Source organism: Chlorocebus sabaeus, chromosome 9 (genome assembly GCF_047675955.1).
Source record: "Chlorocebus sabaeus isolate Y175 chromosome 9, mChlSab1.0.hap1, whole genome shotgun sequence".
Classification (NCBI taxonomy): Eukaryota; Metazoa; Chordata; class Mammalia; order Primates; family Cercopithecidae; genus Chlorocebus; species Chlorocebus sabaeus.
The window spans coordinates 35,933,115-36,005,203 of record NC_132912.1 but is presented as its reverse complement, the minus strand read 5'-3'; the positions used below and the strand labels follow the sequence as shown (position 1 = coordinate 36,005,203).

At 39.4% G+C, this 72,089-nt stretch overlaps 1 protein-coding gene across 1 annotated transcript; it reads right to left on the bottom strand.

Annotated features, from left to right (window-relative positions):
• Positions 1–13,420: 13,420 nt before the first annotated feature.
• KIF5B (kinesin family member 5B) lies at positions 13,421–61,356 on the bottom strand. The gene is made up of 26 exons (XM_008002723.3): positions 60,785–61,356; positions 53,236–53,323; positions 44,731–44,804; positions 43,672–43,776; positions 43,116–43,164; positions 42,492–42,547; positions 41,897–41,984; positions 41,635–41,759; positions 40,244–40,348; positions 39,803–39,948; positions 38,984–39,132; positions 38,133–38,326; positions 36,409–36,477; positions 34,768–34,974; positions 32,440–32,583; positions 27,914–28,102; positions 27,205–27,322; positions 26,291–26,352; positions 26,087–26,196; positions 24,582–24,683; positions 23,301–23,361; positions 23,114–23,185; positions 22,841–22,945; positions 21,937–22,153; positions 20,334–20,484; positions 13,421–15,946 (listed from the first exon to the last, which is right to left on the bottom strand). Exons 1-25 carry the CDS (start codon positions 60,908–60,910, stop codon positions 20,354–20,356), a joined length of 2,892 nt encoding a protein of 963 aa, XP_008000914.1. The 5' UTR covers positions 60,911–61,356; the 3' UTR covers positions 13,421–15,946; positions 20,334–20,353.
• Between the last annotated feature and the right edge of the window lie 10,733 nt (positions 61,357–72,089).

Below are 72,089 nucleotides of genomic sequence, written 5' to 3'. Positions count from 1 at the left end.
CAAAAAAACTTAACTCTGAGAATGTTCGAGAGAAAAGTTCGGAAAGGGGCATAGCTGGTTATCAGTCATTATCTTCCCTTCTTCCTAACTGTATCCATTTACTCCTCTTTGCCTCCTAGCAGAGTGGGAAGTTCAAGCATCCACCCATTCTGCAAATGGCCTTGTGGCCTTCGTGCTCCAGGAAAGGATGATTCCAACCTCTTCAGGGGAGGTCTCACTGGCCTAGAGCAGTGGTTCTTAAAATGTGGCTGAGGGCCAAGCACAGTGGCTCACGCCTGTAATCCCAACACTTGGAAAGGCGGAGAGGGGAGGATCTGTTGAACCCAGGATCTTGAGACCAGCCTGGGCAACATAGTGAGACCCTCTCTCTACAAAATATACAAAAATTAGCTGGGCGTGGTGGCACATGGCTGTAGTCCCAGCTACTTGGGAGGCTGAGGTGGGAGGACTGCTTGAGCGCAGGAGGTCAAGGCTGCAGTGAGCCGTGATTATGCCACTGCACTCCAGCCTGAATGACACAGTGAGACTCTGTCTCAAGGGGGAAAAAAAAAAAAAAACCTTGGCTGAACATTCCTGGGGTCTCTGAGATTCATTTTAGGGGTCTGTGAGTTTCTGTTTTCCAACTACATATCCTAATGAGGCTGGGTTTTTAAAATGTATATCTACTTCCTCTGACAGATTGGAGCAGATTAAATGCCAAAGCAGATATGAGAATCCAGCTGTCTTACATTAAGCCCAATATTAAAGTGATCTGTAAAAGGTATAGCAAGGCTACTCTTCTTAAATATTTTAATTTTGGAGTATATTACTATTTTTCATGAAAATGTTACTTATGTGAATATGTAACAGATTTCTTTCTTTCTTTTCTTTTTTTTTTTTTTTTTGAGATGGAGTCTCACACTGTCACCTGGGCTTAAGTGCAGTGGCACGATCTCACTGCAACCTCCGCCTCCCGGGTTCAAGCAATTCTCCTGCCTTAACCTCCCAAGTAGCTGGGATTACAGGTGCCTACCATCACGCCCAGCTAATTTTTTGTATTTTTAGTAGAGACGGGGTTTCACCATGTTGGCCAGGCTTGTCTGAAGCTCCTGACCTCATGATTTGCCTGTGTTGGCCTCCCAAAGTGCTAGAATTACAGGTGTGAGCCACCGCACCTGGCCCAGATTTATTTTTAAATTAATAAATAATTATTTCAAAATTTTAGTAATAGATATAACTCAGAAAAGCAAATATTTTGGGGAATCCTCAATAATTTTTTTTTTAGGGTCTTGCTGTCACCCAGGCTGGAGCGCTGTAGGTAATCACAGCTTACTACAGCCCAGCCTTGACCTCCTGGCATCAAGCAATCCACCTGTCTTGGCCTCCCAAAGTTTTGGAATTACAGGCATGAGCCACCACACCTGGCCCTAATTTTTGAGTCCAAATGGGTCCTGAGATAAAAATGTTTGAGGACTACTAGCCTAGAATAATCCCATTCCCTTGTCGGGTATTGGTCTGGGAACTTTCTTGTGGTCCAGTTCTGTCTACTGAGACAGGAGAGGGAATCTGATGGGAAGCTTCTGGAAAAAGTTTTTCCACTCCTAAGACAGAGCTACAGAAAGAGAGACACTCTCTCTCCATCCTCTGGTTACCGATGCATCTGAATGTGATGCGGCCATCTTTCCGCTGGCCTGAGAAAAAACACAGCACAAGCGCTGGCAGTGTTGTTTTCAGATTTCATTATCAGAGTGATTCAGTGAACATCTTTCCACACAATTGAGCTCTGCACATCTGTGTAGTTTTGGTAGAATAAATTCTTAGAATTGGAAGTGTTGGATGATGGGATACACACATTAAAAATTTTAATAAATATTGGCCAGGTGTGGTGGCTCACGCCTGTAATCCCAGCATTTTGGGAGGCCGAGGTGGGCAGGTCACCTGAGCCTGGGCACAGAGGCAACCTTCAAACATGGAGAAACCCCATCTCTACTAAAAATACAAAAATCAGCCGGTCGTGGTGGTGCATGCCTGTAATCCCAGCTATTTGGGAGGCCAAGGCAGGAGAATCACTTGAACCCAGGAGGTGGAGGTTGCAGTGAGCCAAGATCACGCCATTGCACTACAGCCTGAGCAACAAGAGCAAAACTCCGTCTCAAAAAAAAAAATTTAATAGATATTGATACTGATAAGTTGTCCTCCCAAAAGTTCGTACCACTATAAACTTCCACCAAGTTACTTAAGCACTTATATAAAGCTTACTATGTGCTTACTAGACAACTGTTTTAAGCTGTTTACAAACATTTACTAATAGTGTGAGTGCCTATTTCTCTATACTTTAGCCAACTTGGTTTTTATCCCTGCTCATCTGATAAGCAGAAAATACCTTACTATTTCGAGGTGCCTTTTTTTTTTTTTTTTTTACAATAAGATTGAACATTTAAAACATATTTTCTTTAAATGGTCTATTCATGTCCTTGGTCCATTTTCCTGTGGGGTTTTCATCTTTTTATTTTTTATTTCTAAGAGCCCTGTGTGTATTAAGGATACTAGCCCTTTAATGTCATACGTGTGACAAGTAAAGTTTAATAGTCGCTTTTTCACAATTCCAGTATCTAAAAAGTTCTGAAAAGTTTTTTTTTTTTTTTTTTTTTTTTGTAAATTTGATACAAACTCACTTGATAGCATGACCTCAATTGACATTAGGCCGTTTGTATTCTTTGTATATTTCACTTCATATAAAGAGCTAGAAGAAAAAACTTTTACTGAAGAAAACCTTGTGTTTGATATACATAAATAACTGGTGGTGTTATATACTGTGTATTACCTTTTCTAAATTCTGAAAATTTACAATTTCGTAAAACATTTGTCCCAAGGTTTTAGGTAAGAGATTGTGGATTTTATTTACCCACACATGTGTCTTTGTTGGTTCACTTTTGGATATGCTGAGTTGTAGATGCCTGTGGAGGCTTCACCTGGATATGGCCTGCATGCAGTTGGATATATGAGTTAGATATTTATGGGGGAAATTGGGGTTGGAGAAGCAGATTTTAGATTTATATTTATCAGCATATAGATGAGAGTTAAAATCACGTGGATGTATATCAGAAAGCACGTGTTGCCAAAAGAATGGTGAGAACATCAGCATTTAAGGGGTGAATGAGAGTCTATGATGAGGTAGGCAGTGAGGAAGGCTAATTGTGGAGCAGAAAGGTTGAATCAGACAGAGCAGAGGGGTGATCGATCATTCTGGACTGTGAACAATGACTACAGCTGAAGACAACACAGTAGAGGTTTGCTGGCTGTGAATTCTCCATGGAGCTATTGTCAGGTATTAGAGTGAACTTACCCTTGTGGGGTGTTGGGAAGAAGTCAGGGAAGGGAGATGGAAGGGGATTTGAAGGTTGCCTCTGTGCCCAGGCTCAGGGATCTGGACCTCAACATTCCTTAATAATTAGGCACCAGCCCTCTTAAGAATGGTCTCCAGAATTCTCTCCTGTAAAAGTTCTGTTGAAGGGTCTTGGACAGTTTCCCAGCCCCATAGATAGATCTCTGTAGGTCCAATCCTCTAGCAAGTGGTCCAGACCTTGAAATGAACCAGATACTATAATGAGTGTGAGAAGCAGTTGGTCCTTTGTGCAGATACTGAGCCAGAGGAGACAGGAAAGTGGTTTTGACTTCTTCCTGTTTATCCCTCCTGATGGGCCATGTGAGGACCCTTGATGGGAGCATTCAGGAAGTGTTAGTACTTGCCAATAGCCAGCCACTTTCAAAGGAGACAACTCTGGGACCTCAGGTCTGCCTTAGCCTGCCGGCTGCAAAACATTTACATTTGCTCTCCTGTCTAATAGAAGAAAAATCCATTTTTCAATTTCAGCTGAATGTTCTCAGCCTTAAAATGTGGGCCTTTGTTCATTCTAATTCGCCTACATCTGCATAAAACAGAAGTTCATTTTCAGAGCAATGTGGAGGGGGACCATGCACAATTCCAGTTATTGTATAGCAAAGCTATGCGCCTAACTTTTTATTCAGAGAGCAAATAATATATCCAAGATGTTATTGTGGGTGTTCTTCTGTCACTCATACTGGTGATGTCTTGTCTATCTCTCAGGAAACAATGGGCATTTATTTGGGATTACTTAGATTTAGTAACATTCCTTTATTTTTCATTTCAAATGGCTCTTAACTGTGAAGTGGGGGGAAAATGAGTTAATTTCTTGACTATTTTAAATAGTTGTAATAGGTTCTAATTTTACGTCCAGTGGAAACAATTGAAAGTTTTTATGTTTATATTATTCCGGCAAGTTAATATGAACTAAAGAACATTAAACAAATATTTCAGTGCAGATCATGAAACAAATACAGCACAAGATAGTAGCACTTCCAGTCCTGAACTGATCTCTGTGTACATTTCCTTTTAAAAAATTGCTTCTTTTTCAACACTACTGAACTGTACCCTTAAAAGTGGGCAAGGCCGGGCGCAGTGGCTCACACCTGTAGTCCCAGCACTTTAGGAGGCCGAGGCCGGCAGATTGCCTGAGCTCAGGAGATTGAAACCACCCTGGCCAACATGGTGAAACTCCGTCTCTACTAAAATAAAAAATTAGCCAGGTATGGTGGCCTGCGCCTGTAATCCCAGCCACTCAGGAGGCTGAGGCGGGAGAATTGCTTGAACCCAGGAGGCGGAGGTTGCAGTGAGCTCAGAGATTGCGCTGCTGCACTCCAGCTTGGGCAACAGAGTGAGACTGTCTGGAAAAAAAAAAAAAAAGTGGTCACAGTGGTAAATTTTATGTTAAGTGTATTTTACATTTTTTAAAAAAAGCTTCTCTTCCAAATCTTCAAAATTTGGAAGCATTTATTTGGTGAAGTAAGTAGTACAGTTGGCCAGGGGTGTTGACTTCATGCCAGCACTTCAGGAGGCCAAGGCAGAAGGATTGCTTGAGCCCAGCAGTCCAAGACCAACATGGACAACATAGCGAGACCCTGTCTCTACAAAAAATACAAAAATTAGCCAGGAATGGTGGCATACACCTGTAGTTCCAGCTGCTTGGGAGGCTGAGGTGGGAGGCTTGCTTGAGCCTGGGGAGGTCGAGGCCATAGTGAGATGTGATGGCACCACTGCACTCCTGCCTGGGTGAGATCCCGTCTCAGAAAAAAAAAGAAAAAGAAGTACAGTTGTCTCTCTATCTGAGGGAGATTGGTTCCAGGACTCCCCTACAGATACCCAAATCCGCACATGCTCAAGTCCCTGATATAAAACAGCATAACATTTGCATATAACCTACACACATCCATCTGTGTACTCTAGATCATCTCTAGATTACTTATAACAACTACTGCAATGTAATGCTAGGTCAATATTTACTATATTATTTTTAAAATTGTATTATTTTTATTGTTCCCCTCCCCCAGAATATTTTTTCTTTTTTCTCTTTCAAGACCTTTTTTTTTTTTTTTTTTTGAGACACGGTCTTGTTCTGTCACCCAGGCTGGAGTGCAGTGGCACGAACGTAGCTCACTGCAGCCTCGACCTCCCAGGCTCAAGTAATTCTCCCGCCTTAGCCTCCCAAAGTGCTGGGATTACAGGTGTGAGCCACTGCACCCAGCCTTTCCCTCCTGGAATATTTTCATCTGTGGTTGGTTGAATCCACAGATGTGGAACTCAAGGATATGGTGGGCTGACTGTACTTCCCATAGCTGCTTACCATATTCAAATGGGAGCTTGATGGCAAAATACAATCTGAGGCCCAAAAAGTCAAACAAGCTCTAGAAAACATCCTTAAAAAACCAGCAGTTCCTTTCCCACTTCACATTCTTTGCACTCGCTGGAAGCAACCACTTTCTCTGTTCTCATCTCCAGTTATTCATGTTTAACCATTATCAGTTGTCCCATCACTATGGGAGATGAGGACTAACTCTTTCACTACCATCAACACACACACACACCCCTCAACTCCTCCTCTTCCCAATAAGGGCGTATCGTGAATTTCGTTAATAATCCTTGTTTACATTTTTATGACGATGACATGCCAATCACAGCTGAATCATGTAATTAGACTATTACTTTCCCTTTCTTGCTTATATGATTCTTTTATGAATAGTAATTTTTTCTTAGTGTTCTTTGTACCAGTCATTTATTCCACCCTAAACTCTCCAGTTTTATAAATCTCCTCTCAAAATGTTCAAATACATCAATTACTCTCCATTTTGTCTTGGAAGTGTCTCTGACTGGCTCCTGTCTGGACTGGTTGCTGTGTATGCCGTCACCTTGGGGGTCCCGTTCTTTTGTATGCCCTGCATCTTCCTTAGTTTAGTCCCTTATTATGGTTGAGGAACAGCTTCCCGATAAAAGGTACTTAAGAAGTGACATGTTTGCTGGCCAGCACGGTGGCTCATGCCTGTAATCCCAGCACTTTGGGAGGCCGAGGCGGGTGGATCACTTGAGGACAGGAGTTTGAGACCAGCTTGGCCAACATGGTGAAACCCCCATCTCTACCAAAAATAAAAAAATTAGCCAGGCATAGTGGTGCATGCCTGTAGTCCTAGCTACTTGGGAAGCTAAGGCACGAGAATCGCTTGCACCTGGGAGGCGGAAGTTGCAGTGAGCTGAGATCACACCACTGCACCACTGCAACCTGTCTTAAAAAATAAGAAGTAACATTTTTGGGAACTAGTGTGCCCGGAAACCTTTTTATTCCACCTACCCTTACACTAATTGAGGATGGAGATAACGTTCCCTTGGAATTTTAAAGATATCGAGCTACTTTCTTCTTTTTTTTTTTTTTTTTGCTATTTCAAGAAATTTTATTATTATTTATTTATTTATTATACTTTAAGTTCTAGGGTACATGTGCATAACGTGCAGGTTTGTTACATATGTATACTTGTGCCATGTTGGTGTGCTGCACCCATCAACTCGTCAGCACCCATCAACTCGTCAGTTACATCAGGTATAACTCCCAATGCCATCCCTCCCCTCCCCCTACTTTCTTCTAATATCTGATGTTATTTGAGGCATTCAGATTCTCAGTCATTTGTATGAAACTTTTAAAACTTTTTCTAGTTCAGGTATTCTTTGTAGTGAAATTCACAATGGCTTGCCCTAGTGTGGGTCTGTTTTTATACACTGTGCTGGGCATTGGAAAGCCGTGGCTTTCAGTTTCACTAATGATTTCCTCTGCTGTTTCTTCTGTTCTCTGTATGGCATGCTTATTTTCAGACCTGAGGCCTTTTGTTCTGGTCTTTTCTTTCCTACTTTCTAGCTGTTCTTTTTGTACTACTTTGTGGGAGATTTCCTCAACTTCATCTTCTAACCCTTCTACTGAGTTTTTAATTTCTATTTTCAGGACTTGTTTTCTGAATATTCTTTTTTTCTTAGATGGAGAAAAACCTTACAATTTGAAAACCTGAGGATATTAGTGGTATTTCCTTAAAAATGTTTTCTTCTCCCTTCACAGTCCCACTTTGCTCCATTTTGGGTTGTGGGTTTTGATTCTACCTTTCACCCTAGAGGCATCCCTCAAATGGCTGGTGATCCTTGCCTGTCTGCGCATATTGAAGAGGAGGACAATAAGCTGACTGGAAGCAACTGGCTCACAGGAGTAGGATTTGTTGACTGTGGCATTCCTGAAATTGCTGCTTCCCTAGAGACCCCCAATACCAGCTGCCAAATTTTGCACAGAATCTTCTCATCTCCTCGCTGGAAGCGTAAGCCTAGCTACCAGCATTCAGACAGCCAAGTAGGGGAAAGGGCTAAGCATTAAATATTCTGAATATAGGCTGGGCGCGGTGGCTCACACCTGTAATCCCAGGACTTTGGGAGGCCGAGACGGGTGGATCACCTGTGGTCAGGAGTTCGAGACTAGCCTGGCCAACTTGGCGAAATCCCGTTGCTACTAAAAATATAAAGAGTAGCTGGGCTGGGCGAGGTGGCTCACGCCTGTAATCCCAGCACTTTGGGAGGCCGAGGCGGGCAAATCACGAGGTCAGGAGATCAAGACCATCCTGGCCAACATGGTGAAACCCCGTCTCTACTAAAAATACAAAAAATTAGCCGGGTGTGGAGGCACGCATCTGTAGTCCCAGCTACTCAGGAGGCTGAGGCAGGAGAATTGCTTGAATCCGGGAGGCGGAGGCTGCAGTGAGTCAAGATTGTCCCACTGCACTCCAGCATGGCAACAGAGCAAGACTCCGTCTTGCTGGGCGTGGTGGTGGCTGCCTGCAGTCCCAGCTACTTGGGAGGCTGAGGCAGGAAATCACTTGAACCTGGGAGGTGGAAGTTGCAGTGAGCTGAGATCATGCTGCTGTACTCCAGCCTGGGCGACAAGAGCAGAACTCCATCTCAAAATAAAATAAAATAAAAAAATAAACAAATAAATCATTCTGAGTATAAACTTATATATCACCCTTTGTATCAGCCAAGGTCCAAGGGAATTGCCTTACAAATGGATACAGAAAACTTTATAGGATACCCTAGGGTTAAGGAAAAGTACCCAAGGAAGGAACAAACTTGGGTAGGGATGTCCCTCCCCAAGTTTGGGATTCAGATCTTGTGGAGGTGTGGCTGCAGCCCACTGTATGGCAGGGACATTTGCTGGACTGCCCTGGGTGACAGCTGAGTCAGTTACCAGGAAACTTTCCTTTGAGGTGCATTCAGGCTGCCACTGGCAGCAGGGAATCATGGCCAGGTTGGGCAAGAAGGAAACACACCATTGGGGTACACATGGGCTGAGGCTGGCACACTCCTCCAGAGTACAAGGGGACAGAAAACTGCAGCCACAAGCAGCGAGTGCCTCTCCAGGCTATGTGTGAGCTGAGGCGGAAGGACAGGCTCAGAGGGAGCCACCTGCCAGCTAGTGAGGTAGTCACAGGGCCAAGGCCAGAGCTGCAAGCTGGCTAAGTGACTGCATACTCGGGTCACAGCTGGGGCTGAGCCATGCCTAACAACAGGATGGTAATAAGCAGCCAGGGGATGCATGCCAGACCTGAGAAAAGTAGCCCCTTTCTCTCATACTGACAAAGCTCAACTGTACAAAGCTTATGCTGACCATGCTATGGAGAAATGCTTAGAGGGTCCTGCTGAATTATCAGAGCAGGCTATTGTGTTAGTTTGCTAGGGCTGTTGTTAAATATCCCAGACCGGGTGGCTTAAAAAACAGAAATGTATTGTCTTATGGTTCTGGAGGCTACAAGTCCAAAATTAAGGTGTTGGCAAGATGGATTCCTTCTGAGGTCTGTGAGGGAAGAAGCTGTTCAAGACCTCTTTCCTTAGCCTGTAGATGCCATATCTGCCCATCATCTCCCTTCTATGCATTCCCTTTCAGTTATATTGGAAAATGATGACTGCATTTTAACCTGATTACTTCTGCAGTAATGAGGTTCAGTCCCCAGGAAGAAGGACCTTGCAGCAACCCAGTACAATTCCCCAGTCCTGCCCTCAAAAGAATGATGGCCATTTGTTCAGGTTACTGGACACTAGATAAAAGGGAACGCCCAAATATTTTGAAGGCTGTTGGATACAGGGTCTAAGCTGACATTGTACCTAGAAACCTAAAACATCATCATGGGGGGCACACATGGAGGTATGGAGTGCCAACTAAGTTCTACTTCGGTAACATATAGTGCTCACATTAAAGCGGCACGTGCTCTGTGGATCCCTCTGCTGGTCATTTCCGTGTCTGATGTGTAACTAGAATTGACACACTTAGTAACTGGCATGATCCCTACATTACATCTTTGGCCTGTTGGATACAGGTTATCCTGTATAGTGACAAAAGCCAAACAGAAGTCTCAAGCTGCTGTGCCTGCCCTTTCCATAGACATAGACAGGGGTAGGTATGAGCAAAGGATGTGAGGATCTTGTGTGACATGTTAATGCCTACCAGACAGTATCTACTAGGGAAGAGGAATTTAACCAATGGTTGACATCAGCCAGTCTGTCATCCATCGCTGCAGTGCTAGTATAGTGAGTACAGGAATGGTGTGGCCAGTGGGAGATGAAAGCTATGCACGTCCAGTAGCAAGGGCTCCCACTTACAAAGCCTGATCGAATTACTGCTTCTGACTAACGTCCTACCAGCAATATTGAGTTCAATTGTTCCATGAAGAAACCAACTATCAACTTGGTGGTAAGTTGAGTACATTGAGTCTCCTGTCCCAGGAGGGTCTGCAATTTGTTCTAACAAAAATATGAGTTTGCCTTTCTTGACCACAGGGCCTCAAGCAGCCACTGAGAGTTTTGTATGATCCATCAGCATGGGGATGACAGCACCACTGCACTCCATCCTGCGTGACAGGGCAAGACCCCATCTTTTAAAAAAGCTGACCAGGCATGGGGGCTCACACCTGTAATGCCAGCACTTTGAGAGACTGAAGTGGGTGGATCACTTGAGCTCAGGAGTTTGAGACCAGGCTGGGCAACATGGTGAAACTCTGTCTCTACAAAAATTAGCCAGGCATGATGGCACACGCCTGTAGTCCCAGCTACTTGGGAACCTGAGGCAGAACAGCTTGAGCCTGGGGGACAGAGGTAGCTATGAGACAAGATCACACTACTGCCCTCCAGCCTGGGCAACGGAGCCAGACCCTCAAGAAAAATTTTAAAAGCATTGGGCCAGGCACGGTGGCTCACACCTGTAATCCCAGCACTTTAGGAGGCCGAGGCAGGCGGATCACCTGAGGTCGGGAGTTCAAGACCAGCCTGACCAATATGGAGAAACCCTGTCTCTAACTAAATAATACAAAATCAGCTGGGCGTGGTGGTGCATGCCTATAATACCAGCTACTCGGGAGACTGAGGGGAGAATTGCTTGAAGCCAGGAGGCAGAGGTTGTGGTGAGCCAAGATTGCGCCATTGCACTCCAGCCAGGGCAACAAGAGGGAAACTCAGTCTATATATTAAAAAATAAAAAAATTAAAAAATAAAAAATAAAAAAAAAGCATTGGAGGCCAGGTGCAGTGGCTCACACCTATAATCAGGTGAGTGGATCACCTGAGCTCAGGAGTTCAAGACTAGCTTGGGAAACATGGCAAAACCCCATCTCTACCAAAAAACAAAACAAAACAAAACAAAACAAAAAAACAGCCAGGCGTAGTGGTGCATGCTTGTGATCCCAACTACTCAGGAAGCTAAGGTAAGAAAATCACTTGGGCTGGGAAGAGAGAGGTTGCAGTGCACTGAGATCGCACCACTGCACCACTGTACTCCAGCCTGGGTGACAAGACCCCGTCTCAAAAAAAAAAGAAAAAAAAGAGAGACCCCATCTCAATTCAAAAATAATTTTAAAAATCTAATTCTCCAGCCATCAGTTATGATACTGTATTAATTATCCACCCCTATCCTAGTTTGCCTGCATGAGTGTATAAATTTTCTCACTAGTTTCTATCACTCCTATATTCCCTTTTGCATCCCATTCCTTAAATGTGCTGGGATTTTTTTTTTTAATTTGGAAAAAAAACTGTTTTCAGATTTCTCCAGGAAAAGAAAAAAAATTAATATGAAGGCTCATAGAGCACAGCTAAAAAAATAAAATAAAAAGCCAAAAAGGAAAAAATACAAAACTAGTCACTACTGGAAGATCGTAGTGATGCAGCTCATTTTGAAGCTTACAAATAAAGGGAATGAAGCATTTACTTTATCTTTCCTATACAAACTATACACACACACCCCCATTCCCACTAGATAACCAAGTAAGACACCAAGTTTCTCTACTGCAGCAAACAAATGAAAAAAAATACTGTAATTCTGTATTCCCTATTTAATTGATGGATCTAGGCACCGATCAATAGTGACTTAACAGTTCAAGAACAGACAAGTACACATTATGTGTCACCTGATGGAAGAATACCACCACCTATAAATACTGTCCCCATCCAACAAAACAACTATCTGAATCTGATTATGTCTGTGGATCCAAAACAAATTTATAGGAAATATAAAGGACACAGAAATTTGTTAAATGATATGAAAGGGATGCAACTGCAGTATCTAGAAAACTACAAGGCAAAAAAGTTATTTTCTTCATACATTGCAATGAAAAAAGAGTGGGACTCTTCATTAATATATGAACGCCCATTGGATCTTGACTCAAACTGTTTACAAAAACTAAATATCTGAATATCAGGCAATTAAAAATTTTTTGATGTGATAATGGTATCTGTTGGGTATGTTTTAAGGAGTCCTTATCTTTTAAAAATACATACTGAAATACTTATTAAAGCAGCAAATGCGGGGCGCGCTGGCTCATGCCTGTAATCCTAGCACTTTGGGGGGCTGAGGCGGGCAGATCACGAGGTCAGGAGATCGAGATCATCCTGGCTAACACTGTGAAACCCCATCTCTACTAAAATAAATAAACAAATAAATAAAATAAAATAATAAAAAAAAATTAGCCGGGCATGGTGCAGGCGCCTGTAGTCCTATCTACTTGGGAGGCTGAGGCAGGAAAATGGCTTGAACCAGGGAGACAGCCTGCAGTGAGCTGAGATCACACTACTGCACTCCAGCCTGGGCAACAGAGCGAGACTACGTCTCAAAAAAAAAAAAAAGCGTATGTTTTCTAGGATTGCTTCAAACTAGTGTGGGGGGGTTGTTGGGGGAAGATGAGTAGATTATGGATGAAACAAGATTAGCTATAGTTGATCACTGTTGACACTGAGTAACTGGTACTTGGAGTTTATTACTGTCTGACTTCGTATCTGCTTAAAATTTTCCACAATAGTGTAAAAACATATAAAGCCCAATGTACCCCAAAAACAAGAAATAAAAATTGCCACTTGAATTTAGGAACAATCTTTTTAAAGTTATTCTCCAGCTAGACCTGAAAGATCATTGAGGAAGTATCTAAAAAACAAACATTAACAGGTGTTATTATCCTGGTTAATAAAACCACCAGACTCAGATGAACAATGGGGACTATACAAAGTAAAATATAGGTGAGACTGGCCGGGTGCAGTGGCTCATGCCTGTAATCCCAGCACTTTTGGAGGCGGAGGCAGGAGGATCACATGAGGTCAAGGAGTTGGAGACCAGCCTGGCCAACATGGTGAAACCCCATCTCTACTACAAATACAAAAATTAGCTGGGCATGGTGGTGCATGCCTGTAATCCCAGCTACTTGGAGACTGAGGCAGGAGTCCTTGAATCCAGGAGTCCCTGAATCCGCACTTGAATCCGGGCGGTGAGGGTTGCAGTGAGCTGAGATTACACCACTGCACTCCAGCCTGGGTGACAGAGCAAGACTCCATCTCAAAAAAAAAGTTTTATATGTGAGACTGGTCATTCATTTCTAGCTCTACACATTTAATACCTGCTGTCTAAAAGACTGCAAGACATTAGGAAACAAAATATACATAAATATAATGATGTATCAGTCACTATTCTGTCAAGACATGCCTGAACTCAGTCATGTAAAATCAATGTAACACTTAAGTTTTAAGAAAGTCATTACATTTCAAAAAATCTTCCTCTTTATTTAAACATAAAACGCATTTACAGCATGCAAGTTAACTTAAAATTAAACGGTGTCTTCCCAAACCAAGTATTTGTGAACGTATCTTCAAGCACTGAAAATAAACCAACATAATCCACAGGTAGACTCAGACTCTTCTGTCACCTCATGTTAAATGGAGTTAAGCACAAACTGAGAGTTAAGCACAGCAGTTAGTTTGCTTAAGTTAGGCAAATAATTTAATTAATCGCCATGAATAAATATTATTCTCTTTATTTCATTGAGTTTCTCTTCTGAACCATCTGTCAATGCCATTCAGAGGAACGTTAATATATCCAGTCAAAAAGATACTGCAAATTGAAATGTGTCAATATCCTAGACGATCAGAAATTTTCATTTTTAAGAGTAAGTGCTGTGTTTAATGACCTACCATAACAAAAAGCAGTTCACTGAAAACAAATTTATGAAATTCTTGGTACACTTTATGAAAGTCTGAAATTATAAATAGAAAAGAACCATCAAGATATTTTTAAAAACCTAACATTGTATATTCTGAACCACATGCTAATTAAAATTCATTGTTCATTACACAGCACCAATACCCATGATACATCTTACAAGAACGAAACTAACATATTCGGAAAAAAGAGAAAAAAAAATTCTGCTTCATTTATGAATATTGCCAAAGGAGGCAAGTTTTCAACTGAAAACAAAACATACAGGTCTATGTGAACGCAGCCAAATGTTTCTTCATTTAGAAAACGATCATAAAGAGGTGGCAGCACTCTTTTTGCTTGTTAACTGTATTACTTATATCTGGCTGCACCAACATTTCATTTCGATTTTTGGAGTGTTTCTTCTGATCAATCCTAAAAGCAACACAATCATTTTAGAGGTTGCAGACTACGACAGCAAAGATTTTTGACTATTAAAAAAATAAATAAATAAATTTATATTTTAAATCAAAATTATTATAAAAGTGGAAATTACAATAGTTAAGGAAATAGAAAAATAAGCCAATTATGATCTGAGTCTTCTGACTATGGCTCCAAATTTAATACAAATATCTGTGTATAAAACTTTTGCAAAAAGTTAATTCTGCCAGCCAGATCCTAACACAGAACTTTCCAAGTTTCTCTACTGACTAACCTTAAATCCCCATTCTCTGTGAATTTCTGCTAACACAGTTGCAGTCACCGCCCCCTACCATTGATGAAGCAAATAGTGAAATCTCTTTCCCTATTATTTTATAGTTTCCTAAAATAAGCTGTTGACTTACTTTAATCATCTGAGGAAAAAGTGGCAAAAATACGTATACACTTAGTACTAATTACAAAATTATGGGCTATGGCCAACAAAATAATTTATTTAATGATTATTAGTGACTTGCAAACAAATTACTATTTTTAGACTAAACAAGAAATAAATTAGTGTACAAATTAGTGTAGCAGGTTAAAAACACCTCAGGGATTTCAGACCAAAATTGACCTATATATATTTTTAATTCATCATATATGTGTCCTGTTTCTTCATTTTTCTCAATTTCCGCAGGCTATAAATTTAGGTCAGCCAATAAAGTACTAACAGTATAAAATTATGTTTAATCCTATAATATCTTAATTCATTTTACTAATATTAAAGATGATAAATTATTACCTGTCCAATACTTGTATTAGCTAGCAGGCTCACCAGAATAAAGCAGGGTATTTTCATTCCATCAAGACTTGTTGAATACAGAATCAGGAAAAAGAGAAATATAATTCCTTTTCCAAACTCTCTTAAACTAAGATCTGTTTTTGATACTTTAAAATATTTCTATTCAAAATAACTCGGCAACAGGCATTTCATGAGATAACAAGTAGCCTTGCTCAATCTCAAATGCCTAGTTAGGCATTTGTAAGGTTTCAGTGCTCAAACAGTAGTTTTCAGGAGCAAACTTCAGAAACAATACAAGTAATTTTAACCCTAATAATATCATTTCAAGGGATTTTAAAATACAGTACTGACTGGATATATTTTATGGGCATGTAGTGTTGTAAGTGGTAAAATTTAAAGACATTTAACCTAAATGTTCCATTTTCTCTTAAAAAAAAAAAAAAAAGGAAGACTAAAACTTTAATAGGAAAAGAAAAGAAGCAGTGGCAACTAGGTAATTTAAAATAACTGAGATTAAAAAATAAACAGACAAGAAACAAATACAAAAAGTACAGTCCTATAAGGTACAGTTAGCTTGGCACAGAAAAGACTAAATTTAAGACATGATAGACAAACTGTGTAATAAATAGGGCCACAGTTGTAAACTGTCCTTTTTCCCTCCTAAGATGCCAAAATTGCACTCTAGTTGTGTTGGGAAGCAGCAGAGTTTACAAGAAGAGTAGGTAGGAAACAGCTGTACAGGCCAGGTATAATTTATACATTTTTTAAAAAGTTATAATTCTACAATCCCAAGGGAGTAGAGGTTATAGTCATTGAATGACTGCTTGATACCATGTCCTCTTCATACTTCGATTACTTTTTAATACCTAAAAATGGGAGAAAGCATAGAGAGTAAATATGTTTAGTTTTACAAAATTTGTGTTTGAGATAATCATGAAGAATAAAACAAGAAAATAAAATATGCCAATAGTTTATAAACATTTTAGCCAACAGCTGTGGCTACTTTCCCCAAAATTACAAAGATGGCAATATTAAATGAGTTGGTTTCCTTTTATTTACTGCCTAAGTAGAACTGTTTAGAAGCAGTAATGTTTAAAGGGAGGTCAGCCCTCCCTTTGTTTTTATTCTCCCCAATAAAGCTATGGGTAAGCTGATTTATGAATTATATTTGTTTAAAAAAGAAAAATATGTCTTATCTTTTAGCCAGCAGACAGTGGTCAGTGACATCCTTAAACCAAGAAACACTAAGCAGCAACTACTAGTTATATATATAGAAGCTTTAAAAAAAAAAAAGAGGGGGAGAGGTGTAGAGGAATAGGGATAAACAAGAGGTGTATACAGTACGAAAAGTAACAGCAAAATAATTCTAGTAGTATTAAACATCTTTGTATTAAACTGCCTACTTACCTATGCATTTAGAAAAACTCAACCTATTTAAAGTACTATGCAAGGCAGAAGACCAGCCATGTAAAACTGGGAACTAAAAGTATCAGTATTATAAATGTCATCCTTTCCAAAAATAAACACAGCGGCTTGAAATGTTTTTAACATTAAAAAAATTTCTCGCCAGGCACGGTGGCTCATGCCTGTAGTCCCAGCACTTTGGGAAGTGGGGGGCGCAGATCACCTGAGGTCAGGAGTTCAAGACCAGCCTGGCCAACATGGCAAAACCCCATCTCTAGTAAAAATACAAAAAACTTAGCCGGGCATGGTAGTGGGCGCCTGTAATCCCAGCTACTTGGGAGGCTGAGGCAGGGAGAACTGCTTCAAAGCAGGAAGCAGAGGTCGCAGTGAGCTGAGATCCTGCCACTGCACTCCAGCCTGGGCGACAGAGCGAGACTCTGTCTTAAAACAAAGAAACAAACAAACCTCTGCAAATTATTTAACATTTAAACAATTTATCACTTAAGTGAATCATATACTCCCCAATCATGGTTTAAGATAGATTACAAGAGTTTGAAAACTAAGAACCACTATCCTTGGACCAGCATCAAAACAAACCTGTAAATAATTGTATTTTTACATCATAACTTTCAAATCTTAAAAACCTAGTTTGGCTGAGTTAGCTATCTCCCTTATGTGCTAACCTGGTGTCACTATACAGGGATCAGCTATACAAAAGTATGGTATACAGTTAACATATACCTATAATGTTAACATATAACAGTATACAGTTAACAAAAGTATGGTCTATTCTCCCTACAATGAGGTAAGTTTAAAGTTGACATATGAATTTTAATGTGAGGACAATATCCAAAAAGGATAAACTTTATATCTATGCTTTGAAATCCCCTTGCCCAGCTCCCACTTCCAGAAAGGTAGGAAAAGGCTTGCATCTACTGAATACTCTGTGATGGGTAACATCTTAACTCATGTAATTCTTTTTTTTTTTTTTCCTGAGACAGAATTTCGCTCTTGTTGCCCAGGCTGGAGTGCAATGCCACGATCTCGGATCAATGGAACCTCCACCTCCCGGGTTCAAGTGATTCTCCTGTCTCAGCCTCCCGAGTAGCTGCAATTACAGGTATGCGCCACCATGCCCAGCTAATTTTGTCTTTTTAGCAGAGGCAGGGTTTCTCCATGTTGGTCAGGCTGGTCTTGAACTCCTGACCTCAGGTGACCCACCCACCTCAGCCTCCAAAAGTGCTGGGATTACAGGTGTGAGCCACTGCACCCCGCCAACTCATGTAATTCTTAAGAATGACTTCCATCTTACTAATAAAACAGAGTTATTAGTCCAAAGGGAAAGAACACAGGAGCTATCTCTAATTATCAGGAAAACCAGCTATTGTATGTCTACTGATATTAAGTACTTATTATCTATGACATAATCTTGTCAAAAATGTTTATGCTGAGTCTAATCAATGCTTTTGCATAGAAATAGAGGGGAGAGAGAACAAGGTGACTATACATAAAAACAATCAGACACAACATCCAGAAGGTGTTATACCCTCAAGACAACTGTTCATTAAGTCAATATCACTAAACAGGGTGCTCATTCAAGATCAGAAGAGATTTAAGGGATAAAACCAAATGCAAACAGCAGTCCTGAATTGTACTCTGGTTTAGACAAACCAGTTGTACAGGACAGTAAAAAAAATTGGAAAAACCTGAATATGGAATGGCATTAAATAATATTAAAAATATAATCTTATTGGGTGTGATAATATTGTGGCTATGTAGAAAAATGTTGTTTTAGAGATTCATTAAATAGTCAGGCAATAAATCCATAATTTATTTTTATGCTGAAGTACTGTAAAACAAGTCAGAATGAGAAAGAAACTATTAAAAAGTTTATCTGCTCAAGTTCATAAAAGGAGTCAGGATTCCAACTTGGATGGAACTCCACAGTCCATGTTCTTTTCACTCTACTACTGTTTTAAATTCTACATTGTGTGAACAAAATGTTTAAAATTGTTAGAAATGTGAATCCTTCAGAATTTTTTTTTTTTTTTTTTTGAGACGGAGTCTCGCTCTGTCACTCAAGCTGGAGTGCAGTGGCCGGATCTCAGCTCACTGCAAGCTCCACCTCCCGGGTTCATGCCATTCTCCTGCCTCAGCCTCCCTAGTAGCTGGGACTACAGGCGCCCGCCACCTCGCCCGGCTAGTTTTTTGTATTTTTTTAGTAGAGACGGGGTTTCACCATGTTAGCCAGGATGGTCTCGATCTCCTGACCTCGTGATCCGCCCGTCTCGGCCTCCCAAAGTGCTGGGATTACAGGCTTGAGCCACCGCGCCCGGCCAGAATATTTCTTAATTCTCAACTCAAATTTAGAGCCAGTGTTATGCCAAATGTCCAAGTATAAACAAGCAACATTAAAATAAAGTTGCTTTAGTATTTGTCAGAAACAGCTAATCATTTCGTAATTATCTAGTATATTTTATTTCCAAAGCATATATACACATCAGGGACTTTCTGAAGAGTTACAGAGTTCCTGCTATATGATGAATTATTAGACAACCACTAACTAATTCAATCATGTTGTAGAAGAACGTGTTCCAAATATATTGCTAAGTTTAAAAAGCAGGCTATGAAATACAAAATTAGCCGGGCGTGGTGGCGCATGCCTGTAATCCCAGCTACTTGGGAGGCTGAGGCAGGAGAATCGCTTGAATCCGGAAGGCGGAGGTTGCGGTTAGCCAAGATCGCGCCATTGCACTTCAGCCTGGGCAACAAGAACGAGACTCTGTCTTGGAGCGGGTGGGGGGAATGCAGGCTACGAAGCAGCATATGTAGTAAAATAGGTGGAGTGTATTAGAATAGTTATCAACAGTTTAAGCTTTTAAATTGAAAAACTAATACAGAGAGTTCCAGAAAGAGAAATATAGTACATTGTGTAGTATCTCTAGATGTTTTTTCTAATTTGTGATTGTTTTATGCCCTATAAAGAACAGATATTACTTATACAATTATAAATAAAACTCAGAAATTTGTTAGTAAGCTGTGCTCATATGCAATTTGGTGCAGTCTTTTTAGAAACCAATGTGTTAGTATGTAGCAAGAGCCTTAAAAATGTTCACATTTCCTTGTAATTGCATTTCTGGGAACCTCCTGGAAATAATCTCTAACAGGTTAGGGAATACAAGATGTTTCAGGCTGGGCGCGGTGGCTCACGCCTGTAATTCCAGTGCTTTGAGAGGCCAAGGCAGGCGGATCACCCGAAGTCTGGAGTTTGAGACCACCAGCCTGGCCAACATGGTAAAACCTCATCTCTACTAAAAATACAAAAATTAGCCCGGCATGGTGGCGGGAGCCTGTAATCCCAGCTATTCCGGAGGCTGAGGCAGGTGGATCGCTTGAACCCAGGAGCCAGAGGTTGCAGTGAGCTGAGATCACGCCATTGCACTCAAGGCTGGGTGACAAGAGTGAGACTCCATCTCAAAAAAAAAAAAAAAGTTTCAAATTTCATATATGAAAATTTTAGTTTTTGAAAATTTCAATTATGGAAAAAATTATATAATTACATGTCCAGCAAAAAGGAATGTTTATAAATCATGGTACATCCATTAGACTGAATATCAAGAGCTATTACAAATGGTCCAATGCTAGATTTCAAAACATTTAAGACCACAAATTTGAATATACAGTATGATCTAAACTATACAAAAAGATCAAGCTAAATTACTTTTATAATTGCTTAAGTTAAAAAAAAAATCATAACACCAATGTAAGAATTTTTTTAAAAATCAAAAAACCTATTTGACAACCAATTTTCCACAGACAGATATGAAAAGCCAGATATAAATAACAAACCTGTGGGTAGGTATAAATGTTTACACTTGTTTGCCTCCTCCACCTCGCACTGCCACTGGCTGGCTGTTCTGAACAAATGCACCTCCTCCACGAATTGCACTTGGGTGAGTTGGAGAAGCTGCTGGATGTTGCCCGGGACGAATAGGTTTAGCTAATATGAAAAATAAAGACGGACTTTAGAATAAAGCTTAAGATGTGACTGCAATGACTGTTAAGGTTTCTTCTCCTATTCACAACAAATTCCCAAATGTTTTGTTTTTCTTTGCCTTTTTGTTTCTCCATCACATTTTCTTTTCTGTAGCATCCTTTTCTCTAGGACCTATATAATTCTTAGCCTTTAAAAAAAATCTTTCTGGCCAGGCATAATGGCTCATGCCTGCATAATCCCAGCATGTTGAGAGGCTGAGGTGGGTGGATCACTTGGGTCTAGGAGTTGAAGATCAGACTAGGCAATAAGGCAAAATCCTGCCTCTACAGAAGATAAAAAAATTAGCTGGGTGTGGTGGCATGCACCTGTAGTCCCAGCTCCTTGGAAGGCTGAGGTAGGAGGATCGCATGAGCCTGGGAGGCTGGGGCTGCAGTGAGCCGTAATTGCACTACTGCAGAACAGCATGGGTGACAAGCAAGACCATGTCATTTAAAAAAAAAAAAAAAAAAAAAAAGGCTGGGCACAGTGGCTCACGCCTGTAATCCCAACATTCTGGGAGGCCGAGGCAGGTGGATCATGTGAGGTCAGGAGTTCGAGACCAGCCTGACCAACAAGGAAAAACCCTGTCTCTACTAAAAATACAAAATTAGCTGGGCATGGTGGCTTGCACCTGCAATTCCACCTACTAGGGAGGCTGAGGCAGGAGAATCACTTAAACCCGGGAGGCAGAGGTTGCAGTGAGCCAGGATCACGCCATTGCACTCCAGCCTGAGCAACAAGAGTGAAACTCTGTCTCAAAAAACAAACAAACAAACAAAAAATAAAAAACAACAAAAAAACACTTCCTGCACCTTTTTTTTTTTTTTTTTTTTTGAGACGGAGTCTCGCTCGTCACCCAGGCCAGAGTGCAATGGTGCCATCTTGGCAACCTCCACTTCCTGGGTTCCAGCGATTCTCCTGCCTCAGCCTCCCAAGTTGCTGGGTTACAGGTGTTCACCACCATGCCTGGCTAATTTTTTTGTATTTAGTAGAGACAGGGTTTCATGATGTTAGTCAGGCTGGTCTCGAACTTCTGACCTCAGGTGACCCACCTGCCTCGGCCTCCCAAAGTGTTGGGATTACAGGCGTGAGCCACCGCGCCTGGCCACTAATGATTATTCTTAAACATTAAATCATTGCTGATGGCTTATTTTCTTGCAATTCTCTTGGCTTTAATAATACTGCTCTATATAGTTTCTCCATTCCATGACCATTCTTGCTTGCTTCTCTAGTTCTCATTTATCTTCTTGTTCTGCTAATGTGGTTTTTCCTCTCTCCCAACAGTGCCACTCTTTGCTAAGTTAGAAAATAAAGACAGATGCACCATGACAACACATAAAATTCGGATTATGTTTTCAGCTAAACGCAAGCATTCAAATTGAGCAAGGTTTAAAGGTTTTAACGTGTTCTACTAACCAATCTGTGCAGAATGCCCTCTTCTGGCCATATTCTTTGACCTGACTGCTTCCTTTATGCGATCTACTTCTTGCTGATAACGTTTGCGATCACGAGATGCATTTTCTTTAGCTTCTTTCAGGGCTGATTCCAAAGCTTTCACTCTCTCAGCTGTAGCTCGAAGTCGCTTTTCCAACTTAGGAAGTTCGCAGCGGAGATCTGCATTATCACGTACCAACTAAACGTACACAAACAAAACAAGGATTCCAGATTTAACAGGATGATTTGAAAAAGTACGAGCATTTCATAATTGCTCTTTAGAAAAGAAGTAAAACCTCATTTTATATTGTTTCCCATTTATCTAATTTAGGCAGAAACACACAGGGAATACATCCATCTCTACATATCATACACACATCTATTTATTGACAAAGGTATAGTTTCCTTTAATTTTTTAGGGGAAGAATTGTTCTCTCCCTCTAGTAAGCAAAGACAATACAAGATAGTGCTATGTTTCTTCAGTAAGACAACTAATCTGGTGAAATGAAAACTGCTTCATTATATTTGACACACTGGGGTATTAGATATAAAAAGACCACTCTCCCCAAAAGACTTTGCAGTATTTTAACTGCAGTCTTGTGTAGTAGAGATTTCAAAATTACCATGAATAAATTATGAAAATCCAGTCTTAAAATCCTAAAGAGAAAATTAGAATACATGTTTTTACTGCCTCTTTTGGTAATAAGGTTGTTAAAAATACTAACTCCTCTAAAAGTTACTTGTGGTTTCTTTATATAATTTCTGATAAAATGGCTCAGCATATAAACATTCCTGAGGACTCTGAAAGATTGAAATACTCACTTGCCAATCCTCAATTTTTTATTTTTACTATCTTGCAGCTACCAGAAAATATACTCTTTAGTACCTGTTTGTGCACTTTAGTGAGCTGTTCAAGATTATTTTCAAGAAAGGAGATTTTTTGCTTCTGAGCAGCGCTGCCTCCGGTGTCATCGGAATCAATCTCGGCACTCTGAGAAAAGAGGTCAGTAAGATTATGAAAATTTAAAAAATAAAAAAAATCTAAGCTTAACTATACAAAAATTGACATGACTGTAAAGTTATTTCACTTTGAATACAAAGAATTACCTAGAAGCAAGCACCATTTATGCAAACACCCACCTCAGCATAGTTACTTTACCTTTTTAACTCTGGTAGCCAGGTCCTGAACAAAAAGTTTGCGTAGGTTGTGTAAAGTCTGAAGTTCTTTTGCCTTGGATTAAGAACAGTGATATTTTTGGAGTTCAGACTTTAAGTTTAGAATAATCATGGTAGAAAAAAACACACAAAATATTCCAAAATCCTATTTATTTTCATGTTTTTCTTACCACTGTCTCTTCCAAACCCTTCAAGTCTTGTCTTGCTTGTTCTCGTCTATCTTGCATAACCCTAACAGTAGAAGAACAAACATATATTTTCAAATTTTATTCTGTAAAACTGTACTTAGCATGAGAGTTGAATAAAATCTTTTGTATCTGAAAGGATAAATTCTTAAATAAATACAAGATGCCTATTTTAAACGATTTATCCATGCTGTCTTTTTTTTTTTAGACACAGGGTTTCTGTCCCAAACACTGCTCACTGCAACCTCAACCTCCTGGGCTCAAGTGATCCTCCTCACCTGTCTCCCAAGTAGCTGGGATCATAGACATGTACAACCAGGCCTGTCTAAAATTTTTTTGTAGAGACAGGGTCTCACTATATTGCCCAGGCTGATTCTCAAACACTGAGCTCAACTGATTTTCCTGCCTTGGCCTCCCAAAGTGCTGAGATTATGGGTGTGAGCCACTGCACCTGGGCGATTTCAAAAAATTTTCACATGCCTTCTAAAACAAGTTTATTGTTATACATTCCATATATAGCAATGGAAGAGATGAAATAAAATGTGGCAGAATTCAAAGAATAAGGAATGGTTCTAATTTATATTTTAAAATATGCCACATATATTATACTGCTATTTATCCAAAATGATACTGATTGATTATAGATTATAAACTATCAAGTATTCTAAACAAAATCACAGCTGCAAGTTAGCAGAATCTTCATAAAATCCACTCTGAACTGGTCCTGATGTTCCAACTATCCTAATAATATCACAGTTCATTTGCAAATTATCTCACAAACTCAAGGTATGTGAAAAATTATAATCATGAATTTTCTACCTAAGATTCTAGAAAACTGAGTTTTGAGAAAATAAGAAAAGATAAACTATGAAAACCTCTGTTCAAAATGGCAAGGCTAAAAACCACAATGCTCTTTTATGCAAAAGAAAATTTAACAAAAACTCAGTTTTTGTGATAGATCTTAAAATCTTCTAAATTACTTAATATATTGTTTTAGGTTCATTTTTATGCTGGATCCTGAAGTAATATGGAGATAAAGAAACAGCAAGCAGATTGATAAACAGAAATCTAAACTTGCTTTCACTAAAATACAAGTATATATTACAAGTATTTAGATATAAATCAAACCAACTCAGTGGATTTAAGAAAAAATCCTTTAGCCCATACAAAGTAAAATATGTATCCACTGGCTATATCCAAGGGTAATGCCTATAATTCTCTAATTTAGCTTTAATTTTTAAACTTTAATTAAAAACAATTACTCACGTAAGTTCGTGTAGTTTTCTGCTCTTTTCCTGATCTGTGGCTTTCAACTTCTCATGTTCTACTCTTAGACGTTCCTGCTCTAACATCATTTTCTGGTTTTGGCTGACAAAAGAAAAAAAAAAAATTAACACAGTATCAATATCATAGTTTTCTCAATGTCATCATTAAAATTTCCAAACTTTTAAATTCTATAATCTCATCAATGACTTTTCTGTTATCCTATCCCCCATGGAGGAAAACAGGGAAGGGACCTGGCTACTTGCAGGCATACAAAATTTTTCGTATTTTGGTTTGAAATCATGATTTTGTTCTCCTCTGTCTTTCATCTTCCCGAATCCTTATGCCTACTTCCATCAGGTACTCATAGTAAGACCTATGCCCCAAACCTAATCATCATTTTGTTGTGTTACTCTCTTCTGGTCCCTACTCAAATTGTTGCAGACTCTGACTTCCATAAACTCTATGTATGTGCACATGGTTATGGAGGCAGGGAAACTGTCTTCTAGATAAACTAAGATGACAACTTAAAAAAAACAAAACAAAACAAAAAACCTTTGAAAATCCATAGAATTTCCAGAAAAGTTTTTCCCAGTTAAGAATTTTGAGTCAGGGTCTCACTCTGTCGCCCAGGCTGGAGTACAATCATAGCTTGCTTCAGCCTCAAAACTCCAACACTCCTCAAGTAATTCTTGTGCCACAGCCTCCTGGGTCACTGGGACTACAGGCATGTACCACCATGCTCAGCTAATTTAAAACATTGCTTTGTGTAGAGGCGGAGTCTCACTAACATGTTGCCCAGGCTGGTCTTGATGAACTCCTGGCCTCTAGTGATCCTCCTGTCCCAGCCTCCCAAAGCACTGGGGTCACAGGGCATCAGCCACTGCACGCAGCCAAGAATTTTTTTAAAAAAGGAAATTAGGCCAGGCACGGTGGCTCAAGCCTGTAATCCCAGCACTTTGGGAGGCCGAGACGGGCGGACCACAAGGTCAGGAGATCGAGACCATCCTGGCTAACATGGTGAAACCCCGTCTCTGCTAAAAAATACAAAAAACTAGCCGGGCGAGGTGGCGGGCGCCTGTAGTCCCAGCTACTCAGGAGGCTGAGGCAGGAGAATGGCATAAACCCGGGAGGCGGAGCTTGCAGTGAGCTGAGATCCAGCCACTGCACTCCAGCCTGGGCGACACAGCGAGACTCCGTCTCAAAAAAAAAAAAAAGGAAATTAAATAATTTGGAGGAGACTGTGGTATCTATTTGCAATAATGGACTTAGGTTGGGGATTGTTTTTCTTCCTTTTTACTGAATAATTTAGAACAAAAGATCTAAAAAAAAAAGTTTCAAAAATTTCACCTGGAATTTAGAAGTTTTACTCATAAATGAGAAAATTCTTTATTTTCCAAGATAAAAATGTAATTTTGATGAAAACTGCAGGTTTCTAATAAGAATATACTGTGTCCATCAGTAACTGCTTCTTTCCTCCTGTCAAACTAGAGAAGTATAATACTTACTCTTGAAGATCAGTAATAAGTTTTTCTTTTGCTTCTACTTCATCTCTCAAACTACTGATCTGTTTTTGATGAGTTTCTCTGTGGCTTTGGATCTGCTGTTCAACAGCTTGCTAAAATTTTGAGGGGGAAAAGGATGTTAAAGTCAGACTAATCAAAATTAATACTGATGAATTACAATCATTAGATACGTGACATCAAACTTGCCTTAACTTCATTTGCAGTCTGAACCTTATTTAAGTGCTCCTTTTCCATTTCATGGACTTTCTCTGTTTGAATAGAGAGAAAATAGAAGAGTGAAATAAGCCTCTAAGGTTCCTCATATAAACCAAGGAGCAAATGGATTTTACAATAAGCATTTTCCTTAGCAATATTCGACTTCAAGTTACCCAAATGTCACCTGCTCTCCCAGTTCAATGACATGTAGACTAGTATACAAGTCATATCCATTGTGTTGGTATTATGTATTCCGTTGTTTATTCATTTATTTTTTTGCCTAATCCAGAACAGTTAAGGGAATGGTAAAGAAATGAGGTAACTCCTAAGTCCCCTATGTTAAGACACAGACACAGACACAGACACACACACCCGCCCCCCTTCATAACTGTGGGAAATCCCCAGATTGGCTATTTCCATATTCAAACAAAATCTTAAAAAAAAAAAAAAAAATTTCGCCAGGCACAGTGGCTCATGCCTGTAATCCCAGCACTTTGGGAGGCCGAGGCGGGTGGATCACGAGGTCAGGAGATCACGACCATCCTGGCTAACACGGTGAAGCCCCGTCTCTACTAAAAATACAAAAAATTAGCTGGGCATGGTGGCATGTGCCTGTGGTCCCAGCTACTAGGGAGGCTGTGGCAGGAGAATAGCTTGAACCCAGGAGGTGGAGGCTACAGTGAGTCAAGATAGCGCCACTGCACTCCAGCCTGGGTGACACAGCAAAGACTCCGTCTCAAAACAGCAAAAAAAAATATGTTTCAAAGCAACATTAATATGTATGATTTGTTTAGCATTCCAAGTCAGTCATATCCCTACTATTCTGTCAGTGTGAATATTAAGTTTACTACAATTATACTAAAATAAGAACATAGACGTAACTCATAAACAGTTGGGAGCTATACCTTGTGCTCGAAGCTGGACTAGTTCTTCATTGAGGGAATCGACAGATTCCTCCAGCTGTCTTTTCTTTTGTTCCACATTTTGAAGGTATTCAGTCAATGACTTAATTTTGGCTTCATGCTTTTGGAAAAAATATACTGATATGAAGTGGAAAACATATCTCATGCATACACTTTAAAGAATATTTGACAGTAAACATTTTATTATCTATATATGATAAACTTGGGAATATTTAAACCTAAAATGTTCAGGAGCCAATTTTGAAATGTTAAAGAATTTAATCAATTAATTAAATGGTCATCATAACTTGCAAACTAAGGCACTGAAGACTCAAATATGAAATACTAATTTTAAAGATACCGCCATCTAACGTTATCATCTTCCCTGTTTGTGAAATTCCGATTGTGGTGAACGGCCCCAATCATTCAGTTGCCAAGCCAGGAAACTGGTTCCCTGCAGTTTTGCCCACCCTGGAATTCTGGAATCTTTAACAAGTTACTACCAGTCACATCTTTCTGGTAAATTTCTATACATAACCTACATTTATACCAGGCAAATATAACTCAGTTAAATCATTCGAATTTACTGCAGCTAGACTAGGAAAAAAACAACTAAATTTCACCTACAGACACACATTTTTCTGAAAATTTGTACAATAAATAAAATTTCTATGTGGCTGTTTCAAAAAATAAATTTTGTTCTGTAACTTACTTGAGAGATACGAAGCTGACATGCTGCTAACTCCTTTTCATTTTCTTCCATTTTTTTGTTGCTCTCAGTTTGTGTGCTTTCTAACTGCTTGCAACGTTTCACCATGGTTTTTACTTCTGACTTCATTTTGCTAATGTAGAGTCTTGCAACAGTGAACTCTTCATCTATCATGCCAGTTCCCTCGGGCTGCTGTGAAGCAAAAGTAAAATAAAAAATTAAAGCCAAAAAAATGTTCAATGTGTGTTTTCCCAATTAGGCTGTAAAATCTTTTTATAAAATATATTTTCGTATTACTCAATATTCATACAAAGTCTGGATCTTATTTTTTTCTTTTATTACTGTTTTCAATGAAAGGTAAATAAACACAGCTTACTTTTTGCTTTCCTTCACTTTTTTTTTAAACTGAAAATAATGTTAATACATGCCAACAAGAAAAATAAATGTAAACCTAAGGAAAACACAAAAATATAACCAAACTAATACATTCTGCCTCTTTCAATTTTTTTATTTCCTCTTCACAGGACCTCTTCAGGAAATTCACTGTTAATCATGTACATGTTCAGCTTAAAATTTAACAAGAGGATATTTAGGTGGTGGGGAAAGGATGACCTTTAAGCTCAACCAAAAGGAACTGTGGTCACTGTATTTTCCTTAACTTTCAGAAAGAAATAAAACTGTCTTTGCAGATGATATGATTGATAAAGTTTACATGTACAGTCAAAGACCCTGAATAGCTAACACAATACTAAGGAAGAACAAAGTCACAGGACTTGACACTATGCAACTTACTGTAAAGCTATAATAATCAAAACAGTAGAGTGCTGGCAAAAGAACAGATAAATAGGTTAACAGAACAGAATGAAGAGCCCAGGAATAAAACCACAAAATACAGTCAACTGATCTCTGACAAAGGTGCAAAGGCAATTTGAGGGAGAGGATAGTCTCTTCAACTGGACATCCAGATGTAAAACAATGAATCCTGGGTACAGACCTTACCCCTTTCAGAAAAATTAACTACAAATGGATCACAGACCTAAATGTAAATGCAAAACTAAAAGAAAACTTTAACATAAGAGAAAATCTAGGTGATATTGGGTTTGGCGATAAGTTTTTAAATACAATACCAAAAACACAATCTATTAATGAAAAACTTGGTAAGTTGTACCTCATCAAAATTAAACATTTTTAGTCTGCAAAAGATGACAATTAATAGAGTAAAAAAAAGCCACAAACTGCGAAATAATGCAAAGCACTATCTGATAAAAGACTTATATCCAAAACATATGAAGAACTCTTAAAACTCAACAATAGGAGGCCAGGTAAGGTGGCTCACACCTGTAATCCCAGTACTTTGGGAGGCCGAGACGGGCGGATCACCTGAGGTCAGGAGTTCAAGACCAGCCTGGTCAATATGGTGAAACCCCGTTGCTACTAAAAATACAAAAACTTAGCCAGGCGTGGGAGTGGGAGCCTGTAGTCCCAGCTACTCGGGAGGCTGAGGCAGGAGAATCGCTTGAACCCAGGAAGAGGAGGTTGCGGTGCCACTGCACTCCAACCTAGGTGACAGAGCAAGACTCCATCTCAAAACAAACAAAAACAAAACAAAACAAAACTCAGCAATAGGGCCAGACACAATGGCTCATGCCTGTAGTTTCAGCACTTTGGGAGGCTGAGGCAGGCAGATCACCTGCAGTCAGGAGTTCGAAACCAGCCTGGCCAATATGGTGAAATCCCATCTCTACTAAAAATACAAAAATTAGCCAGGTGTGGTGGTGCACACCTGTAGTCCCAGCTACTTAGGAGGCTGAGGCAGAAGAATCACTTGAACCCAGGAGGCGGAGGTTGTGGTGAGCCGAAATCGCGCCACTGTACTCCAGCCTGGACGACAGAGCGAGACTCCGTCTCAAAAAAAAAAAAAAAGTAGCACTCTAACAGACTTATATATGACGAGAGGAAAAGAATTACTTGCTAATGACAAAAATACTGAGGATCCTTTTTTTTTTTTTTTTTTTAATCAGAATAGCTATTTGCAAAGATGACTTACTTCCAAAACGCTATGGTATAGTGGGAAATAAAAAAAAAAAATCTATGGCCATGCATGGTGGCTCACGTCTGTAATCCCAGCACTTTGGCAGGCCGAGGCGGGTAGATCATGAGATCAGGAGATCAAGACCATCCTGGCTAACATGGTGAAACCCTGTCTCTACTAAAAATACAAAGAATTAGTGAGGCGTGGTGGCACATGCCTGTAATCCTAGCTACTCGGGAGGCTGAGGCAGGAAAACTGCTTGAACCTGGGAGGTGGAGGATGCAGTGAGCCAAGCACCACTGCACTCCAGCTTGGGCGACAAAGCAAAATTCCGTCTCAAAAAAAAAAAAAAATCTAGTGGTCAGGGAACCTGGATTTCATCCATCTGCCACTAAACATAAGCCATTTCCACTCTCTCTCGACACTTTTTGACTTAAATCATAATTATTTGAACATAAAATGTAAGATTTTTCTGAAAAGTTGCAAACCTACAAAGCAAATTTTGAACATCATCTCTCTGGTGTTCTGCGATATAAAATAAATGTACTTTTCCATTGTAGAGATTTCTCTCCATCTCACATCATTACTCTACATCTCACATTACTTCACCATAAACAGGACAGGGCAGAAATGTTTATTTTTATTTTTATTTTTTATTTATTTATTTATTTTTGAGACGGAGTCTCGCTCTGTCGCCCAGGCTGGAGTGCAGTGGCCGGATCTCAGCTCACTGCAAGCTCCGCCTCCCGGGTTCATGCCATTCTCCTGCCTCAGCCTCCTGAGTAGCTGGGACTACAGGCGCCCGCCACCTCGCCTGGCTAGTTTTTTTGTAGTTTTAGTAGAGACGGGGTTTCACCGTGTTAGCCAGGATGGTCTCGATCTTCTGACCTCGTGATCTGCCCGTCTCGGCCTCCCAAAGTGCTGGGATTACAGGCTTGAGCCACCGCGCCTGGCCTGAAATGTTTAGACTGATGGTGAAAAGAAAGCAAGTCAAGTGGCCCGAAAGTGAGTACACTGAATAATATATGAAGAAGAGTCATGAGAATCCTTGCCTCCATCAACAAACAGCAACTTCTATTTTGTTGATTTTATTCTTTTTCTATTTTTTAAAATACTTTTTCTTCATTTTTAAACTGAAGAATCAGTTAACAGCAAACAGCAACATCAAACAATACAACAGACGGAAATGTGTACTCCATGTTGAAAACTTTTATTTCAGTTCCAACTCTGGTTAACAGACTGGGCTTTTTAGAAGGCTCTCAATATAAACCCAAGTGTATGTTCTCTTTGTTATTGTAATTAGGCTTTAATCAAAAAGGTAAAGTCTAAACAGCTACTGCAACATACAAATCTTTCATGTTATATGCATAGTTTTTCAGTTAAGAGTCTTAGTTTGATTCTTTGGTCTTAGTTTTTACCAAGTCACATGCCTGATGCTAACAACCAATATTAGTATTCTTCAAAAGATTAGGACAAAGAGGTATAAAGAAAATATGGCAATATTTTGAAAACTGAAAACTCTGGAGCTCATTACATTATTCTCTCTACTATTATATGTTTGCAACCTTTCACACTAAAATAAAAAAGAATTAAGAAAGCGGTGCTCATCTTTTACTTTTCTTTAAATATTTAAAGCAACCACAAGCCCATTCATTATAAATGTATTCCCTGAGCTAAATTTTTTTTTTTTTTTTTTTGAGATAGGGTCTCACTCTGTTGCTCAGGCTGGAGTGCCATGGCACAAACATGGTTCACAGCATCCTTAACCTTCTGCCTCAGTCTCTTAAATACCTTGGACTACAGGTACGTATCACCATGCCCACATGCTCGGCTAATTTTTAAGTTTTTTGTAGGGACAGGGTCTCACCATGTTGCCCAGGCTGGTCTCGAACTCCTGGGCTCAAGTTATCCTCCTGCCTTGGCCTCCCAAAGTGCTGGGATTACAGGCTTGAGCCACTATGTCTGGTCCCTGAACTTATCTTAATTGTTGTTCCAATCATTTCACTTATGGAAATTTACTAACGTAATTTCTAAGTGCTAAATCCTTTTTTTTTTTTTTTCTTGAGACAGCATCTTGTTCTGTTGCACACGCTGGAGTGCAGTCATGCGATTGCAGCTCACTGCAGCCTTGACCTCCCAGGCTCAAGCAATCCTCCCACTCCAGTAGCTGGGACTATAGGGACACACCACCATGCCAGGCTCATTTTTGTATTTTTTGTAGAGACAGGGTTTTGCCACATTGCCCAGGTTGGGGAAAATGTTATAGTAAAGAATCAAACATGAGGTCCAATAAATGCCACCTACTGAATTTATCTATTTGGGCGCCCTTACTCTCTTGCTCCCTCCTGATCTATTTAACATGCAGTTAATAGCACCTACTACACATGACTGATTGTGAGGATGAGATCATGAATACGAAAAGAACTTCATATTAGTAGTAAACAAAAGTACAAGTGTATACAGAAAATTGTCCTTAATATTTAGTTATTATATTTACCTTTACATCATTATTTCCCACAGCAATTCCTATTTCTGCAAGGTCTTTTAGTAAAGATGCCATCATCTCAGCTGCTCGTTTTTTCTGGTGGTTGGTCATTTCCTTAAGTTTCTGAAGCTCAGCATCTATACTCGCTAAAGTTGCCTAAGAGAACCCAAAACAAAAAGTATAGTTAAATCTACATGAAAACTCAAATCAAATACTCATAGATGTTTCAAGTTTTACACATGGTTTTACAAAACCATGCCTGTTCTGCTTTCATTTTCTTGAACCATCTACCAAGTTTTGGGCTCCCAGCTCAAACTTAAAAAATATTTTAGACCTAATAGGCTATGGTAAAAGTAGCCACATTGTTTTCCATTAAGAGCAGGCAGTTTGTGTTGTTATTTCACTAAATTCCTGAGATTGAATAATATTTTCTGTCTAAAAAAATGGGAAGCCTCAAATTTAACTAGATTTGATTATCATCTATTACTATATTATCTCTTATCTTTAGAAAGTGAGTCAGCAAATTAACGTTACAATGACACTGTTTTCTAGATGGTTAGTATGCTTTCTTCATCTACTTTCTATATACTTATTCACTGGAAAGAATCCATGTGACAATACTATGATACAAGCAATTATCCAGGAGATCATGATAAAGTAATATTATCTGAGTTTAATGACTATAATTATAAATCTCAAATCATAGCTTGCTTACCAGCTATAAAATCACCAAATTTTGAAAAGTCCAACCCAGTTTGGCCCACTTCAAAATAACTCATATCGCAGATTAGATACAAGGTGAGCACCCCCAATCCGAAGTGCTCCAAAATCTGGGACTTTTTGAGTGCTTACATGATGCTCAAAGAAAATGCTCACTGAAGCATTTGGACTTACCAATTAGAAATGCTCAACTGGTAAGTATAATGCAAACATTCGAAAATCTGAAAAGCGTGGGGCTTATTTTTAATGCCTGTACTGTACTGTATTTTTAATGCCATTTATTGACTTTTCATCAATATCTTTTAGGAAAGATGCCATCATTCCAACTGCTTAATTCTTATGGTAGTTGATCATTTCCTTAAGTTTCTGAGTATCAGTAGAGTGTGTATCCACCCAGGTTAATCTACAATATGATACCAATTATCTTGCAAGTCGTATAATATAGCATGCTTCTACCATAATTGTTTAAATTACCATTTTCTCTAACAACTAAACAGCAACACTGTCTAAGCATACAAATAGATGCTAAACACTAGGCATTTCTAACTCCTATTATCAATGTAATGCTGATAGATTTCAGCTCCACAAGTGAAACATAAATATAGCTGTCTTAAGACCAAAATCAGTGGCCAAGGACCACCTTTCAGAGTTGTAAGAAACTCCTGTTATTCTTTCATACAACAATTAGCTCTGTTAATAATGCAACTCAGTAAGAGTTAGTTATAATGGTGTCTTGGATCTCTACAGTACTCAATGTTAACTTCAAGCTAAATGTAACTTTGTAGATTAAAAAGAGAAAAGGAACTCATAGGGGCGCAGGAAACCTTTTAAAAGTGTTATTTTGTACTGTTGACTGTTTTCTTCTAGACAAATTAATGTGAGTGGGGAAATAAAGGGTGGACACGGGTCCTGAGTGCAACTCTAGATGCTGATTTCTAAACAAGAAGCTAGCATTAACCACAACAAAATCACAAAATAGCTCCTTCATGATGTTGAAACAATCAAAGATATTATTTCTGCCATCACTGTTGGAGGTTGGCAATGTCTCTCCTGTATCAATTTTTAGCAAGTAAAAATCTCCATCTATTGGGGAACCACAACTACACTGTGCTAAGAAGGCACTGCTCCAGGTAGTGGAAATATAACAGTAAATAAAACATAAATCGTATTAAGTTACATATCCTCACATCTATTCCAAATAATTCACATAGTTGATTAAATAGCATTTAAATTTGTATTGCATATTTAATTTATTGTTTGAACAATCATCTAGTAGCTTTACTGGGCAACTAGGAGCTTTAAATTATTTTTCCTTTAACATTAGTAGTAACATTAGGTTCCACATGCACTATACTAAATTTAAAAAAATAAACATTAGGAGTAGCAAACATCCTTTAAAATAGCATTTAAATTAGATATTAACAGACCTTAGGTACTAAGATAACTGTCTTCCTCCACCTCTAAGGCTTCATACACAGAAAGAATAGAAGTTGAAACCCAAGTCCTTGAAAATTAATGTTATCGGTATTTGACTTACATAGAAATAAGTTACTTAAGTAGTTTTTAGGTTAAGAGTACTTGTACTAAAGCATTAAAAAAGAAAATAAAGCTATATCCTACCGATTTCTGATTCAGTTCATCACTAAGCAATTCATATTCCTTAGTTTTGTCTTCAACTTCCTGAGACTTCTGATCATAATTGACAGCAAGTTCTTCTAGGGCCTGTAAAACTTCTTTCACTTCTTCTTTAGAGGCATCATTTTCCGCTTGAAGGCGATTCAGCTCAGCTTGCATATTGTCTTGATCCCTTCTGGTAGATGCCAAAAGCTACACGACAGAAAATAATTTATTTTCCCCAAAAGTATGCAGGATTTAAAAAACACCCATGAAGCTTCACCATTTGCCAAGAACAAACAGAGTGAAATATGGATGGTATTTAGTGTGGCAACATTTATTCATTAAACAGGTTTACTAAATGTCAACTATGTGCAAGCACTGTGCTGGATGCTGCAAGGCAGAAAGAAAATCAAAGACCGTACGTTTAAGGAACACAGTAGAAGAGAAGATAGGTACATGAATAAGTGCAATACAAGATAGAAGGTAAGAACCATAAGAGAGGGACAGGACAAATAAAGTGCTTAGTAATACAGGAAAGGGTATTCATGGAGAAGCTGGCTATGAGAGATTGACTGCAGTCACACGCAAATTAATGTAATAAAGGAAAACAGCATTCTACAAGAGTTGCTTAAAAATTTAGATTTGGGCCAGGCAGGGTGGCTCACGCCTATAATCCCAGCACGTTGGGAGGCCGAGGCGGGCAGATCACGAGGTCAGGAGTTTGAGACCAGCCTGGCCAACATGGTGAAACCCTGTTTCCACTAAAAATACAAAAATATTAGCCAGGCGTGCTGGCGGGCACCTGTAATCTCAGCTACTCGGGAGGCTGAGGCAGGAGAATCACTTGAATCTGGGAGGCGGAGGTTGCAGCGAGCCGAGATCACGCCACTGCACTCCAGCCTGGGGGACAAGAGTGAGACTTCGTATCAAAAACAAAAACAAAAAAACAAAACCTGGTATCAGCACAAAATCTGAACTGCAAGGACACCAAGAGACTGGTTAGGAGAACACCACAATCATCCACATTAGTGGTTCTCCTGTAGGGACACCTGGAAATCTGTGGGAGTGTTAATAATAGGGTAGAATGCTAATGGCATTTAGGAGTAGGGACCAGGAATGCTTAATGTCCTATAATGCAAAGGACAGAAAAACATAAATTATCCAATGCAAAATGTCTATAGTGCCCCTTTGAGGAATAATGCACTTATAGTTGAAATACAAAATGCTATAGTTGAAAGATGATCTGATCAGGATTAAGTTCACCGACGGAGAGTATCTCCTTCTTACTGAAGCAGTCTTTGTCTTCACCCTACACACCACTCCCACAAAAAAATTTTAAAGGACTGCTTTTCAATTATCCCCCTGCTCTGCTAGGTGAGAAGGTAAAATGAGAATCCAAAGTAGGTGACAAGAAGAGAAAAGTCAAGAACCAGGATGAAAAAAACGATGGCAGAAATGAACAACAGATTTTATGTGGGCAGATACGACGAATGAGTAAAAACTCATTTTATCCATGTGACATTCTTATTCCCACAAAGAGGGTCATACCCAAAATTATACAACTACTAAAGACAAAGTCAATGGGATTCAGAAACCAAAACTATAAAGCTTTTCTGGAAGCAATATAAAAGGTACTCAACTCACCTCTTCCTGATCCAACATTTGCGTCTTCAGTTTCTCTACCAGTTGACTTTGCTGGTTAATTTCTTCATCCTAGAATTTGAAGTATCCAGTTAACCAAGTAGTTAACAACCTGGTTCTAGTTGTTTCCCAATACAGGTTATAAGATTACTACTCTCCCACAAATATTCAAAACCATTTCTCCAAATTCAACATTGCTTATTTTAATGTCTTTTAAGAAAATGGCAAAACAAAAGGAATTTCTTTCAATTATCAATACTTATAATGGTCATGTACTTCGAATCTGCCATCTCTGCTTAGAACACATTAAAAATATCAGCTTAAAAAAATATTTTCAGCCAGGCGTGGTGGCTCACGCCTGTAATCCCAGCACTCTGGGAGGCTGAGGCAGGTGGATCACCTGAGGTCAGAGGTTCAAGACCAGCCTGGTGAACACAGTGAAACCCAGTCTCTTCTAAATAAACAAAAATTAGCTGGGCATGGTGGCGGGCGCCTGTAATCCCAGCTACTCGGGAGGCTGAGGCAGGAGAATGGCATGAACCCAGGAGGCGGCGCTTGCAAGTGAGCTGAGATTGTACCACTGCACTCCAGCCTGGGCAACAGCGCGAGACTCTGTCTCCAAAAAAAAAAAAAATTTCTTCTAATTTCTTTCTCTTTTTTTTTGAGTCTTGCTCTGTCGCCCAGGCTGGAGTGCAATGGCCGGATCTCAGCTCACTGCAAGCTCAGCCTCCCGGGTTCACGCCATTCTCCTGCCTCAGCCTCCCAAGTAGCTGGGACTACAGGCGCCCACCACCACGCCCCGCTAGTTTTTTGTACTTTTTTAGTAGAGACGGGGTTTCACCGTGTTAGCCAGGATGGTCTCGATCTCTTGACCTCGTGATCGGCCCATCTCGGCCTCCCAAAGTGCTGGGATTACGGGCTTGAGCCACCACGCCCGGCCTAATTTCTTTACTGCTCTTGTTCTTTCCTTCCATTCTTATGTTCTTAATTTGCTATTATTCATACTATTCACTTTACTTCTATACGCAAAGCAGGAAGATATTATTTCCACTCTATTGTGTTTCCCTTAATCTCTTACATCATCTTTTATTGGAATCTTCAGAGCCCTGATTCTAACAGTTGGTATCATTAAGGCTCCCAATGACCCAATGCCAAGTTTTCATTAGAACAGGGGTCCCCCAGTCCCCAGGCCACAGAGCAGTACTGGAAGCCTGTTAGGACCCGGGACGCACAGCAGGAGGTGAGCACCAAGCATTGCCACTTAAGCTCCGCCTTCTGACAGAACAGCAGCATTAGAATATCATTAAGAGTGCGAACTCTATTACGAACTGTGCATGCAAGAGATCTAGGTTACAGGTTCCTTATGAGAATCTAATGCCTGATAATCCAAGGTGGAAGTTTCATCCCAAAACCATCTCCCCCACCCTGGTCCATGGAAAAATTGTCTTCCCTGAAACCAGTCCCTGGTGCCAGTAAGGTTGGGGACTGCTGCCTTATAAAATTCTTTCAGCTTAAAAAGAGGGGGAAAAAAGATACACCCTCATACAGTTTCCACATAGAAATTATGACTTATTTTGTTAATAATTTTTACAAGATTAACAGAAATCAAGGAATATGTATAAAGATCCTAAGTGCCCACAGCACTAAAATATGAAAAATTAGAAAATAAAAACACTCATGTCAATAGTATCCCAATATAAAACAGACCTAAATCGAGAAATACCTACCTTGTCATCAAGCTGTTTGTATAATTTGGCAATTTCTTCTTCACACTTTCTTCTTTCAGCATCAGTAAAATTTCCCATAACTCCAATTGTAGTTGCTGGTTTATCATTGGTAATAGCAATATCTTTATCTACTGTGAAAGCTTCCAAGTTGGCTTTCTCTTTGTCAAACTGTTCATCAATAGGCACCGTCTCCCCTAAAATATGATAAAGTGGTTAATAAGAAACGACATGTCTAAAACTAATTTCAATTTCATTCCTTTAAAAAAATTTTTTTTTTTTTTTTGGAGACGGAGTCTCAATCTGTCACCCTGGCTGGAGTACAGTGGTGCAATCTAGGCTCACTGTAACCTCTGCCTCCAGGGTTCAAGCAATTCTATTGCCTCAGACTTCTCATTAGCTGGGATTACAGCTGCCCAGTACCATGCCAGGCTAATTTTGGTATTTTCAGTTGAGATGGGGTTTCACCATGTTGGCCAGGCTGGTCTCTAACTCCTGACCTCAGGTGACCTGCCCACCTCGGCTTCCCAAAGTGCTGGGATTACAGGCGTAAGCCACTGCACTCAGCGTCGTTCTTTTAAACTTTTTATTCTCTGATTGTGTTATTTTCAAATAATCTGTCTTCAAGTTCAGATGCTTTCTTCTGGTCAATTAATTCTACTACTGATGGTCTCTACTGCATTTTGCTCATTTTATTTTTCAGCTCCAGGATTTCTATTAGATTTTAAATAATTATTTCGATGACTATTAAATTTCTTGATCTAGTCACTTACTGATTTTGCTGAACTATTTCTACGTTTCTATGCTCTAAATCTGTATTTAACAAACAAGATGACAAATTCTTAAGTTATTACCATTACGCCATCTGTTGAGTTCATTTTCAAGCCACTGAATGGTGTTCCGCAGGATCTTATTTTTTTCCTTTTCTTTTTCATACTTCTTTTTCCACTGTTCTGCAGTTAATTCCACATTGACACAAACTGTGTTCTTAATTGTTTTGGCCCTAAGAGATGTAATTGGAGGAAAAAAGGGATGAGACTGAAATTATTTTTAATTTTTATCTATATGGAATATATGTATATATGGCTAAGAAATTTATTCTTGTCCAATAATCTCTTAGACTACATACTAAAAGACACAACCTATGAGGTTATTTACAACCCAACTAAATTTGAGTCTGCTCCAAAATCCGTCAATAGCTTAAAAAAAAAAATCATTAAAAATAAAAGACAAAGACCTATATTTTTCCAATTTGTTTGCAAGGCTGAATTAAGAAATTACTGTTGAAAGTCAAAGACGGAATCATCATTACTGATTTTCCTAATCATCTCATATAGATGTTAACCTGTCATGCATGTCTACAGGCCTAACACAGAATTATGTTTGCCAGGCTTTTACATCATTATTTGAGTCAAATGCTTATTTTCTTTAATACCAAATCACAGCTTGTCACAAAAATTTGACTAAAATTACATCTGACTTTAATGTGTACTAAAACTTAAACCAAGCAGTATCAAAAACAGACCCATCTTGTATTATCTGTCATCAATTCAAACTGAGTGTGTCTAGCACAAAACAATATGTACAGGTTGGAATAGCAGCTCACATTTTCCTACATTTTATAAACAAAAGGTCTATCTACATTTAGGTTTTGTACTTTCTTAACAACAAACCTTTGGCCAAATAAGAGTGTAGATTTTGTTTCAGATTCATTGTACGATGATGGAGAGCAGCAAATTACAATAGTGGTTCTACAGTTGCCACCTAATGAATCTTGAAGGATTCTTGTCATTTTACTATCTCGATATGGAACATATGTCTGCATACAAAAACAAAGAAAGAAAACAAGACCAGTGGGTTTCTGTACAATAAAATGTTATAAAAATATGCTACTTTAAATAAATTAAAAGGTTATTTCAGTTAACTATTTGATATTAAAATGTGAACTAGGATATATATACAATATTATAAACTCCCAAAAGACAACTAACTTACACATACTGATTCAAACACAGTGAATCTCTCTCTCTCTCTAACACCCATGCAGACATATACACCTATATTTAAATAATGCCCCATAAGGTAACAGGGAGATAGAAGACATGTATACTCACACTACCCTCAGCCAAAGCAGAAATGACATTTCCAAGAGCAGAAAGTGACTTGTTGATGTTTTTAGCTTCATCCAGCACAGCACCTTCAGCTCCAGTTTTACTAACCTATACATAAGATTTCAAAAGAACGAAACAAAATTACAAAAATTTTCTTTAAATTTTCTAAAATTTTCAGAGGTCATCAACAACCAGTAAAAAAGAAAAAAGAACACGAAAAGCTTCATGATCTTACTTGCCAAGCATTTACTCTTAGGTACCACCATTTCTTGAGTACTACTCTTAAGAGTTTGATTACAGAGACATCAAATTTTATCTGTAGTTTGTAGGTACTCTTGAAAATAACCGCTTTAAATGTAAATTTGTAGTTCATTAATCTGTTAGTCCCCTTTGCTACATTAGAAAATAGGAAACTTCTAAAACTGGCTAATGCATAATGTTGATGTTGTAACTATTAGAAAACAGAGACTGAGTTTAAACTCATTATATAAGCAAACCTGCTTCTTCTAAAAAAAAAAAAAAAAACATAAAGTATCTAAATATCTATGTTGTGTGGCTTTTTTTTTTTTTTGAGACTGAGTCTCACTCTATCACCCAGGTTGAAGTGCAGTGGCTCAATTCCAGCTCACTGCAACCTCCGCCTCCTGGGTTCAAGCAATTCTCCTGCCTCAGCCTGCCCAGTAGCTGGGATTACAGGCTTGCGCCACCACGCCCAGCTAGTATCTATGTTAAAGATAGGTCAGAACAATAAATTAGCAATGTTGGCTGAAGAAACAACTTAGGAGAATTCTCAACATTAGATAATCTTTGAAAGATGTGTATAAGACTTCACAACAGAACAGAACAGATGTATCATTCTAAGCAGAAAAAACAAAATTAGCACAACAGCAAAAATGGTCACAGAGGTCCCTATTATAACATTCAAACTTAATTTGATACAGACGACAATCAGACTGTATAGAATTGTAATAATGAAACAATCATCCAAAGGAAAGAAGCAAGTCCAACCAAACCAGAAAAGACTAATGGACAGTTACCAGTTTTAATAGGGACCTCGCTGCCAATGTGGATAAAATACATATCAAAAATTAGAAAAGGGATACCTAATAAAGTTTATAACAACATACACCGAACAAGTTCTCACCATGAATACATCTTAAGTCACAGAAACTATTTATGAGTGGAACTAGACTATGGTCAAACAACAGTAACTTGGAACTGATTATTTAGTTGATGTCATCATAAAGCAATGGTATCAGCAGTTACAAATCTCAGGTTACCAAATCCAATTTGATAAGTTTTCAAGATGCAACAACGAATCCTGCATAACTCCCAATTCAAACTCAAGTTTACAAAGATGCTTAAATATTTATCAAAATACATGAAGACTTTACCTTTTCACTACCAGCTAAATCAACCAGATAAAGTTTTCCACTGAGCTTTTGTTCCGTTTGTGTGTTCTCTTGTTTTACATTAATAAGAAATATACTGTGACTCCTAGAGCTATGTTCATTCATATCTGCAAGGAAATTACACAAATATAAATAAACATGATTTCCTCTTAACAATTTCCCTAAAGCAATCTTATAATTAATCACCTGGATAAGGATATTTTAAGCTGGTTTTAAATCCTAACCGGTGTTATTTTCTACTTACTTGTAACTGCTACATGTCTATTGGATTTTCCTTCATCTATGGTATCCATAACTTCATCTGGACTACATACAAAACGCTCTGTGCACCCCTGTGAAATAATTTTTAAAAATACATTAACGTCTGGCCAACATAGTGAAACCCTGTCTCTAATAAAAATACAAAAATTAGCCAGGCACAGTGGGAGATGCCTGCAATCCTAGCTACTTGGGAGCCTCAGGCAGAAGAATTGCTTGAGCCTGGGAGGTGGAGGTTGCAGTGAGCCACTGCACTCCAGCCTGAGCAACACAGTGAGACTCCGTATAATAAATAAATAAATAAGGCGGGTGGATCAGGAGATCAGAAGTTTGAGACCAGTCTGGCAAACATGGTGAAATCCCGTCTCTACTAAAAATACAAAAATTAGCTGGGCGTGGTGGCACACGCCTGTAATCTCAGCTACTCAAGAGGCTGAGGCAGGAGAATTGCTTGAACCTGGAAGGCAGAGGTTGCAGTGAGCCAAGATTGCACCACTGCACTCCAGCCTGGGAGACAGAGTGAGACTGTCTCAAAAAAAAAAGTATTACAGGGTTTTTCTAGACAACTGTACTATAAATACCTTTACATAGGGAACTCGGTTTTTGTCTTCATGAACTGAAAGGTTGGTCTTTGAAACTGAAAAAGAAAAATAAATATTAGCAACATTCTCCTAAAACTAACACTGGATGTGAAATAATTCAATTGATAGGCTTCTCTGAGCAGCCTAACAGCAATAGTTGAACTCTAAAAAAAGTGCTAAAACATTGCTCTAAAGCAGACCTTATAGACACAGTAGGAGATCTAAATAGAAACCAATGTGACAATATAGAATTTTAGGACCACTCCAACCTATACCACCCACATTTTATAAACAAGAACGTTAACCGGGAGTGGTTCAACGATTTGCCTAAGGACAACGTATCTAATTGAGAGCTGACAGAACACTAGAACTCAGGGCTCAGATTATGTAACTCCCAGTCCAGTGCTCTAATTACTACTTAAGAAGTACCCATAAACATCGCTTTAAACAAGTTATTCTATTTAGAGGTATTCAACTAAAACTTTAGAAGAAAAAAAAAAATTCTATTTCCAATAACTTAAGACAGTTTCATACAGGTTACAAAGAAATAGTCTCATATCTACTATTAAAAAGGAATTAACAGATGCTATTTAAAACTGATTAACTAGCAAGAATTTAACTTACCATCTAATAGGTCCCTTATCTTATCCAAATATATTTCAAAATATGAAACCTAAAGGGCAAATTTAAAAAAAATCAATCAACTAAAATTATATAATAACTTACTCACATATTGAGGTCTGAGTGCTAGGCACTGTTTAGACTAGGAGAACAGTTATCAACATACCAGCCATAGTTCACATTCTAATAGGAAGACATAAATTAATCAAATTAGCTTAGTTATTTAAGCAGTCTTCTCACTGGACATAATTTACATTATCTTCATCTAAAATGAATTAGAATAGTTTCGTGTAGTAGAAACTTTCGAGTTCTGCAGTAAAGCAACCTCCTTTATTTTATGGAGGAGGCTAAAGACTAAATTATTTAAGTTAGTTAACATTCCTGTTCATCTAATGGCAGATGAACAAGAATCCAAGTTTACTAACCTGAATGATCTTTCAACTATGCCTTTCCATAAAAATAATTTTTAAAATTACTTTAAAGAAACTAGCATTTACTATTTTTTAAGAACAGTATTCTTGCTGTAAAATAAAATACAAACTTTTCTCAAGGAATTTACCTTAATATGAAATTCCAAATTTTCATCCATGGAGTAAATATAATTAAAAATATCTTGCACTATTCTTGGAATAATTCCCATGCCTTCTGGATCATGAAGTTTACCCTAAACAAAAAACAAAACTAGACTTCTTAGACAAATTATAAAATATGAAGTAAAAACAAAGAGTTTCAATCTACAACTTATAGTCAAGAAAGGATGGGAACTGTATTTTGTGAAAACGGCTCTGTAAATACCTAAAAAATCCAATTCAACTATTACACATACACATAGTACTGTACATCAACCACATGGGTTACCAACAGATCTTAACACTTCATTTAATCACCAGATTTAGATTATCCATGCTTGTAAAATGTTCATTGTAAAATGAACATAATAAAAAAGATTTTAGTTTCTTTCCATATAATTCTACATTATTCCTTCTACTTCAAGGCAAATTCATGCAAATACTAGGATGTCCTTGTTCTCTATGATATGAAAATCAGTAATATGAATCACACTAAAAGCAGCAGTCATTTACTTAATATAGTACAGTCAAATAAATGATAAAAACAGATGCTCTTTAGCAGTGGCAGAAAATCACAGGCTGTTTTCTAGAAGCAAAGCTATAGTGAGTCCACATCTATTATTAACAGCAGCACTGATAATTATGGCAACATTCTTATCAGAGAAGAGTAAGAGGTATTTTGAGGAAGGAGGAGCCAAGGAGAACAGGAAAAAGTTACTTATACTAAATAGAATCAACAACACATAAGCATTCAAAATTTCCCATATAACAAGGTGATAGAAAATTCTTGTCTAAAATGTTCATTATTTTATGGTTATGCTAACTGATAAAACAATCTCAAATATTATCTCAAATACAGGTATCCCTTACTATTTAAACTCAGGAACTGATTAGATTCCAACAATGATGTTACATGCATATTATCTGTATGAGAAAAGGCAATAAAGAGTAAATTAAAATGTTTATGCATGGTGAAACAGTATCACAAATAATGAATGAATGCTGTATGTATTGCAAACTACATCTAAGCACAGATTATAAAATGTTACCTCCATTGTGTGTGTCTTCCCAGAGGATGTCTGTCCATATGCAAATATTGTTCCATTATATCCTTCAAGTACATCTATGAGAAAATAAGAGACTTTATAATTCAGGGCATTTTTTTCCTTAAGAAAGATTCATAAGAAATTACTTAAACTACAAGATGATAGGGTAGAGAAAAGGTTAAAAAAGAAATTACTTAAAGAATGTTACAGGGAAATGTCAGATGTTTATTCTCAGTGAGGTATAAAAGACCCTAAAAGACACACACACACACACACACACACACACACACACACACTCTTCCTAATCCTTGCATACTAAATTCTGTACAATAAAATATTTGTGGGAGTGGCTGGGTGCAGTAACTCACTCCTGTAATCCCAGCACTTTGGGAGGCCAAGGCAGGCGGATCACGAGGTCAAGAGTTCAAGCCTGGTCAGCATGGTGAAACCCCGTCTCTACTAAAAATACAAAAAAATTAGCTGGGCTTGGTGGCGCGCACCTGTTGTCCCAGCTACTTGGGAGGCTGAGGCAGGAGAATTGCTTGAATCAGGCAGGCGGAGGTTACAGTGAGCCAAGATTGTGCCACTGCACTCCAGTCTGGGTGACAGAGTGAAACGCCATCTCAAAAAAAAAAAAAAAAAAATTAGCTGGATGTGATGGTACATGCCTGTAATTTTAGCAACTTGAGAGACTAAGGCACAAGAATCGCTTGAACCCAGGAGAAGGAGGTTGCAGTGAGCTGAGATGGAGCCACTGCACTCCAGCCTGGGTGACAGAGTGATACTCTGTCTCAAAAAAATTACCAAAATTATTTGTGGAAAGAGTGGCAAGAAAGATTCAGATTTGCTTTCTGCTAATATGAAAGACTCCATCAAAGTTTAGTACATAAAGGATTTATAAAGACATTAAAGGAAATATATAACATATATATGTTATAAAAATATATATGTTATACATATGTGTGTTATACATATATGTTATAAATATATAACAACAGTAAATTTCTTAGTGATGACCCATCTAAGCAATTTTTCTGGACCCAGACTGCTTTCTGTGGTCAATTAAGAAATTTTAAATTCCATTGCTTATAATAAAGAATCTCTTCTATCAGCATGTATCTCAAACGTCATTACTCTACATTCCAAAGCTTTATGTGATCAAAAAGAAAAATGTCTTCTGCCAATTTACATACAGATGAGATTTTAGAAACGAGACTAATTGATGGTTAATTAGTAGCTAATCCTCACAAACCCCTACCTTCCTCTTTACCCTACCCACGAAGTATAACACTCAGTCCTACCTCAAAATCAATTACCAAGAAGTTCCTATGAAAAATCAAAATCAATTACCAAGAAGTTTCTATGGAAAAAAAAAGTTATGAGACAGGGTCTCCCATCTGTTCAGAGTGCCATGGCACAGTAAATAGCTCAGTGGTCACTGCAGCCTTGACCTTCTGGGTGTAGTAAGCTGCCTGCTTCAGCTTCAAGTAGCCAGGACTAGAGAGGCACATGCCACCACACCTGGTTAATTCTAAAAAACTTTTTGTAGAGACAGGGTCTTGCTATGTTGCCCAGGCTGGTCTCAAAACTCCTGGGCTCAAACAACCCTCCTGCCTCAAGCCTCACAAAGTGCTGGGATTATAGGCCTAAGTAAGCCCCTGCACCTGACCCTACTATGAATTTTTCAATTTTTTTCTAGCTTCTGACATTAACGTTTAAATATATTCCTTTATTAGGTCAAAGGGGGGGAAAAGGCAATCTTTTGATTTCTGGCTTTCGAGGATTTTGTTTTTTGTTTTTGATGACAAGAAAAGTACTATGAAATTACATTCTATTCTAGAGGAAGTCAAAATAAAAAGAGAAGCCTCTGTTGGAAACAGCATATAACAGTGAAAAGTAAACCAGTAAGCAAGCCAATCCTTGTTTTTATTATTTTTAAAAGAAAAAAAAACTCCAACATTGGGCACAACTAACTAGATAATAGATCTCCTATAGAAACATTTATTAACGAGAAAAAAGACATCATTACTTACTTCCCTGAGAAGATTTTAAGAGACTCCAAACATTTGAAACTTTCCTTCAAAATCTTTTCATTTTTCAGAAGGAAAGCAAAATTATTTCATGTATCACATTCACTTCTTCCTCAAAACCAATTCCACAACCCACCCCCAAAATATCTGAGTAAAAGTCTCATCCTATGTGTTCTTACAGTATCTGCATTTAATCATAATACTTACCAATGAGTATTCTGTCAATTTACTTGTTTGCTTTACTCACCAGCCTGTCAACTCCTCAAGGTCAGGACTGTGTTTAACTCCTAACACAGTGCCTGGTACTCCGGAGGAACTCAAATGCTTGAATATTTATTACCATCATCAATGTACAGCATCTTTCTAAAGCCTCCCTCACCCTTTTTAATATACTTTTGTCATTCCTATGAGAAACAGAGGTGGACAACTCTCAATAAGTATTACTTCTTTCATACTTTATCAACAGAAAAAACATATTTAGCTAGTGAGATAACAGCTAAATATTTAGCTAGTGAGATCACGTTTTAGAAAAGTTGCTTTGTATCTCTCTGAACTTCAGCCGCTCCAACAAAATGACTACTTAGGGAAAAGCTCTGAGAATTAGAAGTCATCATATGAAGTTACTATTAACATCTGAGAGCTTACAATGAGTCCGGTTCTAACCATTTTTTATATATTATTCTATTTAATCATCACAAAACCCCCTGCACTGTACTATTTGCTTTTTGCTTTTGAGACATTCTTGCTCTGTCACCCAGGCTGGAGTGCAGTGGCGCAATCTCGGCTTACTGCAACCTCTGCCTCCCAGGTTCAAGCAATTCTCCTGCCTCAGTCTCGCAAATATCTAGGATTACAGGCGTGTGCTACCACACCCAGCTAATTTTTGTATTTTTTGTAGAGACGGGGCTTCACCATGTTGGCCAGGCTGGTCTTCAACTCCTGACCTCAGGAGATCCACCCGCCTCGGCCTCCCAAAGTGCTAGGATTACAGGTGTGAGCCACCACATCTGGCCTGCACTGTACCATTATTGATGAGATGAGAAAACTGAGACACAGAGAGGTTCAATAAACTTGACTGTAACTCCACAGCTAGTAAGATGAAGTTGAGATGCAAATGCAAATAGACGTGGCTCCAGAGACCTGCTCTTAACCACTGCACTACATATTCAAGGAGCAGAGGAACCAAAATAAACACAAGGCAGGCTACATCTGGAAAAACCAAAGGTGAATACAGTGGCAGAGAGTTCATGTCAGGAAGCCATGGTGGAAAAAACAGGAAATCTACAAAGACCTGATGAGATGCTTATCATATAGTGGGCACTGAATAAATAAACTACTTAACACAAGGGAAACAAATCACTCGGATTCAGAATTCAAGAGAATACAAGTGGATAAATCTTATTCAAAAGAAACAATTGTATCTAACACATCTACAAATAGGGAATGGTAACAGCCCTATATATAATCAAATTATAAACTTGTCCAGACAATTATGAGCGAGTGCAATCTCAATGAACTTGTCAGTGACCCAGAGAGTACTATCGGCTTTCAGGTCATTACTGGCAACTTGCTCATCAAATCTCTATCTCAAAAGAAATTCCAGCTGGCCCATCATTCTGCTGATCTTTGCCTACCAACAATTTCTAACCATGGCTTCCCATCCAATCTGTTTAACAACGATTGTCCCAAGTACAACCTACCATGTATTTAATTGCTTTCCTGTCCTCACACCTCCCTAGGTACCTACCCCTACGCCATCCTTCTCCTTAAATACGTGTATTACTGGTAACTCTGCCACATTCATACCCTTGTGTCCAGGACAAGTCCCACCAGCTACTACACAGTCTCCTCCAAAATGGTACAGAGCACTTGGGTGAAGATAAAAGGAAATTATGGCCAGGTGATACTGACATAAATTACAAAGGTTGCAAAGAAGAAGAAAGAGATTATGATAGAAACCTTGTCTTCTAACACTTGCTGGAAGTCTAATTTTGTACAGTAGAAATAGTTGAGACTATGAGTTTATCCCAAATACAACCATGACTGATTGAATTAATAATTTCCTCTAAGAAGACAGAGGACACATGCCGAGCATGGTGGCTCACGCCTGTGATCCCAGCACTTTGGGAGGCCAAGGTGGGCAGATCACCTGAGGTTGGCAGTTCAAGACCAGCCTGACCAACATGGAGAAACCCTGTCTCTACTAACAACACAAAAATTAGCAGGACGTGGTGGCGCATGTCTGTAATCCCAGCTACTCAGGAGACTGAGGCAGAAGAATCACTTGAACCCAGGAGGCAGAGGTTGCAGTGAGCCGAGATCGTGCCATTGCAGTCCAGCCTGGGCAACAAGAGCAAAACTCCATCTCAATTAAAAAAAAAAAAAAAGGAAGATGACGACGACAGAGGCCACAATTAGCAGTTGATACCTGTTTTGTGTTTAACAACTCCTAGTACCTATTTTGCAGAAAAAAAAATTGAGATTTGGAAAGGTTAGGTAACTTGCCAAAAGTCACACAGCAAGAAAGTGGCATAGCCTGGAATTCAATCTAGGACTGTCTGATTCCTAAGATTATACTCTTACCATATTACAGAGAAGGGAACTATTATCCTGAACACAGTTCCAAATAGTAAAGCAAGATGAAGAAGGGACTGAAATTTTGAGAAAAGAAGAGAAATTTCAGGAAGCTAACAATTTCACCTTAGAACTGCAAATAGTAATAAAGCAGAACAAAAGTAACAGATGCATATACCCTAAATGTTAGGACAACAGACTTCATCTTCTTTTCCTAAAGGTTAGGTACCACCTAAAAAACAATAGATTTTGAAAAACTCTGAGTATGAGCCTATTATTAAGAGATTATGTAACTAAGGATATACAAGAGATAGAACTCATCAGAACAGCATGAGAAAGATAAAAGTCCAGGATAAGTAACTCTTAGAAAACCAAAACAAAATAAAAACTAAGGCCCTAAGAAGAACTTTTAAAGTCATATTCAGAAAAAAAAAAATGAATGAATGAATGAATGAACCTGTGCTGCTCAGGAAAGACCATAAAATATTAACTGATGATATTATAATGGAGGTACTTCTATTTACTACCATCTTCCACAAATATGATCCTCAAAACAGAACAACAGAATAAACAGTGTGGAGAGAGACTTTAAGGTTGATGTGGATAGTATGATAGCAAAAGAATGGCTTCAAATGAACCCAAGTTTCTAGTTACTAAGGAGGATTACATTCCAAGGATAAAAATCTCACAGCTACTGTAGATTAGTTTTAAAAGCCAAAGAGAACAAAGGTAATGGAAGACACAAATGTTACATACATTTTCAAAATGGGAAAAGCAATAGATTATGAAATAAGTATACCAAAATTTCATTAAGTAAAGACTATGGTTGAACTAACCTCATTTCCTGTTTGGATATGGTTATTCAATTGGTACTTTGGGCATATACTAGACTCACGCACCAACGCTTGATAAAAGGATTCAAGTTTTTCATCATCTTCTTGTGAGTATGTTGACAAATTAAGGACTAGCCAACTGTATAGGTAAGAGGCTCTGAGGTCGGCTGAATACCCAAACAGTGTGATTTAAATAACTGTCAACAATCTCATTCATTTTAGAAGATTAAGCTAGGGACCATGGCCCATTAAGCACTTTATAAATGATTTAGAATCGTATTTTTCAAACTTCAATGCCTTTGACACTTTAATAGACTTATCAAATGTGCTGACAGCCAACTTACTAGATCCCCCCCGGGTAAGATAATTATAAAAATAAAACTCAAAATACGATTAAGAGCTAAAATGAACAAAATGGAAGCTGCGCCTTAAAGGTTTGCTCTCCAAAGTGCAAGTATGGGGTGGGGTTTAAGGTAGGCAGCAAGAGATATAAAAAAGACCTGTATATTCAAATCGCCCATGAATTCATGAATCAGTAACTTTCTATTAGTTAGAAAGTTAATGTAATCTTAAACTGTACTGATGAGACAGAAGTATGCCTCAATCAAAGAAACTGTGTTCTACGATAGATCCCTCTGGAAAACCACATGATGCTTACAACATGATGACCCTGTTCCTCTTTGCTGCAGTCATTTACACAATTACAAGTGTTATTTCCCCTTCGTTTTACAAAGATTTCAGTACCCAGTTCACTCCCTCTCACCAATACCATTACTGCTGTAATACAACAGTATTGGTGGTTTCAAAGTCTGTAGCAGATAATCCCACTAAAATACCCTGGCCTCTCAGCTCCTCAACCAAATTTTCTGCAATCTTATTCTTTCATTTTTATTTTAAAAACAGAGATGAGGTCTCGCTGTTGCCCAGGCTGGTCTCAAACTCCTGGCCTCAAGCAATCCTCCCACCTCAGCCTCCCAAAGTGCTGGAATTATAAGTGTGACCTACCATGTCTGGCCTTATCCTTTCTTTACTACCTCAGAAGCCGACTCCATGACAACTCCTTTACCTTTTCATTACTAACTGCATTGCTTCCATAATCTCAATTTCAAGTACAGATAATACTCAACTTATGATGGGGCTACTTCCTGAAAAACGTATTGTAAGTTGAAAATACCTTAAGCTGAAAATGCATCAAACACATGTAACCTACCAAACACCATGGTTTAGCACAGCCTACTTTAAAAGTGCTCAAAGGCCGGGCGCGGTGGCTCAAACCTATAATCCCAGCACTTTGGGAGGCCGAGATGGGTGGATCATGAGGTCAGGAGATCGAGATCATCCTGGCTAACACGGTGAAACCCTGTCTCTACTAAAAAAAAATACAAAAAGTAGCCAGGCGAGGTGGCGGGCGCCTGTAGTCCCAGCTACTCGGGAGGCTGAGGCAGGAGAATGGCGTGAACCCAGGAGGCGGAGCTTGCAGTGAGCCCAGATTGCGCCACTGCACTCCAGCCTGGGCGACAGAGAGAGATTCCATCTCAAAAAAAAATAAAAATAAAAAAATAAATAAAAGTGCTCATAACACGTACATTGACCTACAATTCGGCAAAACCATCTAACACAAAGCCTATTTTATAAAAAGTGTCAAATAGTTCATATAATTTATTGAATACTATACTGAAAGTGAAAAACAGAATGGTTGTACAGGTACTAGAAATATTGTTTCTAATGAATGTGTATTGCTTTTCCACCATCATAAAGTCAAACAATTTTAAGTTGTTCTAAGTCAGGGACTGTCTGTAGTCACCTTCTATTACTCCATCCAGTACCCTGATTCCAACAAATCTTTGACCCCACTGAGATCTACAACCCACTAATATAACCACCTTTTTTCACTGCCCTTCAGCCTCCCTCATATCCTTATGCCTGTAACTTAACCACCTTAGATCCCATGGTCCACCATTATAATCACTCCTTTGACTATTTCCTCAATTCTCTTGTCCCCAACTTCCCTCTTTTGTACTCAATTAGCAAAACTCCAAATGGGCAAAAATTCAACTCTTTCAGCAGCTAACCTCACGTGGGCCCTTAATACTGCCTGGCAATACTCTTACATTGCCTGAATCCATCCATTTCATGCCTTTTCCTAGAACTTCTTTCCCCTTCCTCACCTCCATGATGACTCTCCTCCCTGTATTAGACAATATGGAATTGATATAATGAGTACATCCACATTTCCCCTCCCTCACATCTATAGACCTTCTATAACTCCACTTTATCTCCTGCTACTAGGATGAACATCTGTGCTCCTATGCTATCCTAATCCATCTACTTCTATACTGAATCTCAACTCCTCAAATGTGGTGAATGCCACAACACAGATTTTGCCTCAATCTAAGAAGCAGTTTTTAACAACTACAGCTGTAAAAAAATGAAATAAATCATATCACAAAGTAATAGTCATCCCTTTGATTAAACAGATTTCTACAGTAACTGGAAGTAACTCCAGATAAACAATGAGTACTCTCTAAGCTTTAAAATTCAATGGTTTTAGAAAACATAAAATTATACATATCCTTGTATAAGTTACAGTATTAACTGGAATGCACCTACTTTTCTCACCCTTGGCAACCCTTGTTAAATTCCTCAAGGGATATAGGTAAGTCTTTGGGGAAGGAATAACAATGGAATGGAAGAATGATAGACTGCCATTTTCCACTACTTTTTAGAAACGTGTCTAGCCATTTTGTTTTCATTCTCAAGCTGTTCTCTTTCTAGAACTGCCACCTTGGAAACTCTCCCAGGAATATCTAATAGAAATGCATCTCTCAAGAATAAGTGTGTAACATAGTTCTCATAATACCTTTAATTAGGTACTGTACATAATCATGGAATTTCAGCAATAGAATACTTACTAATTGTATTTGACCTTTTTATTATTTAAACAACTTTCTTCTGCAATTAACTTAGAAGAAAGGAGCATTAAAATGAAAAAGAGAAAGTTGAATAAGGAGAAAAGATCACAAACTTATTTACTTATTGCTAAGACAACTCAGCAGGTTAAATATATTTACCTTTAACAATCTTCTTTGCACAATCATTATACACTTGCTCTTGGGATGTGCTTGACTGGAACACCCGATCAAATGCATAAGGCTTGGACTGAAAAACAAAAAAGTGTTTCAACTATACAAATTAAAGGTAAAGGAACCTTTCTAACCTTTACAGATGCCATCATATATTTAATCTTCAAAATAGTATACCTAGTATGCATAATTTAATATCACTGAATCTTTGAAGTAGAAGGGATCTTAGGAATCACCATATACAAACCCATTAGAATAAACTCCAGGAAAACATGAATGGTCTTTAGTCTTTGCTGCAATCCCAGGGCCCAGTAATCACAATTCTAATTCCCAGTAAATTATAATTAGCACTACTATGGCAGCCAAATATTACTGAGTGATTTTTATTTTTTTAAATACCTATTTAAAGACAGGGTCTCGGTTCTGTTACCCAGGCTGGAGTGCAGTGGCACAATCACTGCTTATTGCCGCCTCAACCTTCTGACCTCAAGAAATTCTCGCACCTTAGCCTCCTGAGCAGCTGGGACTAGAGGCATGTGCCACCACGCTATGTTGCCCAGGCTAGTCTTGAACTTCTAGGCTCAAGAGATCCTCCTGCCTCAGCCTCCCCAAGTGCTGGGATTACAGGTGTGAAACACCATGCCTGTCCTGCAACAGCTTTTCAACCATTCTTTCATTTAACAAATACTTATGGAATGTGAGATGACATGCTAGAATGATAACCAACACAGATTCCCTCTGTGCTTTAGTGGAGCATAAGTAATAGTGGGGCAAACATTAAACAATTAAGTGATCAGAATTCTGACTCATACAATTGAGTGCTATGAAAGCGCAATGACAGCATATAAGAGGAGAACCTAAGTCTACAGGAAAGCAGAATATCAGGGAAACACGCTTGGAGAAAGAATATTTAAGAATGGAAGAATAAGCAGCAACTAATTCATCATCACTCTTTCCAGTATTACTCATGAAGGATGAAAAAGGTTTCGTGTAGGAAAGTAGTCTAGGCATTGGGAGGATGCTTAAAAGATCCTAAGGCAGAAAGAATAGTATAGAATGCAAGAAACCAAGGGAAGTTGTTAAGTTGAAGTACAAGGAGCAAGGATCAAATGCAAATATCAAAACAGTTAAAAAGACATCATTTTATTCTGAAAACAGCTCTGATCTTCCGGACCCCAAAAATGATATTAGGGACTCCATGGACCACTGTTGGAGAACCACTTATATAGTCTGAGGAGCCAGAGGTATTGAAAAAAAAAATCAGTAGTGTCCATGCAAGTCAAAAAAAAAAAAAAAAATTTTCAAGGAGGGAGTGATTATGCCAAACATAGTTGTGAGGCTAAGACAAAACTAAAAAGTACTCAATGACAAAGGTCAGATTGGAAAGGACTGAAAAAGAATGGGAGGTAACCAAGTGGAGCAGAAAATCTGCTGTATATCTAAGAAAGTTTTTTTTTTTGTTTTTTTGTTTTAAAAACTTGTAAGACCTGAGGAACTTTAAATGCTTGCAGGAACAATTTAATAATCTAGGAGAAAGAGTAGGTATCCGAAAACAAGAGGTAAGGGGTTCTATGTATTTGCAAGTATCTGCCTGCTCTCTAGTTTCTTCTAAAGGAAAGAAAGGAAGCTGGTCCCTAAAACACAAAACAATCATGACCCCAGAAAAAGCCCTCAACATTAGAAAACACTTTCTAGGTCTTTGCTGAAAAAGACCTACTACACTCCACATCCCCACCTCAAAGTCTGAAATAAAAGTAACAATGAACCAGACACTCCTAAAGCTGTTCCCAATTCCCCTTTCCCTTGCTACCTCCCAATAGGCTGGAAAGCCAAATACCTGCTAGCTTAGTCTCCCTGCAACTAATAGTCATATGACCTAGCTCTGAATAATACGAAGTGGTAGTCTGTTTGAGGTCTCTGAGAAGGGTGTTGTTATCCTGATAAAAAGGACCATCTCAGCTGAAACTGCCCTTTCTCCTTCCTGAAATGAATGCCTGGAGCTGTAGCATCCATCTTGCAAATATGACAAATAGGATGATGAAAAGCAACAGCTAAGGAAGACAAAGTATAACAGAGTGAGGAACCGTGAAGGACCTATATTCAGGCTTTCTGTTATGTGAGAAAAACATCCTCTTATTATTTAGGCCACTATTAGCTGTTGGTTTTCCCTCTAAAGCTGAAAGCATTACTGACAGATATAATAAGCTGATCTCACTTTGGCATCAATTTAAAATAGGCATCAATGTCTGATTATTCTTTAGTTATGACATATGTGAACATATCCTTTTCTTAGATGCTACTGAAACAAATAACATTCAATTCTACAGGTGTGGCTAAAAGAAATCTATTATTTTACTGCTGACACAAGATATATTCATGGTGAACAATTCTGAAAACAAATGTTAAGTACAATCAAAATAACAATCACCACCCAGAAATGAACCATACTAATAGTTTTTCTATGCAAAAATAATTTTCCCTCCTCATTTATTCAGCAGACATTCATTTAGTGACTATAAAGATATGAGATACTATAGATGAGTAACACAATTTTAGAAATAATTAGCACAGACTGTAGCGTTCAAAGAGTAATAGAGAATAAGGCCAGGCAAAAACCTGAATACTAAGTTAAGCTGTACACTTGGATCTAATGTAAGTGATCAAGTGATGTCAGCTGAATTTTATATATATCTACATATATACATATGCGCGCGCGCGCACACACACTCACACACATATATATTTTTAAAACAATCTCACTCTGTTGCCCAGGCTGGAGTGCAGTGACGCCATCTTAGTTCACTGCAATCTCTGTTTCCTGGGTTCAAGCAATTCTCATGCCTCAGTCTCCTGAGTAGCTGGGACCACAGGCACGTGCCACCACATCTGGCTAATTTTTTTATTTTTAGTAGAGATGAGGTGTTGCCATGTTGGTCAGAATGGTCTCAAACTGACCTCCAGTGATCCACCTGCCTCAGCCTCCCAAAGTGCTGGGATTACAGGCATGACACACCATGCCTGGCCTCAATTTTTACATCAATAGAAAATAGTGCTCCTAAACCATTTACCAAGAGATATGCCAGACAATAATGTAAACAGCTTTACAATAGTAAACAGTTTTAGTAGTAAAGCCTGCCTCAAAAGTACTTTATGAAGCTGCTTACTCTTGTTACCAACTCAAAGCAAATATACAAACTACCATTACAACCTTACTAAAATAATATAAATGGCAACTATTAAAAGGTAACACACAAACATAAAAATAATTGAGACTGGAGTGATTATCTTTCTAAAAGTTATTGTTCAATAAAAATTAACTCAAGTGCTTAGCATTAAGTTGACAAAACAGTCTTCTTATCTTGATTGCAAATCCAAATTATGATTTTGTAATACTAAGTAAGGCAAATGTTTTAATTAAAGATCTAGCCATAAATTAATGACTGACTCTGACTTCCTGGAATGAAAATTGGCTTTGTGATACATAAAGATTATTTCTAATGGTCTATAATTAAGGCATATCTCTATTTTTCAAATAGATTAAACAAAGAAAAACTCATCTGGACATCTGTATTTTTCAAACCTGGTTTTAGTCTCGAAATTTACATTATGTAACTTTTAATCCCATGTATCTTCAAAGATCCTCGAAGTTTCAGATTTCAATTTTACTAATAACTCCAAGTCACAAGATGCATTCACATCTGACTGACGCTTTAAGGGGACAAATCAAAAAGGAGTAAATTGATCTCGACTGCATACCTTAGGTTTCTTAAGGGAAGTGATTCCTGTTTTGAGTATGCACCAACCAGGCTGAACACCAAATTTGGTTATGAAGGACACCCTTCTGGCAGGGATATACCTTTCTCTGGAATTCTGAATAGCTGATTATTTCAGATCACTTGGGAGTGTATTATATTAGATTTTCCTTAGACACTATAGTGGGCTAACATTCCACAACTGTAAAGGTATGTGATGATGGTTCCTTCCCTCCTCCCTTTCGTTTTTCCCTCTTAAGGTAATCAAGAAGGTCCAAACACCAAATCATTCACTTGAAAAGGGAGAATCTTGTTTTGCTTTAGGCAAGGAACTGGGCAAGATTATCTAATTAGTTTTATTCTCTTCTAATTTCTCTGAACTACCACAACTTGTTTTTGGTAGCCTTTACGGTGTACCATATAAGGAATAATGATTTGTAAAGATACTTAATGATGCAAATAACCATATTCTACTTTCATGGTTCATAAACAGGTGTAATTTTTTATTGATTTTTCTTCCTGGCATTTTTAGCAAGCTCCTAATTTTTTCTATCATTTTTTTTTCTGGTGTTTTCAGCAAGCTCATTTCAAAGACATAAACTGTTTCCCTTGTCCTTGTTTTGCAGGTAACAAGTTCTCTAATTTAAAGCAAATAGTTTATATCACTTATAGACTTTCGTAAAATAATTCATTTCATTCAATGTTACATTTATAACACTTCACTAAGCACTTAATTAAAAATAAATTCTGTATTAAAGGCTGTACAGCATACAGAGAAACACTATGAAATTGAAAGATTTGCCTGCCATGGTGTCCTATTAAAATCACTGATTACATGAGTAGCAGGAAAAAAGTTTAGACAAAGTATTAAAAACTGAAGTTAGAAGAAAAATCAGAATTCTTAAAAATTACTTTCTCCATGAGCACTGATTATGCTTCTAACATCATAAACTAAAATATTCTTTCAATTTTGATCTAAATAGAAGATTGTGTACAAAATGTTCTTAAATCATGTTTTTAAAAATTGAGTTTTAAATGCTGCATTGCAGCAATTCTCTCCTAAACTGTTCATTATGAATCAGGATTAGAAACCAGTAAAATGAAAAAATAAACCGAGAAGATTTTACCCAGAGATTTTCTAATTCCGCTCCTCCTGGCTGCTCTTATAACCATTTACAAAATGAAGTAATTCATTTAAAAAGCTGAACAAAAATATGAGACTTCAGTAATTAATGTCGTTACTATAGGCAAGAAACTATTTCTGAAAACAATGAACCAAAACATGTTGCCTTTCATTTTTTAAAGTTGTTATTTAGTTGTAATGTATTTTTGCTTACACTTAAAACAAACAAGCAAACAACAAAAAAAAAAAACAGGCCAGGCACAGTGGCCCACACCTGTGATCCCAGCACATTGGGAGGCCGAGGCACGTGGATCACCTGAGGTCAGGAGTTCTAGACCACCCTGGCCAACATGGTGAAACCCCATCTCTGCTAAAAATACAAAAATTAGCTGGGCGTGGTGGCGCGTGCCTGTAATCCCAGCTAATCAGGCAGCTGAAGCAGTAGAGTCGCTTGAACTTGGGAGGCGGAGGTTGCAGTGTGCTGAGATCACCCCACTGCACTCCAGCCTGGGCAACAAGAGCAAAACTCAACTCAAAAAAATCTCAAAAAAAAAATCAACCAACCAAAAAACAACTAAAATGCTTATCAGTTTACCTAAAGGTTAACTGTTCATTATGGATTCACAAACCAACAACCTATACATTTATTCCTAATATTATCGTTTATATAGAGTACTGAAATTTTGAAACAGAACTTATAAGCAACTTTTTCCCAATGGAAACCTAGAATAAATGTATGTTTCCTTTATTTATTTTCCTTTAGTTCTTTCTTCATAGTTTATGTCATATCTGGGCCTCATCAAAGGTTACCTTCTAATCTTAATACATTTTATGAATCCTAAATTTTAGCATTCCAACAAAAAGAATCAGTGATAACTACAGATCTGTGTAAACACAAAATCTGAAGAAATAAGACATTCTTAAGACAAGTGTAAAAGGAAAAATAGGTTTGTTATGTGCCAACCACTGCTGAAGCTGAGTACCGTAAATTACAAAAACTCTTAAGAAACTAATGGCCTCAAGTGTGACAACTAATCTAGGCCTTGCAAGCCTCCAGACTATATGTAAAATATACCATCCTAAAGGAAAAGGATTACTGCGCTTAACTACTCCTACTCCGCTTAACTACTCCTACTCCGCCTCTGCCGGCCTATGATGTCATTTACACAAGAGATTTTCTTGTGCACTTGTTAACAAAGAACTGGCCTGACAATCTTTACACAGTAATAGTTGGCAGTTGTTAGTGGCCTAATGACTTGTTTGCCAAAGGCCTACCAAGGATCTAAGACATTCATTTTTCGGAGCTGAACTTTGGAGAAACTTTCACATCAAAACCCTAAAGAACTTTAGTCTGTCTTCAGTGTCAATGCTTTCAATCATCCTTGTCCCATCTCCTGTGACCTCTGCCCTATTTCCGAATTAAATAGCCTCATACAATTATTAACTACAGAATGACATTAGAGGAAAAATTAACATATTAAAATTTCATACTATGGTAACAATGTAGAAAGTTAGTTCTACTACATAGCATTGCCAAGAAAGACCAACATAATTTAGTCACAGTTCACTGTTTCGTATGCCATACTTTACAATTAATTTTTAATCTCCTTCAACTAGGAGTGCTATTTTCTCAGACCTTTCAATGCCAGAGATCAGACCTTAAAAACCCTCACATTCTGGTCTCAAATGATCACTCAACTCTAGTTATGTTTTACATTACAAAAAAACAGTATCTCACTATGCTTGGGATTACCAAAGATCAATTTTCTTCAAGATAGACCTTAATTGCAGAAGTATGAATCTAATACTGGTCAATTTTTATCTTTTTTATAAGCTTGTTTTTATAATACTTTGATATAAAAACAAAAAGCTGATACTTTTTCCTAGGCTGTTATCCCATAAAACCTAGCAAGAGTGCGATTTGTCTTTCGGAGCACTTATCTGACCCAACCAAAGTCGACTAGGTCTGCTAGATTAAACAAAATTGATCATTCCGATTTATTAAAAAAAAAAAAAAAAAAAGCTCAACTATTTCTTTCTACAATCATCCATTTACCATTTGTAATTGTTAAAATGAAAAGTCATTCACCACTCAAATAGTGGTGGGTGAAAGTTTGAGGTGTAGATAATATTTGTAGCTGTTTGGTGCTTTTTCCTTCTCCCAGGGGGAAATAACACGGTTCAAGGACTGGTTATATTTCTATAAACCTAAGTATCTTTACTAAAGCATAATACGGCTTGTCTCACAGCTCAATGTCCCCAGCTGAACTTTATATAAGCATTACATATTTTCTGAATGGCAAATTTGGGGTTAATCCAAAACACCAACAGTATCCGTAATTGCACACACAGAAACGCAGACAAACGAGCACTGAACTTGCTCCCCGGACGTTCCTCCGTTGCCCCAGGTGGGGGAGTGTCCAGGGCTGAGGCTGGGCGCCTCCCTTCTCCCGGCGCCGAAGACCGGGGTAGGGGCGATCCCGGAACGCACGCGAAGCTGCGCAGTCTTCCTCCACTGGGTTATCTGAACCGGCAAACCCCGCCGGCGAGGGCTGGGGACACCGCTGCTCCCTTTCAATTCTGCACCCTGCCACTTCCCTAAACTCTCTGCACAGCCTGGCCCGAAGAAGCGGGAGGAGGGGTGCCGGAGGGGGTCACTCACCGCGATCACGACCGTGTCTTCTCCCTGAAACTTGGCGACGTACTTGTCGCCGCGGTTCACCTCAGACTCGTTGAGAGGTCTGAAGCGACACATCACTTTGATGTTGCACTCGGCCAGGTCCGCCATCTTTCTCGCAGCCGGGGCCGGCGGCCGGGAGCCACTCCTGGCTGCTCAGTCTTGCAGGGAGCGCGACGGGGCTAAGGGCCTGGGGTCGCTAGGGCCGTGAGAGGCAGCAGTCAGCTGCGCAGCGCAGCGCTTCCCCGGGCGGAGGCGGCCGGGGAGCCGGGACTCGAAGAGCCGGCGCCGGCAGCCGTTACCCTAAGGCTCACTTCCGATCCATCATGGCAGCCATGGCGGCGGCGGCACCGGGGAGAGCGTCGGCGGCTCCTCAGCGACGCCCTTGACGGCCTGGGCGTGCTGCGGCGGGTGGGGAGGTTCTGGGGGCCGGGAGAGTGGCCACCTTCTTCCTCCTCGCAAAGAGCAGACCGGGCCTACCCGTCCGCCCGCTCTGCTGTCCGCTGGCCGGCTGGCCGGCTGCTGCCCTATCACTCCTGAGGCCGCCGTTGGGCGACTGGGCGGTGCGGGCGGAGGAGTGCGCAGGCGCGGTGGGCCGGGAGGCCCGGCGACCAATCCGTGCCCGCGCTCGCAGCCGGTCGCTGCGGCCGCGCCGCCGGTTCCGCCACCACTCCTGGCCCGGAGTCGCAGATTCAAATTTTACAGCACTGCCCGTCTCGCAGAAGTGCCTGGGGACGCAGGGCGGCAGCTCCCAGTCGCCATCCCCAGCCGCCGAAGAATCCCCCAGAGCTAAGGCAGACGTACTTAGCTTTCTTTTCTTTGGGGGAGAAAGGGTTTGCTTTAACTACTTAATGTCGTTTGTTTAAATAAATCACTAGGCTGGTCCGGGTGCGGTGGTGTTTGCAACTAGTTGATGACAGCCAGAGATTTGTTTCTTCTCCACTCCCGCTGTGTCACTTGACCAGCTTTAAAATTAAAAACATAAAGTACTATATTCCTAAAAGGAAGTGTTGCTTTCATTTTTTTCTGGCGGCGGGAATCATTCCTGGTCTACCTTTTTAGAGCGCGTTGCCAGAAAAAGTAAGATTTCAATGAAGGGTAACTCCTTCCTGAGAGTGGGATGTAGGGAGACAGGAATAAGAAAGAAAAAGGAAAATTTTCCTGAGGAATGAAGAAGGTTGCTGAAGGAATTGTGGAACAGCAGGGTGAGGAGGGGGAAGAGCCCTCAGCCCCCCTCACACAGCATCTCTGTCACTTCATCTGCCCAGTGCCTTGTATCCAGCCCGCACCCTCGCCGCCCCCACGCAGTTCAGCGAATTCCGGCCACTTCGCCAGCAATGAACGTACGGAACTCATCAAATCCCAATACTGGAGGAATGACTGACCTGGAGCATAAAGATGGTCTTTATAAAAGGCCTAGGTAAATTTGTGCATTACATATCCAAGGAAAACCACTCCATAGCTGATTTTGCCTTCTAGTTTTAGAAGATGAGTACCATAAAATTCCACGGGGAAGTGGATCTGAGGAAGTGGCTCTGAGGTGCTGCGGAAGAACTGCAGTAACAACTCCTCCCCTGGTCCCCAATTTCTGTTTGTAAAACGAAGGATTGAACTATGAAAACCTCCAGGGCTCCCTGTGCTCACCCAATCATCCTAATACCTCCAGAAACCAATTCAGAGTTCAACAGATTCAGGTTTATTAATCCACTGCCTTGAAGAAGAGCTCAAGCTCAAGGAACCTTAGAGCATCTCACCAAACAAAAGAATAGATGGAATTAACCCGGGACTTTCTGGGTGGTGTGGAGTTCTGATAACATTTCAATGACGCAGTGTTTTGAGAGGCCCCAAGCAACGCAGAGCTGCAAGTAAAGGCATTAACATCAGATCTGGCCAGGAGTGGTGGCTCACGCCTGTAATCCCAGCACTTTGGGAGGCTGAGGCAGGCGGGTTACCTGAGGTCGGGAGTTTGAGACCAGCCTGACCAACATGGAGAAACCCTGTCTCTACTAAAAATACAAAAGCAGCTGGGAATGATGGTGCATGCCTGTAATCCCAGCTATTCGGGAGGCTGAGGCAGGAGAATCACTTGAACCCGGGAGGCTGAGGTTGCACTCCAGCCTGGGCAAGGAGAGCGAAACTGCATCTCAAAAAAACAAACAAAAATCAGGTCTGGACTACAGTGGACCCCAGGTTCTGTTTCTTTGAATACTAAAGTTAAGATGGATGGGAAGGGTTGTCTTCAGAAACCCCTTTTTCCAAAGCTCTTCACCTGGCTTGGAAGTCAAGGCTGCTTCTCTGTGTCTTAGGTCCTCCAAGTAAGAGTGGAATGTTTTATTCTTACTGATATAATTTCAAGCAACAGTTTCTAATAGTTTATGATCTTTGTAGAATCGGTTTTCTCAGTAAGAAATCAGTAGGCCAGGCATGATGGCTCGTGCTTGTAATCCCAGAACTTTGGGAGGCTGAGGCAGGGGGATTGCTTGAAGCCAGGAGTTTAAAACCAACCTGGGCAACATAGAGAGACCTTGTCTCTACAAAATAATAAAAATAATAAAATTAGCTGGGCATGGTGGTGAGTGCCTGCAGAGTCCTAGCTACTACAGAGGCTGAGGCAGGAGGATCGCTTGAGCCTAGGAGCCAAGGCTACACTGAGCTATGGTCATGCCACTACACTCCAGTCTGGGTAACACAGCAAGACCCTGTCTCAAAAAAAAAAAAAAAAAAAAAAGTAACTCAAAGAAGGAGTTTGTGTGACACTTTATAAATGTAATACTCTTTTCTGCTTACCTTTCGGTTGGCTTTACACTCTGTCTGTTAGTCCAGTCTAATCAATGAAGGTAGAGTCTTACCTTGTCACTCTTTCAGTCCTAGTATTCTTTACCTGGTTCCTTCATCATATCTATATCCTGTCATCCTTATCTACAATTGCAGAAAAAGTCAGCACTCTCCCTCTCAAAAACTAATTTCTCAGTTGCATTCAAAATTCTTTCCAACTTTGTCCAATACCTGGATCTTACCAATGGCCACCGTCTTATTCCATCTTTGATTTCTCCCTTTTCTTGGCTTCCCTGGAGAAAAAAGGGAAACAAATACGCTCAGCCACCCTATCTTTAAAACAACAATGAAACCTAACACCTTCATTGGTTCCTGTTGACTAGTTGCCTTCTGTCAAAGATAAAACAAGCCAGACACTAGTTAAAGTGGTATCAACAGATTTTAATGCATAACACACTATTGCAATGGGGAAAATAAGCCAGAGTCAACAGAACTCAACTTTGACTTGTACAGAGGTAACTGGATGTTTTAAAGGGAGCACAGAGAACTACAAAGGGGCATGAGCTGGAGCTCATTAGAGCCCGGGAAGTGAAAAATTGCAAAAAGCAAGAAGTGGGGGTTGGTCCACATGGAACCCATCTGGGTTCGCTAACTGATCCTTATGGAGATTAGGCTCCTGCACTCCCACAGAACCCAGGAGACAGGGACCCTATCTTCAGGTATTGGTTGGAACAAACAGTATCTTTTCTATAGTCTTGAATTTTCTCAGGAAGCCACTTTAAAGGAAGTAAGGGTCATCCCAGGAATGTGACCTTGAGCTGTTAAACTATGTTCATGTTTTGTTCAAGTCTTTATAGGCCACGGTTGAGGCCTACTCAACAAAGGCTCAGAGGAACCTGGCTAGAGTTTGGTCAAGGGGAGAATCTTTGCCACTTCTTGCTGCCATTTAGTGGGTGAAATTGACTAGAAGGGACTGTGATTGCTCAGAGGCAGTTCCATCTGAAGACAGCAGTGGCTATGCAGCTTCTACCACGTGAGAATTGTGGGCCCAACACTACCAAGTTTTCCTTTTTCCAGAAAGACATAATCCAGATTTCCTTAAAACTCTCAATTTTTAACTTCAATTGGCCATCAATTTAAAAATAATTTAAATAATGCATGAACTAAGTAAAACATCCCTGTGGGCTGGATGTGGCAGGTGGGCCTCCAGTTTGCAACCTTTGAGCAGGATGTGGTGAGGGCTCTGTCCCCAGCCCTGGCTCTCTTATCTCTGGGCTCACTTCTTTAACAATTGCTGAAGTCTCTTACCTACAACTGATGTTTTCATCTGTGTGACATTGCCATCTCTCCAGCTGCTTACAGGCTACCTTGTGTAGAATGCTGTACTGTAACCTCAAATTTAGCATTCCAGAAATGAAACGAATTATCCCCCACTCCCTACCAATATTTAATTCATGACTGGTATCAGTATTCTTCTATACTTCCAGGCTAAGAAAGTTCCAATCACCTGTAATTCTACTCTTCCCTTTATCCCCTATACATGCAAAAGAGAAACATGGTAGTCTGTATTTGAAGCTCCTGAACTTCGACTCTACCATTCCCCTATGTTCCTCAACTCAGAAGACCTGAGGATTGATTGATCTAGAGCAGTGAGTTTCAAATTCTACTCCGTGGAAACAGAGGTTCCAAAGAGGTGACTGAGGACACATCATGCGTGTGGGCAGGAAAGGAGGTAGAAGGAAGGGAGTGAAACTCTGGGAACCTCTGCTACTGAAGGTACTGGCCAACTTCTGTTGCCTTTCAACCCCTACCTCTCTCCTCTTCCTGCACAACAGATTCTGGAAGCTCAGTCTTCGTAAAAATAAAAACCAGAGGCTGGGTGCGGTGGCTCACGCCTGTAATCCCAGCACTTTGGAAGGCCAAGGCAGGTGGATTGCCTGACCTCAGGAGTTCGAGACCAGCCTGGGCAACACAGTGAAATCCCATCTCTACTAAAATACAAAAAAATTAGCTGGGCGTGGCGGCGTGTGCCTGAAGTCCCATCTACTCGGGAGGTCGAGGCAGGAGAATTGCTTGAACCCAGGAGGCGGAGGTTGCAGTGAGCCAAGATCATAGCACTACACTCTGGCCTAGGCAACAGAGTGAGACGCCATCTCATAAATAAATAAATAAAAGCCAGAAAGGGAAGTGTCTGCAAGAGCTTTCTGCTTTCAGACCTGACATACATACTTTTCCTGGGAAAGAGAGCACAAAAAGCCTGAATGTTATCACAGAACCAGGAAGGAGAAAAATGCTATGGAAAAACAAAATTGTTCTTAACATTGTCCTGTCACACTACTAAAGAATAATGGTATCAGGCGATAAGGGTTTAAGAAATATTTTCATGGGGAAACAAAAGATTGATTTTTTAAAACCTGGTTAATCCTAGTAATTCTTCCAAATATAGAACAGACTGCCATTATTCAGCACTAGCAGTGAAACAGCAAGTTTCCTTGAGAGCACATTTCGAGACTTATTAGCATAACTTTTTCTTATGGAAATGCAAGTGGTGCTTTCACCTATACAGATTAAGAACATTAAACCTCCACTGTGGGCTGGGCTCGGTGGCTCAGGCCTCTAATTCTAGTACTTTGGGAGGCCTAGGCAGGAGGATCACTTGAGGTCAGGAGTTCGAGACCAGCCTGGCCAACACAGTGAAACCCCATCTCTACTAAAAATACAAAAATTAACTGGGCATGGTGGCAGGCACGTGTAATCCCAGCTACTCGGGAGGCTGAAGCAGGAGAATCACTTGAACCCAGGAGGCAGATGTTGCAGTGAGCTGAGATCATGCCATTGCACTCCAGCCTGGCCAAGAAAGTGCAATTCCGTCTCAAAAACAAAAAGAAAATCTCCACTGTGGAAGTCTCCGATGAACTGTGCCTTCCTGGGTTCACACTTTTGTGCAGCCTCTCTCCTTAAATCTTACATGGTTGGCCCTATGACTCACTTGCAACCAATATATGTGGCAGAAGTGTGACACCACATGCTATCTGAGACTAGGCAAGAAGAAGTCTTGCAGCTTCCACCTTAGTTTCGTGGAATGCTCTAGGAGCTCTGAACTGCCATCTAGGATGACCAACCACCCTGAGACTACCATGCTGGGGAGGCCAGATGTGGGCATTAAGCAATGGTCTCAGCTGATCCCAGCCTTTCCTCCAGAGACCAGACTTGTCAGTGAAGCCATCTTGGACCATCCTGGCCAGCACACCCACCAGTTGAATACCAGTGAGTAATTTCAATTAACACTCTTGGAGTAGCAGAATCACCCAGCCGAGGCCTGTCCTAATTCCTGACTCATAAAATCATGAGATATAAGAAAATGGTTATTGTTTTCAGCTGCTCCGTTTTGAATCATTTGTTACGTAGACGTAGATCCCTGGAATGATAACCTAAAACTTGGAATTTAAAATGTTTCTCCTGGAAATAATCCTGTCAAATGCTACTTATATGTAATAAATGTATTAGAGTGGGCTATATTCTAAAGTAATTATGAATTAAATGGAGGGAATCTAAGAACATCACCACTGTTTAAAAATAAATGTACTTATTTATTATAAGTACATTTATAAAAGTATGTTTATTTTTAACATTACTACTGTAAGAAAATTTTCTGTTTCTAGTTGAAATGACTGGAAATGGGCTTTTGGAATAGAAAATTATAGCATTTCTTTTTCAAATCTGTATAAGACACACCTGCTCTTTTCTAGCTCCAGGACCCCATCCTGGTCCAAGGCCTCACTACTTCAGGCCCAGGTTACTACGGGAGGTCTCAGCCTCTTTCCCATTTGAACATTCAGTAACTATAGGTTGAGTTCCCACCATGGGCCAGATGCTGAGATAGACTGAAGGAATACAATAGTGAAAAAGACTAAACAATTCCTCCCACATCCACTGTTTTGCATGCAATTTTCAGATTAAGTCTCCAAAATCATTACGTTTATTACGTCATTTCATTACTCAAGAACCTACAACAACACCCCCTTTTCCTACTCAAACTAATTCAAATTTCTCTGCTTGGATTCCAAGGCCTTATTCTAGCACTGACTCCCCATTACATAATTAGGGTTTCCCACTGCTCCATGACTTACATTCTTAACTCCTGGAAACTGGTCTTTTCACTGTCCTTCATTATAATTTGCTAATTTCAAAGTCGATCTATCTGCCATATATGTCTCTCTCCTTTGTGCTTGTCTAGATCCCATCCATCTTTCCTCAGGTTCCGCCTTCTGCGAGTGGTTTGTACCACACGGAACTATTTCAGAGGTCAGAGTGAAAACTCCTACGTGGTATTTAATACTATAGTTTTATTTATTTATTATTTATTTATTTTTAGATTTTTTTTCAGATGGAGTCTTGTTCTGTTGTCCAGGCTGGAGTGCAGTGGCACTATCTTGGCGCACTGCAACCTCCATTCCTAGGTTCAAGTAATTCTCCTGTCTCAGCCTCCTGAGTAGCTGGGACTACAGGCACCTGCCACCACACGCGGCTAATTTTTGTATTTTTAGTAGAGATGGAGTTTCACCATGTTGGTCAGGCTGGTCTCAAACTCCTGACCTCAGGTGATCCACCCACCTCAGCCTCCCAAAGTGCTGGGATTACAGGCATGAGCCACCGCACCTGGCCTTATTTTTAATTTTTTGAGACGGGGTCTCTTTGCGTTGTCCAGACTGGTCTCAAACTCCTGGGCTCAAGCGATGCTCCTGTCTTAGCCTCCCAAGTGGATAGGATTACAGGCACACACTATCGCATCCAGCTTCATTTAATTCTTTAGAACCTATATATTTTTTTCTATTTTATCAAAGAAACACATTCATAGTTTAAAAAGTGAAAACTACACTACAACCCTGAAAAATAGAAGTTCTGTTTCCACTCGATCCAACCTCCATTTCTGTTCTCCAGGGCAACTACTTTAAATCTTTTAGCAATTTCTTCTAGTATTTATCTCCATGTTTCTAAGTAGCATGATTTTATTGCTGCTTTTTGACTTATAAACTATTATTATTAAATGAGGTTATAGCTCCTTTACACTAGCCTCCATCTGAATCAACATATTTTCTTCTCTTTATCTTCTCAATATATATTTCTATCAGTATTTTTAGTTAAATTAATATAGAGCATTTACACGCCACATAATTATTATTCCCAGCTTAGCCATATAGTGCACTGTAATTACATTGCCTACCTTGTACAACTTTTTGGTTTTCTCTGGATTTAAAAATTGCCTAACTTTTTCTACCAGTTTACTCTTAACACATTCCAAATAGCCACCAGCAGTATAAAGCTACTCTTGATATTTTGAAGGTATTGCTTCTTTTGTTAAGTCTGATTCCGAGTCCTAATCATTTGTATGTGATCTGAATTTTTCTTCCAGGCAGCGTTTAGTCTCTTTTTGTCTACATTTCTCTTTTCTTTCCTATTTTCCATTTCTTTGTTTTCTTGTTCTCCTTTTAGAGATATTCTCTTAACTTTATTTTCAACTCTTTTCTATTGGTGATGTGTGTGTGTGTGTGTGTGTGCATAATTAGGAGGATAGTATCTCTTGGATGGACTGGGCATGATGGCTCACAACTGTAATCTCAGAACTTTGACAGGCCAAGGCAGGAGGATCACTTCAGCTCAGGAGTTCAAGACCAGCCTGGGCAACACAGCAAGCCCCCGTCTCTACAAAAAATACAAAAAAACTAGCTGGACATGGTGGTATGCACCTGTAGTCCTAGCTACTTGGGAGGCTAAGGTGGGAGAATCGCCTGAGCCTGGGGAGGTCAAGACTACAGTGAACTGTGATTGCGCGACTGCACTACAGTCTGGGCAACAGAGCAAGATCCTGTCTGAAACAAACAAAAAAATGTCTTTGATGTGCTGATCCCACCCTATGGGGTGTGTGTGTGTGTGTGTGTGTGTGTGTGTGTGTGTGTGTAAAACTCTCTGAACCCTTAATTCTCCAAATGGATGTTTTTAATGAAATGTTTCTATTCACAGACCAATATCTTCTCTTGTTATTCAGATTATATATATATATATATATATATATTTTTTTTTTTTTGAGACGGAGTTTTGCTCTTGTTACCCAGGCTGGAGTACAATGGTGCAATCTCAGCTCACCACAACCTCTGCCTCCCGGGTTCAAGCAATTATCTTGCCTCAGCCTCCCGAGTAGCTGGGATTATAGGCATGTGCCACCACACTCAGTTAATTTTGTATTTTTAGTAGAAACGGGGTTTCTCCATGTTGGTCAGGCTGGTCTCAAACTCCTGATCTCAGGTGATCCACCCACCTTGGCATCCCAAAGTGCTGGGATTCCAGGTGTGAGTCACCACCCCTGGCATGTTTTGTTTTTTATTTTGTTTTTGTTCTCCAAATTTTCTCTGGAGTCTGTCACTCATGTCAGAGGATTTCCTCACATAAATGGTGGGCCTCGGTATTCTAACAACTTGAGTGAGAAACTAAAACATGTGTTGGAAAACCTTGTGCATGTTGGTAGCATTTAGAGATTAATGGGTTTCACCAAGGTGTGATTGGGCAGAAACTAGCCATTTCATTAGGGAAATTCTAAATGTCTTTTTAATTTTATTTTTATTTTTATTTTGAGACAAAGTCTCACTCTATCACCCAGGCTGGAGTGCAGTGGCATGATCTCGGCTCACTGCAACCTCTGCCTCCTGGGTTCAAGTGATTCTCCTGCGTCAGCCTCCCAAGTAGCTAGGATTACAGGTGCGTGCCACAAGGCCCGGCTAATTCTTGTTATGTTTAGTAGAGATGGGGTTTCGCCATGTTGGCCAGGCTGGTCTCGAACTCCTGACCTCAGGTGATCCACCCGCCTCAGCCTCTCAAAGTGCTGGGATTGTGGGTGTGGGCTACTGTGCCTGGCCACTGTTAATTTTTTTCTTTACTGTACAGAACTTTTTTAGTTTGACATAATCCCATTTATCTAAAAATAGTTTTGCTTTTGTTGCCTATGCTTTTGGGGCCATATCCAAAAATATCATTGCCCCTACCAACGTCATGGAGCTTTCCCCTTGTTTTCTTCTAGTAGTTTCATAGTTTTGGGCCTTACATTTAAATCTTTAATCCATTTTTAGTTGGTTTATGAATATAGTATGAGATAAGGGTCTAATTTCATTCTTTGGCTTGTGGATACTCAGTTATCCCAATACCTTTTATTGAAGAGACTATCTTTTCCCCATTGTGTGTTCTTGGCACTGTTGTTGAAAATCAGTTGGCTATAAATGTGTGGATTTATTTCTGAGCTATTTATTCTGTTCCACTGGTCTACGTTTCTGCTTTTATGCCAGTACCATGCTGTTTTGGTTACTATAACTTGGTAGCATATTTTGAAGTCAAGTAGTATGATGCCTCCAGCTTGGTTCTCTGCTCAGGATTACTTTGAATTCTTTTGTGGTTCCATATGAATTTCTGGATTTTTAAAACTTTCTATTAATATGAAGAATGTCACTGGTATTTTGATAGGGATTGCATTGAATCTATAGACCTTTTTGGGTAGTGTAGACCCAATGTCGTTTTAAAACATTTCTTGTGAATTGGTTCGTTTCCCTAGAAAGGAATTATCTTATTTTTTGCCGGGTTTACATAAGTCTGGCTGCCAGTTTTCTCAGAAGTGATGGGGTTAGGCAATCTTAACATTCAGTTTGTAGGTTTTATTTCCCTGTTTTCAATAAGGCGACTCACCCCGTCTTTTGTGTGTGGTGTCCCTGAGTCCACAGCGTCCCTAGAGACGTGAGCTTCTCTAGAGAGTGAGCTTCCTTCTTTCTGCTGTGCTGGGGGAGAGGACAATCTTCCGGCACTTTTGGTGGTGGGGAATTGCATTTCAACAGATCCTTATATACATTTTTACTAAACCCTCTTATTTTCAGCTCTACCCTGCACCCCGGCCTCCTGGTGTCTACATTTCCTGAGGCTTTCTGGTGTTCTATATAGATAATTAACTTACTTCTTGACATTCTGCCTGCAAGCTTAGGTTTTTAGCTTTCTCCAGGCTATTTAGGTAGTTACACATTTCCAACATTTTGTTGAAATCCTGTTTGCTGATGGTCTTCTTTTAAGTTTTCTTTATGCCGTGGCTTTAGGTTTTGGTATTTTGTTTTTTTGGGGTTTTTTTTTTTGGTTTTTTTTTTGGTTTTTTTGAGACAAGGTCTTGCGGTGCTACCCAGGCTGGAGTGCAGTGGAACAATCTCGACTCACTGTAACCTCTGCCTCCCAGGCTGAAGCGATTCTCCTGCTTCAGCCTCCCGAGTGGGTTGGATTACAGGCATATGCCACCACACCTGGCTAATTTTTGTATTTTTAGTAGAGACAGGGTTTCATTGTGTTGGCCAGGCTGGTCTTAAACTCCTGGCATCAAGTGATCTGCCCGCCTTGGCCTTCCAAAGTGCTGGAATTACAGGCTAGGCTTGAGCCATCGCGACCGGCCTGGTATTTCTTTACTAACATTTTAGTGGAGCTTCAAGGGGTTTGA

What these genes read in the sequence shown, in the direction of transcription:
- KIF5B (XM_008002723.3), bottom strand. Translation starts at nt 60,910, where the DNA reads ATGGCGGACCTGGCCGAGTGCAACATCAAAGTGATGTGTCGCTTCAGA. An exon ending in ACTCAACAGATGGCGTAATG is followed by an intron (nt 38,327 to 38,983) that starts GTAATAACTTAA and finishes ATCATATTTTAG; the next exon opens with GGGAGACGGTGCCTATTGAT. An exon ending in TGGGAAATAATGATGTAAAG is followed by an intron (nt 28,103 to 32,439) that starts GTAAATATAATA and finishes TTTGCTTCACAG; the next exon opens with CAGCCCGAGGGAACTGGCAT.